Genomic DNA, 72,089 nt, shown 5'->3' with positions numbered 1-72,089 from the left:
ATTGGAAAACTGTAGCTTGATGACAAAAAATGAATATTTCCCATTGGCAACAGCACAAGGTGTGAATACTTTTGCAATGCTTTGTAGACTCACCAGGTCGAGCAATAATAAATGTTCCCCAGAGATTTAGAAACAATGAAGACCAAGAAGTCACTTCTTTTCTGACCCGGTTCCACATTTGTGTCCAAACTCCTTTCTGCATATTTTCCAATCATTGCGGCGATGGTGAAGAATATCTCAAGACAACAATGAGGCTGAAATTACCAGACAACGGGACAGTAACGAGCGGCCATTGCGAGGACTCGTGGACAATTATGGGAAATGGCCGAGCGCCCGCTCTCCGCACTTTAGGGCTTATTCTGCACAAGTAATGAGGCTCGTTGACCTCGGCGTCAGGGGTCGCAGCCTAATGCAGTTTTGTGGCCTCTGCAGCAATCAGGCGCCATTGTCAGCAAAAGCCGCGGCTTCGCTCTTGAGGTTTTGGGCAATCAGCAGCGTCGCCACTTATGTGAAGTGTTAATCAGAGAAATAAAGAAGACGGCGCTCCCCGGATTTCTTTATAAAGAGATTACTCCTTTCTTTAATGTCATATTTGTTAAAGATCCGAGGTGAAGATCAAGTATCGGCAATTTTCCAATCATCTCGTGAGACAACTGCGCTGAATGAGCGGAAACGTCACTGCACCCGTTGTATAAAGAGGATGTGGGACTACAAATAAAGTATGACACCAGGCACCAGGTATTATCCCGACTGCCGTCATACACATTGTGAGGCAGTGACAGGTGTTATATGTGAGGGGTGATATGTGTCCCCCAGGATGCGCACAGAAGCATATTAAGACCACTGGAGTGCATTGCAGTCACAGGCATAGCTGTGATTATAGTGCAAAATAAACGTAAGCTTGGTCTTGGGCAAGCTATTTGTCCAAGGCAGATTGAAGAAAACCTCGCATGGGCTTTTATTTTTGGAGAGAACTACAGGATGGTAGTGGGGCAGTCCGTTCCCTCCAGGCTGGGTCTCACAAGTGGCCCTTGGACACAGGTTTCATATAAAAACCCTGCAGCAGAGGGTTGGGTGCGTCAGATTTATTTTGCAAACTTGCAGAGCAGGTGGCTCTGCAAAACTCAGCCGGTGTGAGGTAACACGGAGCCAAGCATAGGCAAAAGGCCTGGCACCCCTCAGCGTGACACGGGGGTGCAGTCGTCCACGGCAACGAGTCTCGTAATAGTACTGTTTTGATGCCCGACTGCGATCCAGAGGACACCATGTGCTGTTTCTTTTGTGAGTTTTTGTGGACATTTTACGACTTTTTGTTTGAACTTTCCTGTGGTCACTGCCTGTCTGCCGATGCTGAAGTAGTATAGACTTGGCCAGGGAGACACAGTCAGGGTCATTGTATATGTGACCCAGCATCTGAAAAAATTCTTCAACCGTCTTTATCGACGGAGTCATCCGTGAGAGAAAATGGCCAGGCTTGAGGATCACCCTGAAGGAGTAAGAATACGATCCCCACCCGTTGCTCCTCAGTTCAAGAGGAGTCAGGAGGACGTAATTTAAAGTAAATCTTCCAAGCCTCCCTGAAAGCAACAAACTTGTCCTTTACCCCAGAAAACGAGTCAGGCAAAGCGGTCTTGGGCTCCACCAGGGGTTACCTGGGAGCCATGATCTCCAAACCAAACATCTTTGGGTGCTGTAAAACAACAGAGCGAAGATCTGCCACCTCCAGGCTGAGCTGCCGCAATTGCCGGATCTATTATGGGTCAAAAAATAGTATAGGATGGTGTCAATGTCCCGTTTCTGTTGTCAGATTACCTGGGGCTAGGGGCTCCTTCCCTGTCCCTAACGCTAGGGGCAGCCGAGCTATCCCTGGTCCACGGATTACTTCTGATGGTAAAAATGGGCCACATACCTTGCTGAACTCCTGAATCAGCCCTATATCTGTTCCTCTCTCCCACCCAGGAAAGTGGTGAGTAATAGCGTATGAATATACACAAACCAGACTACCAAGGGAGGAAGTACAGGGATAAAGTAAAAATGTATTATACCCCAGAGCTGCACTCACTATTCTGCTGGTGCAGTCACTGTGTACATACATTACATTACTGATCCTGAGTTACATCCTGTATTATACTCCAGAGCTGCACTCAGTATTCTGCTGGTGCAGTCATTGTGTACGTACATTATTGATCCTGAGTTACCCTCTGTATTATACTCCAGAGCTGCGCTCGTCCCGTACCGTTAGGTTCCGCATTCTGAGCTGACGTCAGACTCATTAGTTAAGAGCAACTTTTTCACGTTGACAGTTCACGATAATAGCGTTTAATTGTGAGAAGAGACGGGAACAATGGCGGCTGAATGTCACGCGCTCCGTTCACACTGGGAATCAGGGACATATGCTAACAAAGGTTTTGAAAGTTCTTTTGAAATGTGGCGGCTGCTGAGCGCAGATAAGGCGAAAGGTTTGAGGATTCGCTATCAGGAATTTCAAGGTTTTTTCCTCCATCTGCTTTTTCACATTAACTGGTAATTATCCAGAAAGGCGGATAATAGCGGCGCGGTGACAGACGCTGACAAAGGTTTCCCTAAGATATGGAAATTGTCAGTGATCGGAAGGTGCAGCCGAGCCCTTTCTACAGCACAATTATCTGTGTCACTTTCATTCTCTTTCTTCATGGTGGCGGTGCCGTCCCTCACACGCCACCGTCTTATCGGAGGCGCTGCACATTAGCTCCAGGACCACGGACTAAAAGAGTGTGAAAATCGCCACGTTTACACAGTGATCCCGAAGTAGGAGCTGCTGATTGCCGCTCTCCGGACGCCAGTTTTTCAGAAACTTGGCAAAAATAAAACATTAATACTCCTTATATACAGAGATGCGCTAAAGACGCACGCCATATACAAGATCTCTGCAGATTGGGTGGTGACTGGAGCAACTCTGGGTCACATAAAATAAAGTTTATGACTTCAGCCTGATAATTCAGGGCATGCAGACTGAACTTCCAGCTATGCAGGGCATATTGGCAAAGGGCCAATCTGCAGCACTTCAGCTGTGAAACTACAACTCCCAACATGTCCCAGCAGCTGAATAATGCTGACTCCTATCAGGAGATGAAGGCTGCAGTCAGTGCTCCTTCCAGTTGCCATTATACTACAGTCATGCATGGTTAATGTCCCAGAGGACCCTTGCACAGCTGCGGAAAGCTGCAAATATCCAGGGGACACCCCAATTTACCTGTTATGGGCGCATCTGGTGAGGTGGATTCTTTAAAGGGAACCTGTCACCTGAATTTGGCGGGACCAGTTTTGGGTCATATGGGCGGGGTTTTCGGGTGTTTGATTCACCCTTTCCTTACCCGCTGGCTGCATACTGGTCGCAATATTGGATTGAAGTTCATGATTCAAGGGTGAATCAAACACCCGAAAACCCCGCCCATATGACCCAAAACTGGTCCCGCCAAATTCAGGTGACAGGTTCCCTTTAAGCCATAAGTCGGAGTCAGCAGCGCGGCCCAGATGGGAAGATGCAGCAGAAATGGACTGCAAGAGGATCAGCAAGGACCAGAAGAGGATGGTGTGCAGGACAGTAGGTGAGGAAGCAAAGTTGGGAGCAGTAGATGCTGCTATAGAGCAATCACACACAGGAACAGCAGAGATGTATGCGCAATCAGTTTTCTTTCAGCAGAGACATAGTTAACCACAGGAATAACAGAGACATATAAATAGTGCAAGAAAACTGATTGCGTAAATACAACCCCTGGCAAAAATTATGGAATCACCGGCCTTGGAGGACGTTCATTCAGTTGTTTAATTTTGTAGAAAAAAAAGCAGATCACAGACATGCTACAAAACTACAGTCATTTCAAATGGCAACTTTCTGGCTTTAAGAAACACTAAAAGAAATCAAGAACAAAAAATGTGGTAGTCCGTAATGGTTACTTTTTTGTAACCAAGCATAGGGGAAAAATTATGGAATCACTCAATTCTGAGGAAAAAATTATGGAATCATGAAAAACAAACAAACAAAAACCCTCCAACACATCACCAGTATTTTGTTGCGCCACCTCTGGCTTTTATAACAGCTTGCAGTCTCTGAGGTCTGGACTTATTGAGGGTCACACAGGACTCTTCATCAATCTGGCTCCAACTTTCTCTGATTGCTGTTGCCAGATCAGCTTTGCAGGTTGGAGCCTTTTCATGGACCATTTTCTGCAACTTCCACCAAAGATTTTCAGTTGGATTGAGATCCGGACTATTTGCAGGCCATGACATTGACCTTATGTGTCTTTGTTAAAGGAATGTTTGCACAGTTTTTGCTCTATGGCAGGATGCATTATTATCATCTTGAAAATTATTTCATCATCCCCAAACATCCTTTCAATTGATGGGATAAGAAAAGTATCCAAAATATCAACATAAACTTGTGCATTTATTCAGGATGTAATGACAGCCATCTCCCCAGTGCCTTTACCTGACATGCAGTCCCATATCATCAATGACTGTGGAAATTTGCATGTTCTCTTCAGGCAGTCATCTTTATAAATATCATTGGAACGGCACCAGACACAAGCTCCAGCATCATCACCTTGCCCAATGCAGATTCGTGATTCATCACTGAATATGACTTTCATCCAGTCATCCACAGTCCACAATTGCTTTTCCTTAGCCCATTGTAACCTTGTTTTTTTCTGTTTAGGTGTTAATGATGGCTTTCGTTTAGCTTTTCTGTATGTAAATCCCATTTCCTTTAGGCGGTTTCTTACAGTTCGGTCACAGACGTTGACTCCAGTTTCTACCCATTCGTTCCTCATTTGTTTTGTTGTGCATTTCCTGTTTTGGAGACATATTGCTTTAAGTTTCCGGTCTTGACGCTTTGAAGTCTTCCTTGGTGTACCAGTATGTTTGCCTTTAACAACCTTCCCATGTTGTTTGCATTTGGTCCAGATTTTAGACACAGCTGACTGTGAACAACCAACATCTTTTGCAACATTGCGTGATGATTTACCCTCTTTTAAGAGTTTGATAGTCCTCTCCTTTGTTTCAATTGACATCTCTCGTGATGGAGCCATGATTCATGTCAGTCCACTTGGTGCAACAGCTCTCCAAGGTGTGATCACTCCTTTTTAGATGCAGACTAATGAGCAGATCTATTTTGATGCAGGTGTTATTTTTGGGTATGAAAATTTAGAGGGTGATTCCATAATTTTTTCCTCAGAATTGAGTGATTCCATTATTTTTTTCCCTATTCTTGGTTAAAAAAAAGTAACCATTACTGACTACCACATTTTTTGTTCTTGATTTCTTTTAGTGTTTCTTAAAGCCAGAAAGTTGCCATTTGAAATGACTTTAGTTTTGTGCCATGTCTGTGATCTGCTTTTTTTCTACAAAATTAAACAACTGAATGAACATCCTCCAAGGCCGGTGATTCCATAATTTTTGCCAGAGGTTGTAGTTAACCACAGGACTAACAGAGAGATATATGCAATCAGGTTTCTTGCAGTAGGGATACAGTTAAACACAGGAATAACAGAGACGTATATGCAATCAGAAACTTGAAGCAAACATATGGTTAACTAGAGGAAGAAAGAAATATATGCAATCAGGTTTCTTGCAGCAGAGATATAGTTAACCACAGGAATAATAAAGACATATATGCAATCAGGTTTCTTGCAGCAGAGACATAGCTAACCACAGAGATATCAGACACATATCCCTAGGGCAAGAAACCTGATTGCACATATAGCCAACCACAGAAATTACAGAAAGATATATACAGTCAGGATCTTGCAGCAAGGATACAGTTAACCACAGGAATAGCTGAGACTTCAATGCAATCAGGTACCCTGATAGCAGAAATTAGTTTGTATCTTCTAACTTTATTTTTCAGAGCTGAGAAAACTATAGCAACAGGATTAACTGTACTAAGCTAGGAAGTCGTAGCTGGATGCTCACAATCAGGTAAGAGTTGCAGAGAAGAAAATTAACTACCCAGCTGGAGAAAAGTCTAAAGTAAAACGAGGCTAACTCTTGCAAAACCATGGTGAAGTAAGGTCCTGCACTGTCCTGAATACTCAGGCACACATAGATACCGGAGACAGCTTTAAAAGTCATTGGGCTATCACAGCAAAGATTCTTTCTGGTTACAAGAGTAACCAGTGTGGACTAGTGCAGAGATTGTCATAGGAAAGGGGAGCAAGGCTCCGGGCAGGAATTGGGACAGGAGAATAGCACAAGCTCCTCTCCCTTCTGCCCACCCTTCACAGTGCTGCTCATGTCAGACTGTGAGATGTATTTTAAAGGGTCGCTAATTCCTGAATTGCAACCTTTGTTGGAGACTGAAGTTCCTGGTATTAGTGCCAGAGGAATCCGAAACCTAAGGTGGAGAAAATGAGACCCCAAAACGAGACCCACAATTATAGAGTGATCTGTGATGATGACCATGGAAGATGATGACGCTGGAAAAAGATGAGAGTGACAACTTAGGAGGAGGTTGATGGAGTGACACTGTTGTGAATTAGACTTTTTTGGCTCCCTCTTGTGGTCACTAGTGATATGACTCTGGGATTGTCTTTCCTCAGTTTGGCACCCACCTGGGTCGTTAGTCCAGGGGTGTTGCTATATGAACTTCCTGAATTCTCAGTCTGATGCCTGGCATCGTTGTAATCGGTCCTTTCTGTTTGCTCCTGTCTGCTGGTCCGGGTTCTTGCAAAATTAGCTAAGTCCTGCTTCCTTGTTTTTTGGTTATTTGCATTGCTCTTATTTTTTGTCCAGCTTGTACTAAATGCGATTCCTGATTTTGCTGGAAGCTCTAGGGGGCTGGTATTCTCCCCCCGGGCCGTTAGACAGTTCGGGGGTTCTTGAATATCCAGCGTGGAAATTTTGATAGGGTTTTTGCTGACCGTATAAGTCATCTTACTATATTCTGCTATTAGTCAGTGGGCCTCTCTTTGCTAAATACCTAGTTCATTCTTACGTTTGTCTTTTCTTCTTACCTCACCGTTATTATTTGTTGGGGGCTTGTATCCAACTTTTGGGGTCTTTTCTCTGGAGGCAAGAAAGGTCTATCTTTTCCCTTCTAGGGTTAGTTAGTTCTCCGGATGGCGCGAGACGTCTAGTACCAACGTAGGCACGTTCCCCGGCTGCTGCTGTTTGTGGTGCTAGGATTAGATATACGGTCAGCCCAGTTACCACTGCCCTATGAGCTGTTTTTTTTGTGTTTGCAGACTTGGTATTTATTTCTGAGACCCTCTGCCATTGGGGTCATAACATGACACAGCTATAGGGGTGCGGACATCATGCCCGGTGGTACCTGGGTCCTGACACCTGGATCTCCTGAAGTCCCTTGGCCACCAGAAATCCCCATGTATGTGCTGCTATGGACAGTAATGACAGAAGTAACAATGGTGATATTATCGGTAATAGACACAGTATTGATGGGTGACAGGAGTGACGTTACTGATGGTGGATACAAAGGTGACAATGGTGACCATAGTCGTGATAGTGGTGACCATAGTGGAGAAAGTGGTGTCCATAGTGGTGAATATAGTGGTGACAGTGGTGACCATAGTCGTGACAATGGTGACAATGGTGACCATAGTCATGATAGTAGTGACCATAGTGGAGACAGTGGTGTCCATAGTGGTGAATATAGTGGTGAATATAGTGGTGACAGTGGTGAACATAGTCGTGATAGTGGTGACCATAGTGGTGAATATAGTGGTGACCATAGTCGTGATAGTGGTGACCATAGTGGTGAATATAGTGGTGACAGTGGTGACCATAGTGGCGAATATAGTTTTGACAGTGGTGACCATAGTTGTGACAGTGGTGAGCATAGTCGTGATAGTGGTGACAGTGGTGACCATAGTCGTGATAGTGGTGACCATAGTGGTGAATATAGTGGTGACAGTGGTGACCATAGTCATGATAGTGATGACAGTGGTGACCATAGTCGTGATAGTGGTGACAGTGGTGACCATAGTCGTGACAGTGGATTTCTCGGAAATACAGCCATCCTCCTCTGACCTGACCTGGAGGAGGGTGAGGGGTGTGGATGAGACCCTTATAATATCTCATACAACAACTAGGATTGTAGATCTCTGTCACTTGCTGCGCCGAGTCCTGTGTAAACAGTCGCTCACAGATCTAATCTGTACGAGATTTCTTTTTTATCCCTTTTTGATTCATGCTGTTTTTTCCTTTTATGAGTTTTTGCCATTCATCTTCTTGTAGATTTTCAGCTCTGTACCGTTTTTCATATATTAAGTCTAAAATTGTATAAGTTTGTTTCTTGTGGCTCTAAATGTACCAACAACCTGGAAGAGGGAAAGTACACCCTGGCATTGTTACCCTGCATATGCCAGAGTGCAAGAAAAGTACCTGTCTGATGATTGGAAAAGCTGGGTGGCGGGTTTGCTGGTGTGTAACCCAGGGCAGGCGTCTCGCTGTCATATTAAATATGCAAATGGTGGCAGCAACAAGTGCGGAGTGGATGTGTGAACGGCCTGTGAGGGGCGCTGCGATCATTGTCAGCCTATTGGGAGGTGTGAATGGTCAAATGAGTGTGAGGAGCCGAGTCCTACAGCAGCAACCGAGGCAGCAGTGGTGGGCAATACCTATCAGACATGGTGGGATTGGATACACAGCTCAGCAGCCAGTATCACACAGAAGAGGATTAGATACACGGCTCAGCAGTCAGTATTAGGCTGGGATCACACATGCGAGCAATACGACCGAGTCTCGCATGTTAATACCCGGCACTCAGGAGCGGCGTGTGTGGCTCCATGTATTGCTATAAGGTTGGGTGCCGTGTTTTAACATGCGAGACTCGGCCGTATTTCTCGCATGTGTGATCCCAGCCTAACACAGGAGAGGATTAGATACAGTTCAGCAGCCAGTATCACACAGGATAGGATTAGATACACAGCTCAGCAGTCAGTATTACACAGTATAGTATTAGATAGACGGCTCAGCAGTCAGTATTACACAGGATAGGATTAGATACATGGCTCAGCAGTCAGTATCACACAGGAGAGGATTAGATACACAGCTCAGCAGACAGAATCACACAGGATAGGATTAGATACACGGCTCAGCAGTCAGTATTACACAGGATAGGATTAGATACATGGCTCAGCAGTCAGTATCACACAGGAGAGGATTAGATACACAGCTCAGCAGACAGAATCACACAGGATAGGATTAGATACACAGCTCAGCAGACAGAATCACACAGGAGAGGATTAGATACATGGCTCAGTAGTCAGTATCACACAGGATAGGATTAGATACAGCTCAGCAGACAGTATCACACAGGAAAGGATTAGATACAGTTCAGCAGCGAGTATCACACAGGATAGGATTAGATACACGGCTCAGCGGTCAGTATTAGGCTGCCATCACACTAGCAGTATTTGGTCAGTATTTTACATCAGTATTTGTAGCCAAAACCAGGAGTGGGTGATAAATACAGAAGTGGTGACGTGTTTCTATTATACTTTTCCTCTAATTGTTCCACTCCTGGTTTTGGCTAAAATACTGATGTAAAATACTGACCAAATACTAATAGTGTGATGGCAGCTTCACACAGGAGAGGATTAGATACACGGCTCAGCAGTCAGTATCACACAGGATAGGATTAGATACACGGCTCAGCAGTCAGTATCACACAGGAGAGGATTAGATACACAGCTCAGCAGTCAGTATCACACAGGACAGGATTAGATACACGGTTCAGCAGTCAGTATCACACAGGAAAGGATTAGATACACAGCTCAGCACTCAGTATTACACAGGAGAGGATTAGATACACAGCTCAGCAGTCAGTATCACACAGGACAGAATTAGATACACGGTTCAGCAGTCAGTATCACACAGGAGAGGATTAGATACACGGCTCAGCAGTCAGTATCACACAGGATAGGATTAGATACATGGCTCAGCAGTCAGTATCACACAGGATAGGATTAGATACAGGACCTCAGCAGACAGTATCACACAGGAGAGGATTAGATACACGGCTCAGCAGTCAGTATCACACAGGAGACGATTAGAAACACAGCTCAGCAGTCAGTATCACACAGGACAGGATTAGATACACGGTTCAGCAGTCAGTATCACACAAGATGGGATTAGATACACGGCTAAGCAGTATCACACAGGAGAGGATTAGATACATGGCTCAGCAGTCAGTATCACACAGGATAGGATTAGATACACGGTTCAGCAGTCAGTATCACACGAGATGGGATTAGATACACGGCTAAGCAGTATCACACAGGAGAGGATTAGATACATGGCTCAGCAGTCAGTATCACACAGGATAGGATTAGATACACAGCTCAGCAGACAGTATCACACAGGAGAGGATTAGATACACGGCTCAGTAGTCAGTGTCACACAGGATAGGATTAGATACACGGCTCAGCTGTCAGTATCACACAGGAGAGGATTACATACACGGCTCAACAGAAAGTATCACACAGGAGAGGATTAGATACACGGCTCAGCAGTCAGTATCACACAGGAGAGGATTAGATACACAGCTCAGCAGACAGTAACACACAGGATAGGATTAGATACATGGCTCAGCAGTCAGTATCACACAGGAGAGGATTAGATACACGGCTCAGCAGTCAGTATCACACAGGACAGGATTAGATACACGGCTCAGCAGTCAGTATCACACAGGAGAGGATTAGATACACGGCTCAGTAGTCAGTGTCACACAGGATAGGATTAGATACACGGCTCAGCTGTCAGTATCACACAGGAGAGGATTAGATACACGGCTCAGCAGACAGTATCACACAGGAGAGAATTAGATACACAGCTCAGCAGACAGTATTCGGGTTTGTTTCCACTGTCAGGATGGCCGGCGGTATCGCCGCAGCGGCGAAGCCGCTCGGCGCTAAGCCCCGCCCCCTTTCTGGGACGCGATCATGCCGGATGTGTTAACTCTTCACATCCGGGATGATCGCTCTCTCCCATAGCGCCCTGTGATATGCCTTGCGGGGACGCTGCGTCCCCGCAAGGTGTACGGACATGCTGCGATCTGAAAAGACGCGCAGCATGTCCGGAGTCGCAGGGCCGCCGCGTGCGGGTTTCCACGCATAGTGGAGACAGGATTTCATCAAATCCCCTCCACTATGCAGGAACATCTGGACGCTGCTTGTTTGACGCTGCAGCGTCAAACAAGCAGCGTTTACTTACCGTGGAAACATACCCTTCCACAGGATAGGATTAGATACACGGCTCAGCAGTCAGTATCACACAGGAGAGGATTAGATACACGGCTCAGCAGTCAGTATCACACAGGACAGGATTAGATACACGGCTCGGCAGAAAGTATCACAAAGGAGAGGATTAGATACACGGCTCAGCTGTCAGTATCACACAGGACAGGATTAGATACACGGCTCAGCAGTCAGTATCACACAGGAGAGGATTAGATACACATCTCAGCAGACAGTATCACACAGGAGAGGATTAGATACACGGCTCAGCAGTCAGTATCACACAGGACAGGATTAGATACACGGCTCGGCAGACAGTATCACACAGGATTGGATTAGATACAAATCTCAGCAGTCAGTATCACACAGGAGAGGATTAGATACACGGCTCAGCAGACAGTATCACACAGGATAGGATTAGATACACGGCTCAGCAGTCAGTATCACACAGGAGACGATTAGATACACGGCTCAGCAGTCAGTATCACACAGGACAGGATTAGATACACGGCTCGGCAGACAGTATCACACAGGAATGGATTAGATACAAATCTCAGCAGTCAGTATCACACAGGAGAGGATTAGATACACAGCTCAGCAGACAGTATCTCACAGGAGAGGATTAGATACACGGCTCAGCAGTCAGTATCACACAGGAGACGATTAGATACATGGCTCAGCAGTCAGTATCACACAGGATTGGATTAGATACAAATCTCAGCAGTCAGTATCACACAGGAGAGGATTAGATACACGGCTCAGCAGACAGTATCACACAGGATAGGATTAGATACACGGCTCAGCAGTCAGTATCACACAGGAGACGATTAGATACACGGCTCAGCAGTCAGTATCACACAGGACAGGATTAGATACACGGCTCGGCAGACAGTATCACAGGAATGGATTAGATACAAATCTCAGCAGTCAGTATCACACAGGAGAGGATTAGATACACAGCTCAGCAGACAGTATCTCACAGGAGAGGATTAGATACACGGCTCAGCAGTCAGTATCACACAGGAGACGATTAGATACATGGCTCAGCAGTCAGTATCACACAGGAGAGGATTAGATACACAGCTCAGCAGTCAGTATCACACAGGAGAGGATTAGATGCACAACTCAGCAGTCAGTATCACACAGGAGAGGATTAGATACACAGTTCAGCAGCCAGTATCACACAGGATAGGATTAGATACACGGCTCAGCAGACAGTATCACACAGGAGAGGATTAGATACACATCTCAGCAGACAGTATCACACAGGAGAGGATTAGATACACGGCTCAGCAGTCAGTATCACACAGGAGACGATTAGATACACGGCTCAGCAGTCAGTATCACACAGGAGAGGATTAGATGCACAACTCAGCAGTCAGTATCACACAGGAGAGGATTAGATACACGGCTCAGCAGTCAGTATCACACAGGAGACGATTAGATACACGGCTCAGCAGTCAGTATCACACAGGAGAGGATTAGATGCACAACTCAGCAGTCAGTATCACACAGGAGAGGATTAGATACACATCTCAGCAGACAGTATCACACAGGAGAGGATTAGAAACACGGCTCAGCAGTCAGTATCACACAGGAGAGGATTAGATACACGGCTCAGCAGTCAGTATCACACAGGAGACGATTAGATACACAGCTCAGCAGTCAGTATCACACAGGAGACGATTAGATACACAGCTCAGCAGTCAGTATCACACAGGAGAGGATTAGATACACAGCTCAGCAGCCAGTATCACAGGATAGGATTAGATACACGGCTCAGCAGACAGTATCACACAGGAGAGGATTAGAAACACAGCTCAGCAGTCAGTATCACACAGGAGAGGATTAGATACAGCTTAGATACATGACATGTCAGTGGTGCAGCCTCCGGCTCTGGGCCTATGGTCAGATCAGTGCCATGAGCCCCTTGTGTTCAGGGCAGGAGACCCTGTTCCTTCCCGCCTCGTGATGTATTTCTGGAGATCTCGTCAGTCACAATATTTCTCAGCAGATGATCGGCGGCTGCTCGCGGTGACACGGATCATTATAGACGCGTCTGATTGCTGAATTAACGGCTTTAATTAGCAATTACCGGGTGATAGATCTGATCTGCGATGTGACATCGAGGGGAAGTTCTTCTTCTTTAGTGACAATCGCTCCATTTGTGCAGAATCCGTCCCTGTAATAACAATGTGCGGGAAAATGAGGAAGCAGATTTAACCCCACAGATCCCTCTCCCCGAGGCCTCATCAGTAATGGCCGCCATAGGTGAGAACGTACAACTCTGTTCATCCTGATCCACCTGATTCAGTAATAGAATTCCACGACCACAATGAGGACTGACACAACCTACAGGGCCCGAGTCATTAGTGCATTTGAACCTATTTTGTTGTCCCGTTCTTCCTGCTTTGAGGCCGTTTTTTATTTTGTGCCAAATTCTTCTTTTAAGTTCCGCTAGTTCTGAACTTTGTTTTCTACTTGACCGTTTTTTTCGATTATTTGCAACTTTTTAAAAAGTCGCAAAACCAGACATTTTTGCACAAATGCGCGCCACATTTAAAAGGACTGTGCGACTATTTTGTTGTACACAGGTAAAAGACAAAGTAAAAAAAAAAAAATTCTGATTTTTATACAAAATTCATGAACCTGCGCGCCATAAGAAGAATATGGTGTAAAAATGTCAACGAATACTACAAGGCACACAAACAAAAGAAAGAAAAGTGACCTAGAAGAAAGCGCAGATGAGAAATCAAGGCTGTAACATATATATCATTTGTGGGTTCCTTAGTCCCTAGTTTGATATTTGTGGTTTGAGTCATTTTGCACAGACGGTAATCTTTTTTTCTTTTACCATCTTTTTTGTGCCTTTTTTAATAGCAAAAATTACATGAACTTTTAAAAAGTTGCAATTGTTAATAGTTGCCTGAAAGATCTGGAAACCCCAAATGGTGCCCAAAATGGTGACTTTAAAAACAAACACAGGTGGTCACATATCAAACAAACTTTAAATAAGGAATAAGGCACAAATGCAATAAGGAATTGCACCCCATGTTCCATTTTTTGCTCTGGACCCTCTTCCTTCATGCAAGGACCCCCGCTAACTATCATGGCACCCGATGTACTTTTTATCGTTCTCAGGTCAGATCTGATTTTACAACTTTTTATTGGAAGCATTTTCAGGAAAGTTGAGCAGCAGATGTCACACGCAGGAATATATCACAATGGAGCATGTGCGCCCCCAGCGGGGGAGGAGGGTCCCTTATTATTGCAGGCAGCGAAGACCACAAGATGAGGGTCTGCGGCTATATGTCCATCTCTATAGATTCTCCCCTCAATCTACTTCTCTTCTACATGGAGACTGCGGCTGATACAATGGAACAGGATCCCGGAGAGGAGCACCAGGGGGGCCCCAGCCACAACAAACATGAAGGACCACCCATAGTAGACGTGAAGGTGGGCATCCGGCGGGCAGCTCTGGCTTCTCTCCAATAAGATGTATTTCTCCAGGTCAGCAGCAAACTCCTTCCACAGGGCGAAGAGGGCAATGAGGAGGACGAGCAGCACCCCTGAAAGGAGAAGACAGGAGCATCAATGACCCCAATACAGATCTGTGCAGTTATCATCCTTGTAGTGCACCGCAGGAGTTGTAGGGATCAGAGAGTAGTCATCATCTGCCCAGGCACTTTATATACTGTATAATAATCACTTGTACTGCTGCTGCCTGGTGTCATGTCTTATACTCCATTCACCTCCAGAGCTGCACTCTTGATTCTTACAATGTTACAACACCTCAAGCCTACCCCTTCCCAAACTGAACTGTCACATCCAGACAAGGGGATAACCCCTGAAGTTCTGCTGTTCCCTCAGTTGTATTCTTTAGTCATATTCAGACACATTATGTCTTATACTCCATTCACCTTCAGAGCTTCATTGATAATTCTGCGTTTCACTAATTTAGAGTGAATTGAATGTAGTATGAATACTTTACCAACAGTGTAGTGCAGTCTTGGGCTTTAAAGGTCCTTACACAGGACAGAAATGTTTCCCTGGTCTAAATGTCACAGTTCTCCTGAATCCGGCATTGTTTTTCTTTTGATTCTGTGTCTCTCTGTTCTTGAGATACGGCCTCTTCCTCGCTGTATATAAATGTGGTCTTTGAAGCCATGGGGGTGTGATCATTAAGAAGATGCCAATAGAAAAGCGTTTAGGACCGCACCCCCTTGACTGCAACTTACTTACAGGGAAGTAGGGTCAATATGGTGGAGGTGAGCAGGAACAAATGAAACAAACAAAAAATGGAACACAACCTGTCATAGAAAAATTAAAATCCATAAGACATCTCCAGAAGGGAGAAAGAGCTGATACTTCAAACTCTATTTGAAGTAAGACCTGAAATTGAACATATGAGGAAGAGAGGAAACTAGTCATAGCCTAGGGTTGAGCGAAACGGGTCGTTCATTTTCATAAGTCGCCGACTTTTGACAAAGTCGGCGTCTCATGAAACCCGACCCGATCCCTGTGCGGGGTCGGCCATGCGGTACGCGATCTTGGCGCCAAAGTCGCGTTTCGTATGACGCGTTTAGCGCCATTTTTTCAGCCAATGAATGAGCGTGGGCAGAGTGATGACATAGGTCTTAGGGGAGTGAATGCCTTTCGTCATGTTATCGCTTGTGCACAGTAGGGATTTGGAATGTGCAATACGAAATTTTCTGTGCTGGGACGGAGGGGAGAGAGAGAGAGAGAGAGAGAGAGAGAGAGAGAAAAAAAAAAATTAATTTCCTTCATTGGGTTTCGTGTTTCGGCCGAAACCCGACTTTTCACAGTGGTCGGCCGATTTCACTCGACTCGACTTTTAAGACAGTCGGGTTTCACAAAACCCGACTCGACCCTAAAAAACTAAAGGTCGCTCAACCCTAGTCATAGCTAGGGAGAGAAAAACAAATTGAAACAACCTTTGAAACAGTGACCCCTATGCAGCTGAGCCCCTTCTATCCAAAAGGGTAATTAAGGAAAATCCTAATGGCTAGCAGATGTGAGGCCAATCTTAAGGTACCGTCACACTAAGCGACGCTGCAGCGATACAGACAACGATGCCGATTGCTGCAGCGTCGCTGTTTGGTCGCTGGAGAGCTGTCACACAGACCGCTCTCCAGCGACCAACGATGCCGAGGTCCCTGGGTAACCAGGGTAAACATCGGATTGCTAAGCGCAGGGCCACGCTTAGTAACCCGATGTTTACCCTGGTTACCAGTGTAAAATGTAAAAAAACAAACAGTACATACTCACCTTCGCGTCCCCCGGCGTCTGCTTCCTGCACTGACTGTGAGTGCCGGCCCTAACAGCAGAGCGGTGACGTCACCGCTGTGCTGTGCTTTCACTTTACGGCCGGCGCTCAGTCAGTGCAGGAAGCGGACGGCGGGGGACGCGAAGGTGAGTATGTACTGTTTGTTTTTTTACATTTTACACTGCGCTTAGTAACACGATATTTACCCTGGTTACCATTGTAAAACATCGCTGGTATCGTTGCTTTTGCTGTCAAACACAACGATACACGACGATCTGACGACCAAATAAAGTTCTGAACTTTAATCAACGACCAGCGATATCACAGCAGGATCCTGATCGCTGCTGCGTGTCAAACACAACGATATCGCTATCCAGGACGCTGCAACGTCACGGATCGCTAGCGATATCGTTTAGTGTGACGGTACCTTTAGCTTGACACACAAGAATGCAGAGAAGGGCAGATTTATGACTGGTAGAGATAAGGGCCCCAGCTAAAAATAAAACATAAAATTCCTTGTCCACCTTATAGAAATTATGAAGTGAAGTTTTATGAACTGCGTTGATATAATAGATTGGAAAGTCATATTTTCAGAAACTTGATGAAATAGTGAACGCAACGCATGGCTTCGTGTTTCTGGGCAATGGCTGGGGTTCCGCCAAAGGAATATTAGCCAGATAGATGACAATGTCTATGCGATGTCTCCTATCTATGATATCTCCCGCTAGGGACCTTTAGAGATGAAGATATTGTAAAAGTTGGGAATATCAAAATTTTTTAAGACTAAGACACATCCTATAGTTCTTTGAAGACCAGCCCTGTTTTGAGTCACCAGAGGGGATAAAAAGCTAAAGCCAATTATGATCCTTGTTCAATGCCTGGGAGATACATTGCTGTGTAGGACTGATCCACGGTTCACTGGAGTTCTTCCCTCCATAAATCTGAGCCATTTCAGTGACCAGGTTTAGTCATTTTCTTTTGTTATTCCTTTTTATTTAATATTGTTTATATTGTATTGTTTGTTCCAAATTTTTATCATCTTGTATTTTTTTTTATAAAAACTGCCTATCTTTCTGGATTAAAAATATAGAAGGTCTGTTCCTCTTGCTCTGTATACCGCAACCCTGATGCCATACAATCGGGCTGTATAAACGATTGGTGGTGGCAGCTAGTAGTTTTCCTTGGGTCATTGTGGAGTTGGCAGTGACTGTACAGGAGCATATATATATTTCATGTGCTGGAATCAGAGATGTATTTACAATACGGTCACTGAGTTTCCTAATAACCAACTTAGTAGTGAAAGCAGCTGTCGCCTCGTCCATCAACTGTTGGTCAATTGCGTATTGTCCTGACAATTGAAGGCAATGGAGTTGCGTTTCCACAACACAACCCCAGATTCAAGAGAAGAGCGACGTTCACATAAGGAACAATAGTTTACATTTATGGTAAGTGACCGGTGAACGCAGCTCTGGATGTAACTGGAGGATACGAAAAGACATGAAGAAACAGAAGAATTGTGAATACAGCTCATGAGTATAAAGCTAAATGTAACCCCGGATCAGTAATGCCTTGGTTAATGATTTACATTGTTGTCAGTTGTCAGGTCAGCAGAGAGGCTACATAAAGTTTGTGCCCCCTACATCTCGGCTACGGTACACTCAGAGCTTGTAGCCAGAATTCGTCCTCTGTAAACGTTTTATCTACAGAGCGGAAAATCAGTAAAGTGATGTCGTCTGGCCTCCGTCCAGCGGGACGCTGCCAAATTAAACCGTCCCCTCCTGCGATAAGGGACCGCTAATTCATTAGGACGCTGCTCATCTGATGGTTTTCCAATACCCGGAGATTGTTCATCACTTCGGACAAGGACTAATAGAAGCTTCTCATTTCCCTCTGGGCTCATTCTATTAAAGGGACGTCTGCTCCGGGGGATGTACAGAGGATAACGAATTCTGTTCACTGGGGGGGGGGGGTTACTATATATTGGGGTGTTCACTGCTATTCGGTAACGTTCCAACCTGAAGTCACATAATGACATCTCATATTTCATCCAGTAATAAAAGACTGTGCAATGTGTGACCAGTGATTGAGCATGTCGCCAGTATCATGGGGCATCACTAGGTGTCAGCATTGGACCTGGGAAGGGGACAACAGGTGTTATAATTTAGTTAAATCTCTGACAGCGGCATTTAACTTGCGCTTACTGGAAGCGCGTCGCTAATCCCGCCCATCAGTGACCCCATCACATGATCGCGGGTCACCGATAGGTCGGCATGACAACCAGAGGTTTCCAGCAGACCTCTATGGTTGTCATTGCCAGATTGCTATGAGCGCCGTCCGCTCATACCATGTGAGCATTTCTGCTACACACAGGCGATCTGATCATCGCCTCTATGTAGCAGAGCCGATTGGACAACTGCAGCTTCTAGTCTCCCATGGACACTATTGAAGCATGCAAAGATAAAAAAAAAAAGTTATTAAAAATATTTAAAAAAAGAAACAAAATATCAAAATCACCCCCCTTTCGCACCAATCAAACCTACACACATATACCTTATAGCAGCTGCAGAAACCTCTGCTACAATGTATCAGTCTGGGCAGGACAGAGCACAACACTGATACATTGTGTCCACTTCTCAGCCAGGACAGCTAAGGGCAGGATTACTGCCTCTGAAGGAAGCAAGAGTCTTCATTCACTGACAGCAAGGTGAGATCTTGAAAATGGGGAGGAATAGAAACAAAAATTCTAGTAGAAGTTGTAGAACTTTTTATTTCTACAGAGATTAATCTAATTGACCCTGATATTTCACGGCCGGGTTGTGTGTGCAGTGCGGGGGTCTATCTCTCTAGGTGCCGGAGTAGCAGACTGTTGGGATTAGATGGATTCCTGTAGCTCAATCCCACTCTGAACATGAAGGTCCTTTACTCTCATGCGCACATGGCGGCAGGGACAGTGCGGCGGCGGCTGGTTTGGGGCATTTCTTCCTGTGCTGATTTCTCGGTTTTGCACTTGGATTGTTCTTTCCCTTCAGACATGAGGTTTGGCAATCGTGGAATCATCGCCTCTAATTACCTGACTTGGCATCTTACCTGCAGTGATGAGGAATCCGCCTCCCACCCTATAGAGCCCAGCCGCAGCAAAGGGAACTGCACAGACCAGCAGAAGCCCCCCAACCACACTGGCGGCCACTGCGAGGATGATGAACGCCGTCCAGAAGCCTCTGTACACTGCAATGAAAACCGCACAGATTAATCCCTGGTCTACCTGTGAGCGTCAGCTACACATAATACACATTATACACACTACACACAATATATATGGTGCAAACTATACATAGTGCACACACTACACTCATAGTATACACATACTACACACTATGGTACAAACTATACATAGTGCACACACTACACTCAGTATACACATACTACACACAATATATGGTACAAACTATACATAGTACACACACTACACTCATAGTATACACATACTACACACAATATATGGTACAAACTATACATAGTGCACACAATACACATAATACACTCATTACACTCATAGTATACACATACTACACACAATATATGGTACAAACTATACATAGTGCACACACTACACTCATAGTATACACATACTACACACTATGGTACAAACTATACATAGTGCACACACTACACTCAGTATACACATACTACACACAATATATGGTACAAACTATACATAGTGCACACACTACACTCATAGTATACACATACTACACACAATATATGGTACAAACTATACATAGTGCACACAATACACATAATACACTCATTACACTCATAGTATACACATACTACACACAATATATGGTACAAACTATACATAGTGCACAAACTACACAATACACACATTACACTCATATTATACACACTACATAAATTACACACACAATAAATATAGCACACACTACACATAGTGCACACATACCACACACATAGTATATACACAACTCATAGTATATATAGTACATGTCACACATTGTGCAGTATGTGTGTAGTGTGTGCACTATGTGTAGCTTGTACTATTTATAATATGTGTAGTTTGTGTACTATGTGTGCACTATGGATATAGTGTACTATATATACTATGTGCAGTATGTGTGCACTTTGTGCACTTAGTATACAGTATATGGTACACACTACACATAGTGCACAAAGTACACATAGTATAAATAGAATAAGCTACACATTGTGCACACACTACACACAGTACACAAACACTAAACATAGTACACACTAGTACACAATGGTATACACATATTACACAAACTATACACATAGTATACACACTACACATAATACACACTAAACATTTATACACTAGACATAGCATAGAAACTACACATTGTATATACTACGATTACTACACACTCTGCGCGTACAACACACACTATAAATACCATACGCAGTGCACACACACTCCATACACTGCACACAATACACATATCACACACTGCAGATTCTGCACACATTACACATACTTCACATACTACCCACACTGCACACAATACACATTTTACACGCACTCCACATCAGACACTGCAGATTCTGCACACATTACACATACTCCACACTGTGGACTATAAACACTACACATCCTGCACATATTACACAGGTGATTGAGTGTTCTGCTGACAACTATCTGCTGTGTATGGCCAAGGGTGTAACTATAGTGGGTGCAGCCCGGGCCCTGGAGCGTAGGGGCCCACAAGGTCTCTTTGGTTCATACTAAGAACCAGTACTATTAAAGATTCATGATAGTTGGGGGCTTTTTTTGGCGATGTTACATTGGGGCCCACGAGCTTCCGGTTACTCTGCTGTCGCCTGCGCTAGAGCCATCCTCTGCCCAGCCTGGAAAAGCTGATAACAGAGAGCAATGCATCCTCTTACTTGTCCTACAGCCATCCTCTGCTTAGTGTGATGTGGCTGATAACAGGGGACAATAGATTGCATCCACCTGTCCTGCTGTCAGCCCCTTCTCTTTGTGATTCAGTGTATTGGGTGTCAGGTAGAGGGTCTCCCAACTTGTATCATGTGATCCAGAGTTTTGTGGGTGCCTGCACTGGGTGTAACTATGACCCTCAGGCACTGGACTGTACCGGGGTTGGTCCTGGAAATATTGCCTTTTGAGGAAAAAAATATTTTTATTTTTCTCAGTATGTTCTGAGATGTTGAGCGCCCCCTACTGGAAACATATGAAAGAAATTGATAGCTGATTCAACCAATCAGGATGCAGCAGACGGAGCACCCTACCCCCAGAGGTAATGACCTGAGCAGCACGACCCCGGCAATTACAGGGGTATCTCCAACACCAGCGCTTAAATAATTACTGCCATGTTCTGCACATAATTGTCTCATTAGGAGATGAAGAAAATTCATGTATGCGCTGGGAGAAGATGAGGGGTCAGCGGGAGTCAGTAATGCAGCAGATATAGGGAGGAGGGTGCTGCTGGGAAGACATTCAGGGGGGCAGGAGATTAGGATGAAGGAAACCCCCCCCCCCCCGTCCCGGAGAGAAGCCCACAGGCGATCACCTATGTGTGAGAATGAGAGACTATGAAGATCTAAGCCGGAAAGTGAAGGAGCTGGGAGCACAGGTCGTCTTCTCATCCATCCTCCCGGTGTACGGACATGGACCAAGGAGACTGAACAGGATTCTACAGGTGAACAACTGGCTATGTCGATGGTGGCGAGAGTAACGTTTTGAGTTTCTTGACCATGGAGTGAATTACCTGTACAATAGATTCCTTGCTAGAGATGGGTTGATCTTACGATAACAAGAAAACACATATTCGTAGACACCTCGCTACACTCATCAGCAGAGCTATAAACTACAGCAATATGGGATTGGAAAAATACCGCCGGGAAGAAATATGCAGCTTATGAATTCTCGAGAACCTGATATTAGAAGTGGAAATAAAGAACAAAACAACAAACTCTGAATGAAAATAGAGGAGCAAGAGAAACCGACCACAAACTAAAATGTGTCTACAAATGCACAGAGCAGCAGCGTAGCTACAAGAGGGGGCCCCGCTCTCTGAGGGTCCCACCTGGAGCTACGCTACTGTTACACTCTGCTGAAGAGCAGGGAAGCTGTCACCTGGCCACTATGGGGCCCATGATTGAGGGGGGCTGGTGCTAGCATCTGTCCCCGCACCCGTTATCGCAAGTTCAACTGAATCAAATGGATGCCGATACAGTTGAAAGCAATGATGAGAAAGGGAGCAACAAGCTCCCTCTCCCATCATTCACCGTCTGACGTCACTGATGCAGACGCTGACAGCAGGCGCGAAGACGTCACTAAATGGAGCCCGCTGTACTGAGACGTACGGGCGCTCTGAGCAATGAAGGAAAGAGAAGTAGAGGTGAGTAATGTACATTCATTTTTTTATGGGGAGTGCATTTTACTATATGGAGGACTATGGAGAATGCATTATACTATATGGAGGACTGTGGGGAGTGAATTTTACTTTATAAAGGCATATGAAGACTGCATTATACTATATGGAAGCCTTTGGGGAGAGCATTATACTAGAGAGGCTTATGAGGAGTGCATTATACTATATGGAGGACTTTGGGGGTGAATTATACTTTATATAGGCCTATGAAGAGTGCATTATGATATATGGAGGCTTTTGGGGAATGCATTATACTATAGAGTCTTATGAGGAATGCATTATACTATATGGAGGACTGTGGGGAGTGAATTATACTTTATATAGGCCTATGAAGAGTGCATTATACTATATAGAGTTTTTGGGAGTGCATTATACTATAGAGGCCTAAGAGGAGTGCATTATACTATATGGAGGACTGTGGGGGTGAATTATACTTTATATAGGCCTATGGGGAGTGCATTACACTATAGAGGCCTATGTGGAGTGCATTATACTATATGAATGACTATAGGGAATGCATCATATTATATGGAGGCATTTTATGGGGCCATCATACAGAGAGGTGATTACAGTGAGGGGCCATCATACAGTGTGGGAGCTAATGTGGGGCCTTTGGTCAGTTTGGGAGCCATTATACAGTGTTGGGGGCATCTAACAGTTTGTGGCTACTATGGGGTCAGTATACTGTATAGTACTCCCACAAAGGAGAGGGCATTATACTGTGTATAGGCGAGACTCAGGACATTATTAAATGTAAAGTGGGCACTTCTTATTATAGGGAAACAAAGGTTATTGTGACTGTCAAAGGGGCACACAGGCCATTATTACTTTTTAGGGGGCAAAATGTGGGCACTGTTTTCTAGGGCACTTGCAAAGTAGGTGCAGTAATAGGGGGCACATACAGCAGCAGCGGCTCAACATTGGGGTATCAGCAGGATGAGGAGGTTATGCAGGTTGGGAATAGATGGGGACAGTGCAGGAAATTTGATAAGTCACATGTGCCAAGTCCTGGCTGAAGAATTTGTCGTGTCAGTTTGGGCCAGATGGAAAAGACGGGAAAGGTCAATGAGTCCATCATAAAGAACGTCATCTGTAAGTTACTACATATAACTGTGCTGTAATCACCTATATGTTCTGCAGGACTGATATCTACCACTGTATGGCACCATATGGCAGAAACATCAATGTTGGAGATTATTTTCAGTAACAGTGACGTCATCTGCTGAGGTTTTGCTACAGTCACTATTAGGGTGTGCCACCATAGTTGTAATCAGTGTTACCTAGTTAGGAGCCACTCAGAAGGTTTGGCCGCCTTGAACCAAAACTCTAGCTATGCCTCTGGCACAGAGATTAGGAAACAAACAAGGGAAATTGGAAATGTTAGCACATGAAGAGACATATAATGTCATAGGCATCACTGAAACTTGGTGGGATGACACACATGATTGGAATACAAACCTTGAAGGCTGTAACTTATTAGAAACAGGATTAACAAGAAGGGAGGAGGTGTTGTATTGCATTTTAGGAAAACTTATATCTCCATAGAGATCCAAGCTTCAGAAACTGGTAGCTCTGCAGAAACTGTTTGGGTAAGAATACAAGGAGAGAAGAAAAGAAAGGACACTATTGTAGGTGTTTGCTATAGGCAACCTAGACAGACTGAGGAGATGGATAGACTCTTTTTACATCAGATGTCTCTGTTCTCAAAAAACTAGGACAAAGTGATCATGGGAGATTTTAACTATCCATATATTTGTTGGGAATCTCAGGCAAAAGTAATGGGTCCAGAAAATTCTTATCTTCTCTTGCTGATAATTTTATCTTTCAAAAGGTGAAAGAGAGAACAAGAGGATCTGCAATCTTGGACCTAATTCGAACCAACAAGGAGGACATGGTTGGGGAAGTAAAGGTGTCCGGGAATTTAGGAGGCAGTGATCATGCGATCCTCGAATTTTGGATTACAAGAGGAGGAAGACATCGCGGACTCAGATTTTAAAGTTGGACTTCAGAAAGGCAGATTTTAATGGACTCAGAAAGAGGGTAGGAAAGGTCCAATGGCCGGATGTTCTAAAGGTCAGAAATGTCCAAAAAGGATGAGAGATTTTACTAAATGAAATTCTCACCGCACAATCAGTAACAATCCCAAAAAGAAGGAAGAATTGGATGCATTTAAAGAGACCAGGATGAATGAACACAGAACTTAATCACTTATTAAAAGGAAAAAAAGAAATGTGTATTAAATGGAAAGAGAAGGCATATCTAAAGAAGAATATAATGTTGTCTGCAGGGAATGCAGGGCACGAGTTAGAAGAGCTAAAGCCAGTAATGAAGTGAGGCTTGCAAGGGAGAACAGAAGCAGCAAAAAGGATTTTGGTGGTATGTCAAAAGCAAAAGAAAAGTCAAAGATGTTATAGTATTTTTACAGGAAGAAAAGGGTGAAGTGGTCAAAAATGATGCTGAGAAGCCGAACTTTTAAATTCTTATTTTGCATCCATGTTCTCTAAGAAAGCAAATGTAACATCAACTGATCTTCACGGTGCCATCGAAGGAATAAAAGAATCCACTCTATCCATAAACAGAGAGATGGTGAGAGAACATTGAGCTAATTTACATGAATGTAAATCTCCTGATCCAGATGCATTACATCCTACGGTACTGAAAGAGCTAGCAGAGAAAATTGCAGAACCACTAGCCAGAATCTTTGAAACATCTTGTCCAACAGGAGAAGTCCCAGCAGATTGGAGAAGATCAAATATTTTCCCTACCTTCAAAAAACGAAAGAAGACAGAGCCAGGAAATTACAGGCCAGTGAGCCTGACTTCTATACCAGGAAAGATCTGTGAACAAATTATTAAACAGCATGTATGTAAGTACTTGGATAAGAATACAGTAATTAACCAGAGCCAGCATGGGTTTGTAGGAAACAAGTCATGCCAGACTCATCTGATGTCCTTTTATGATGGAATCACTGACTGGGTGGATCAAGGAAATCCTGTAGATATAGTATATCTCGACTTCAGCAAAGCATTTGATAAAGTATTTTATATGATCCTTATTGAAAAAATGACAAAGTATGGGATTGACAAGGCTACGGTTAGGTGGATTCCTAACTGGCTCAGAGATCGTGCTCAAAGAGTGGTAATAAATGGTTGCACATCCAATTGAAAGAGTGCTTCAAGTGGGCGCCACAAGGCTATGTCCTGGCCCCTGTGTTCAACATTTCTATAAATGATCTAGATAAGGAAACTGAAGGTAAACTGATCAAACTTACAGACGATGCAAAGCTTGGAGGGATAGCTAACACTAGAGAAGATAGAGAAATGATGCAGAAGGATCTAGAAAAGCTTTAACAATGGGCAGCAACTAATAGAATGGTATTTAACAGGGAGAAATGCAAAATTCTACATCTGGGCAAGAAAAACAAAAATTACACCTAAAGAATGGGATGAATAGAACTAAGCAACAGCACGTGTGAAAAGACTTGGGTATACTAATAGATCACAGACTGCACATGAGTCACCAGTGTGATGCAGCAGCAAAAAAGGCACAGTTCTACGATGTATTAAGAGAAGTATAGAGTCTAGATTACGTGAAGTCATTATCCCCCTCTACTCCTCCTTGGTCCGGCCTCATCTGGAATACTGTGTCCAGTTCTGGGCACATTTTTAAAAAGACATTGAAAAACTGGAGCAAGTTCAGGGAAGAGCTGCCAGGATGGTGAGCGGACTGCAAAGTATGTCCTACGGAACGGTTAAAGGGTCTGGGAATGTTTAGCTTGCAAAAAAGAAGGCTAAGAGGACTTAATAGCTGTCTACTAGTGTTGAGCGATACCGTCCGATACTTGAAAGTATCGGTATCGGAAAGTATCGGCCGATACCGGCAAAGTATCGGATCTAATCCGATACCGATACCCGATACCAATACAAGTCAATGGGACTCAAGTATCGGAAGGTATCCCTCATGGTTCCCAGGGTCTGAAGGAGAGGAAACTCTCCTTCAGGCCCTGGGAACCATATTAATGTGTAAAAGAAAGAATTAAAATAAAAAATATTGCTATACTCACCTCTCCGACGCAGCCTGGACCTCACCGAGTGAACCGGCAGCGTTGTTTGCTTAAAATGCGCGCTTTTCCTTCCTCCCGTGACGTCACGGCTTGTGATTGGTCGCGTCGCCCATGTGACCGCGACGCGACCAATCACATGCCGGAACGTAATTTTAAAATCCTGAATGCCTAGAATTCGGCATTCAGGACCTGAAAATTACGTCACGGCTTGCTGTGATTGGTCGCGTCGCGGCCACATGGGCGGCACGCGACCAATCACAAGCCGTGACGTCACGGGAGGAAGGAAAAGCGCGCATTTTAAGCAAACAACGCTGCCGGTTCCCTCGGTGAGGTCCAGGCTGCGTCGGAGAGGTGAGTATAGCAATATTTTTTATTTTAATTCTTTCTTTTACACATTAATGTTGTTTCGATACCGATACCACAAAAGTATCGGATCTCGGTATCGGAATTCCGATACCCGCAAGTATCGGCCGATACCTGATACTTGCGGTATCGGAATGCTCAACACTACTGTCTACAAACATCTGAAGGGCCGTCACCGTGTAGAGGGATCATCATTACTCTCATTTGCAAATGGAGACACGAGAAGCAATGGAATAAAACTGAAAGGGAGAAGATACAGATCAGATATTAGAAAAAACTTTTTGACAGTGAGGGTGATCAATGAGTGGAACAGGCAGCCACGGGAGGTGGTGAGTTCTCCTTCAATGAAAGTCTTCAAACAGAGGCCGGACAGACATCTGGCTGAGATGGTTTAGTGAATCCTGCATTGAGCAGGGGGGTGGACACGAGGACCATGGAGGTCCCTTCCAACTCTAACATTCTAGGATTCTATGATCGCAGAGGAGATCAATTTTACAATAGGATTGTACAGTAAATTCCTATATGAGGGTCCTATAGAGGGACAATCACTTTTTTTGGTGGGTGATGTTCTGGGCTTGTCTGCTACTTACCTGCTGTGGGGTCATAAGATGGATGAGGGACGGGTCCAGGTGCTATCGGCATGGGGAACAGGTACCCCTGGATGCAGTGTTTGGGGTGCGCTTGACTGGCTGGAGAGAAAGTTTAGAAAATTTGCATTAGGGGGGGACATTGGTGCCCTGGGAAACCAGAGAAGACACACCCCCCTCCCCAGGCCTGGAGGCGCACACCGTGTTACCCACATTACTGCAAATAATTGGAATGTTTTTTTGGAATTTTTTTAAATCATGTGATTTCCATCTAAGCAACAAATCACAAGTATTTAATGATGATCATGGCACAAACAGCTCTAAGTTCAGGCTCAGTTGGCTAATAAATCTGTCCCATAGCAGACAGGACGTTATTGTGGAGTAAAGGTGTAAAAAAAATGTATAAATGTGGGCGAGCTCTGCTATTAGTATAGTCACCGGGCCAACAGGGGTTAATAATAAAGCCCCGCGCCAACCAAATACAAACCAGGCAGCACCCTCCAGCCTCTGTATATGGTGACCCACACCTCCAGCCTCGGTTTAAAGTGACCCACCCCTCCAGCCTCTGTATATGGTGACCCACCCCTCCGGCCTCGGTATATAGTCACCCACCCCTCCAGCCTCTGTATATAGTCACCCACCCCTCCAGCCTCTGCATATGGTGACCCACCCTTCCAGCCTCTATATGGTGACCCTCCCCTCCAGCCTCTGTATATAGTAACCCACCCCTCCAGCCTCTGTATATAGTCACCCACCCCTCCAGCCTCTGCATATGGTCACCCACCCCTCCAGCCTCTGTATATGGTGACCCTCCCCTCCAGCCTCTGTACATAGTCACCCACCCCTCCAGCCTCTGCATATAGTCACCCACCCCTCCAGCCTCTGTATATAGTGACCCACCCCTCCAGCCTCTGTATATAGAGACTCACTCCTCCAGCCTCTGTATATAGAGACCCACTCCTCCATCCTCTGTACATAGTCACCCACCCCTCTGGCCTCTGTATATAGTCACCCACCTCTCCGGCCTCTGTATATAGTCACCCACCTATCCAGTCTCTGTATATAGTGACCCACTCCTCCAGCCTCTGTATATAGTCACCCACCCTCCAGCTTCTGTATATAGTCACCCAACCCTCCAGCCTCTGTATATGGTGACCCAACCCTCCAGCCTTGGTATAAAGTGACCCACCCCTCCAGCCTCTGTAAATAGATACCCACCCCTCCAGCTTCTGTATATAGTGACCCACCCCTCCAGCATCTGTATATAGAGACCCACCCATCCAGCCTCTGTTTATGGTGACCCACCCCTCCGACCTCTGTATATAGTGACCCACCTCTCCAGCCTCTGTATATAGTGACCCACCCCTCCAGCCTCTGTATATAGTGACCCACCCCTACAGCCTCTGTATGTAGAGACCCACCCCTCCAGCCTCTGTTTATGGTGACCCACCCCGCCGGCCTCTGTATATAGTGACCCACCCCTCCAGCCTCTGTATATAGTGACCCACCACTCCATCCTCTGTATATAGTGACCCACCCCTCCAGCCTCTGTATATAGTGATCCACCCCTCCAGCCTCTGTATATAGTGACCCACCCCTCCAGCCTCTGTATATAGTGACCCACCACTCCATCCTCTGTATATAGTGACCCACCCCTCCAGCCTCTGTATATAGTGATCCACCTCTCTGGCCTCTGTATATAGTGACTCACCCCTCCGGCCTCTGTATATAGTGACCCACCCCTCCAGCCTCTGTATATAGTGACCCAATCCTCCGGCCTCGGTATATGTGATCGTCCCCTCCTGCCTCTGTATAAGATGCCGACCCCTCCAGCTTCTATAAAGGCCAGAGCAGGGATATTACATGTTACCAGGTGCCAGGAGGGGGCGCTGATGACAATGAGAAGAACTTTTGTGAATGGACTGGATTACAGATGACAGAACTTTACTCACTGAACCAGAAGTTCCAGATTGTCTCCTGGAAATCTTCCCCATTGAACCAACATCTCCAAAAGAAACCCTCATGGTGAAAGTACAGGGGTGCGGCCGGGGTGGGGGGCACGTCTGTGCTGTTCTGCAATCAGAGATAGAGAGAGAGTCAGCTGCCATCATCCACCAGTGTTCCTCATCTGTCCTGGCTCCAGCGCCGGTCCATGTGCCCTTCTTCCCCTGCTGCCAGTTCTCTCTGCTACTATGTCCTTCCTGGAGCTAACCACTTGACCAACCCAGCTCTGCTATTACTCGGCTCTGCAGCAGCTATATCACGCATGCCTCATGACAAATCCCCCTCTGCCGCTCTACAGTGCTGTCTGCACACTCGGCTCTGCTATTCTGCTCTGCTATTCCAGTGAAGTGATGGCCGGGGGACCACCATGGTGCAGGAAGACTACTGTACACAAGATAAGGTGCAAACTACAAAGGGTAGATTTATTGGGAGGCAAGGAACGAAGTGAATGAGGAAGATGCAAACGGGTATACAATGGCAACAGACAATTTACAAGAGTAATAAACGTTATCTTTTCCGTAAAATAGCACGGTGCTCAAACTATTACAGACTCAAAATATGTCTAACCAGCAAATGTAAACAATAAACAAGTGATGATGCTACTCTACATATAACCTCCCTGGCATTTACTAAGCAGGCCACACGTAGTAGTACCCAGCGAGTCCCAGGAAGGCCTGGAGTTCTCTCACTGTTCGAGGGACTGGCCACTTCTGGATAGCAGCCACTTTTCCTGGCGAGGGTAGAACTCCATCTTGTGACACTATGTGGCCCAGGTACTCGATCTCTCTCTTGAAGAGGTGGCACTTCTTTGGCTTCACCTTCAGGTTATGAGCACACAGTCTTCCGAGTACCTGTCCAAGCCGGGCAAGGTGTTCTTCGAATGAGGCTGAAAACACAATGATGTCATCCAGATACATTTTGAGGCTACCCTGATCTAAGTCTCCCAAACACTTTTCCATCAGCCGCTGAAATGTGCCTGGAGCATTGGAGAGCCCGAAGGGCATCCGGTTAAACTCAAACAGCCCCATAGGGAGGATGAAGGCGGTTTTCTCTTTGTCTTTCTCTGCCACGGCTACTTGCCAGTATCCGCTTGCTAGGTCCAGGGTGGAGAAGTACTTGGCTTTCCCCAACGCTGTCAAGGATTCCTCAATGCGGGGCAACGGATACGAGTCTCGAACAGTGCAGGCATTGAGTTTCCTGTAATCTACACAGAACCGGATGGTCCCATCCTTTTTCTTGACGAGCACCACCTGGGCTGCCCAAGGGCTCTGACTACTCTGCACCACTCCTGAATCCAGCATCTGCCTCAGTAATGTTTTCACCTGTTGATACATCTTGGGCGGGATCTGCCGGTATCGTTCTCAAATTGGACGAGCTTCCCCAGTCGGTATCTCATGTGTGATGGCTTCAGTACAGCCGAAATCTTCGGCGAGACGGGCGAATGCGGCCTGATTTTCCCACAGCATAGTTTCTATTGCTTGCACACGCTCAGGGCCCAGAGCCTTCACATCCACTTCCATTTGATCAATGATGACCCGTCCACTCCGGGGATGGCTGTTGTGAATTTACTTTTTGCTCCCTCTAGTGGTTACTAGTTTTTTGACTCTGGTTTTTCTGTCATTCCTTTTATCCGCACCTGGGTCGTTAGTTAAGGGTGTTGCTATTTAAGCTCCCTGGACCTTCAGTTCAATGCCTGGCAACGTAGTTATCAGAGCTAGTCTGCTGTGCTCTTGTCTACTGATCCTGGTTCCAGTTATATCAGCTAAGTCCGCTTTTTGCTTTTTGCTATTTTGTTTTGGTTTTGTATTTTTGTCCAGCTTGTTCCAAATATATATCCTGACCTTTGCTGGAAGCTCTAGGGGGCTGGTGTTCTCCCCCCGGACCGTTAGACGGTTCGGGGGTTCTTGAATTTCCAGTGTGGATTTTGATAGGGTTTTTGTTGACCATATAAGTTACCTTTCTTTATTCTGCTATCAGTAAGCGGGCCTCTCTGTGCTAAACCTGGTTCATTTCTGTGTTTGTCATTTCCTCTTACCTCACCGTTATTATTTGTGGGGGGCTTCTATCCAGCTTTGGGGTCCCCTTCTCTGGAGGCAAGAAAGGTCTTTTGTTTTCCTCTACTAGGGGTAGCTAGATTCTCCGGCTGGAGCGTGTCATCTAGAATCAACGTAGGAATGATCCCCGGCTACTTCTAGTGTTGGCGTTAGGAGTAGATATATGGTCAACCCAGCTACCACTGCCCTATGAGCTGGATTTTTGTATTCTGCAGACTTCCACGTTCCTCTGAGACCCTCGCCATTGGGGTCATAACAGTTTGCCAGGCCAGTATTAAATGTTTAATGCATTGCAGAAGAGGGATTATAAGAAAGAAGATTCTGAGTTTTTTTTTTTTTTTTTTTTCTTCTTCCCCTTTACCTCAGAGTGGCTATGCTTGCTGCAGACATGAATGTCCAGACCTTGATTACAAGTGTGGACCAGCTGGCTACTCGTGTGCAGGGCATACAAGACTATGTTATCAGTAATCCTAGGTCAGAACCTAAAATACCGATTCCTGAACTGTTTTCCGGAGACAGGTTTAAGTTTAGGAATTTTGTGAATAATTGTAAATTGTTTTTGTCCCTGAGACCCTGTTCATCTGGAGACTCTGCTCAGCAAGTAAAAATTGTTATTTCGTTCTTACGGGGCGACCCTCAGGATTGGGCTTTTTCGCTGGCGCCAGGAGATCCGGCATTGGCTGATATTAATGCGTTTTTTCTGGCGCTCGGTTTACTTTATGAGGAACCCAATCTTGAGATTCAGGCAGAAAAGGCCTTGCTGGCTATGTCTCAGGGGCAGGACGAGGCTGAAGTGTACTGCCAAAAATTTCGGAAATGGTCCGTGCTGACACATTGGAACGAGTGTGCACTGGCCGCTAATTTTAGAAATGGCCTATCTGAAGCCATTAAGAATGTTATGGTGGGTTTTCCCATTCCCACAGGTCTGAATGATACTATGGCACTGGCTATTCAAATTGACCGGCGGTTGCGGGAGCGCAAAACCGCAAATTCCCTCATGGTGTTGTCTGAACAGACACCTAATTCGGTGCAATGTGATAGAAAAATCGCAAATTCCCTCATGGTGTTGTCTGAACAGACACCTGATTTAATGCAATGTGATAGAATCCTGACTAGAAATGAGCGGAAAATTCATAGACGCCGGAATGGCTTGTGCTACTACTGTGGTGATTCTACACATATTATCTCAGCATGCTCTAAACGTATAGCTAAGGTTGTTAGTCCTGTCACCGTTGGTAATTTGCAACCTAAATTTATTCTGTCTGTAACTTTGATTTGCTCACTGTCGTCTTTTCCTGTCATGGCGTTTGTAGATTCAGGTGCTGCCCTGAGTCTTATGGATCTGTCATTTGCTAAGCACTGTGGTTTTACTCTTGAACCATTAGAAAATCCTATTCCTCTTAGGGGTATTGATGCTACGCCATTGGCAGCAAATAAACCGCAGTATTGGACACAGGTTACCATGTGCATGACTCCTGAACACCGCGAGGTGATACGTTTCCTGGTTTTACATAAAATGCATGATTTGGTTGTTTTAGGGCTGCCATGGTTACAGACCCATAATCCAGTCCTGGACTGGAAGGCTATGTCAGTCTCAAGTTGGGGCTGTCGTGGTATTCATGGGGATTCCCTGCCTGTGTCTATTGCTTCTTCTACGCCTTCGGAAGTTCCGGAGTATTTGTCTGATTATCAGGATGTCTTCAGTGAGTCTGAGTCCAGTGCACTGCCTCCTCATAGGGACTGTGACTGTGCTATAGATTTGATCCCAGGCAGTAAATTTCCTAAGGGAAGACTGTTTAATCTGTCGGTACCTGAACATACCGCTATGCGTTCATATATCAAGGAGTCTCTAGAGAAAGGACATATTCGTCCGTCTTCTTCCCCTCTTGGTGCGGGATTCTTTTTTGTGGCAAAAAAGGACGGATCTTTGAGACCTTGTATTGATTATCGGCTTTTAAATAAGATCACTGTCAAATTTCAGTATCCTTTACCGCTGTTGTCTGACTTGTTTGCCCGGATTAAAGGTGCCAAGTGGTTCACCAAGATAGATCTTCGTGGTGCGTACAACCTTGTGCGCATTAAGCAAGGTGATGAATGGAAAACCGCATTCAATACGCCCGAAGGTCATTTTGAGTACTTGGTGATGCCTTTTGGGCTCTCCAATGCGCCTTCAGTTTTTCAGTCCTTTATGCATGACATTTTCCGGAAGTATCTGGATAAATTTTTGATTGTTTATCTGGATGATATTTTGGTTTTTTCTGATAATTGGGATTCGCATGTGGAGCAGGTCAGGTTGGTCTTTAAAATTTTGCGTGAAAATTCTTTGTTTGTCAAGGGCTCAAAGTGTCTCTTTGGTGTACAGAAGGTTCCCTTTTTGGGGTTCATTTTTTCCCCTTCTGCTGTGGAGATGGACCCAGTCAAGGTCCGAGCTATTCTTGATTGGACTCAGCCCTCGTCAGTTAAGAGTCTACAGAAGTTCTTGGGTTTCGCTAACTTCTACCGTCGTTTTATCGCTAATTTTTCTAGCATTGTGAAACCTTTGACGGATATGACCAAGAAGGGCTCCGATGTAGCTAACTGGGCTCCTGCTGCCGTGGAGGCTTTCCAGGAGTTGAAACGCCGGTTTACTTCAGCGCCTGTTTTGTGCCAGCCCGATGTCTCACTTCCCTTTCAGGTTGAGGTGGATGCTTCAGAGATTGGAGCAGGGGCCGTTTTGTCGCAGAGAGGCCCTGGTTGCTCTGTTATGAAACCTTGTGCCTTTTTCTCTAGGAAGTTTTCGCCTGCCGAGCGAAATTATGATATGGGCAATCGGGAGTTGTTGGCCATGAAATGGGCATTTGAGGAGTGGCGTCATTGGCTCGAGGGTGCTAAGCATCGTGTGGTGGTCTTGACTGATCACAAAAATCTGATGTATCTCGAGTCTGCTAAACGCCTTAATCCGAGACAGGCCCGCTGGTCATTGTTTTTCTCCCGCTTTGATTTTGTTGTCTCGTATTTACCAGGTTCAAAGAATGTGAAGGCCGATGCTCTTTCTAGGAGCTTTGTGCCTGATGCTCCTGGAGTCGCTGATCCTGTTGGTATTCTTAAAGATGGAGTTATCTTGTCAGCTATTTCTCCGGATCTGCGACGTGTGTTGCAGAGATTTCAGGCTGATAGGCCTGAGTCTTGTCCACCTGACAGACTGTTTGTCCCGGATAAGTGGACCAGCAGAGTCATTTCCGAGGTTCATTCCTCGGTGTTGGCAGGTCACCCGGGAATTTTTGGCACCAGAGATCTGGTGGCCAGGTCCTTTTGGTGGCCTTCCTTGTCAAGGGATGTGCGGTCATTTGTGCAGTCCTGTGGGACTTGTGCTCGAGCTAAGCCTTGCTGTTCTCGTGCCAGCGGTTTGCTCTTGCCCTTGCCTGTCCCGAAGAGACCTTGGACACATATCTCCATGGATTTCATTTCTGATCTTCCGCTATCCCAGGGCATGTCCGTTATCTGGGTGATATGTGATCGCTTCTCAAAGATGGTCCATTTGGTTCCTTTGCCTAAGCTGCCTTCCTCTTCCGATCTGGTTCCTGTGTTTTTCCAGAACGTGGTTCGTTTGCACGGCATCCCTGAGAATATTGTGTCAGACAGAGGATCCCAGTTCGTTTCCAGATTCTGGCGATCCTTTTGTAGTAGGATGGGCATTGATTTGTCGTTTTCGTCTGCTTTCCATCCTCAGACTAATGGACAGACGGAGCGAACCAATCAGACTTTGGAGGCTTATTTGAGGTGTTTTGTCTCTGCTGATCAGGACGATTGGGTGACATTCTTGCCGTTGGCTGAGTTTGCCCTTAATAATCGGGCTAGTTCCGCCACCTTGGTTTCGCCTTTTTTCTGCAACTCTGGTTTCCATCCTCGCTTTTCTTCGGGTCATGTGGAGCCTTCTGACTGTCCTGGGGTGGATTCTGTGGTGGATAGGTTGCAGCGGATCTGGAATCATGTGGTGGACAACTTGAAGTTGTCACAGGAGAGGGCTCAGCGCTTTGCCAACCGCCGCCGCGGTGTGGGTCCCCGACTACGCGTTGGGGATTTGGTATGGCTTTCTTCCCGCTTTGTTCCTATGAAGGTCTCCTCTCCCAAATTTAAACCTCGTTTTATTGGGCCTTACAAGATATTGGAAATCCTTAATCCTGTATCTTTTCGTCTGGATCTTCCTGTGTCGTTTGCTATTCACAATGTATTTCATAGGTCCTTGTTGCGGCGGTACATTGTGCCTATAGTTCCTTCTGCTGAGCCTCCTGCTCCGGTGTTGGTTGAGGGCGAGTTGGAGTACGTGGTGGAGAAGATCTTGGATTCTCGCCTCTCCAGGCGGAGGCTTCAGTACCTGGTCAAGTGGAAGGGCTATGGTCAGGAGGATAATTCCTGGGTGGTCGCCTCTGATGTTCATGCGGCCGATTTAGTTCGTGCCTTTCATGCCGCTCATCCTGATCGCCCTGGTGGTCGTGGTGAGGGTTCGGTGACCCCTCACTAAGGGGGGGGTACTGTTGTGAATTTACTTTTTGCTCCCTCTAGTGGTTACTAGTTTTTTGACTCTGGTTTTTCTGTCATTCCTTTTATCCGCACCTGGGTCGTTAGTTAAGGGTGTTGCTATTTAAGCTCCCTGGACCTTCAGTTCAATGCCTGGCAACGTAGTTATCAGAGCTAGTCTGCTGTGCTCTTGTCTACTGATCCTGGTTCCAGTTATATCAGCTAAGTCCGCTTTTTGCTTTTTGCTATTTTGTTTTGGTTTTGTATTTTTGTCCAGCTTGTTCCAAATATATATCCTGACCTTTGCTGGAAGCTCTAGGGGGCTGGTGTTCTCCCCCCGGACCGTTAGACGGTTCGGGGGTTCTTGAATTTCCAGTGTGGATTTTGATAGGGTTTTTGTTGACCATATAAGTTACCTTTCTTTATTCTGCTATCAGTAAGCGGGCCTCTCTGTGCTAAACCTGGTTCATTTCTGTGTTTGTCACTTCCTCTTACCTCACCGTTATTATTTGTGGGGGGCTTCTATCCAGCTTTGGGGTCCCCTTCTCTGGAGGCAAGAAAGGTCTTTTGTTTTCCTCTACTAGGGGTAGCTAGATTCTCCGGCTGGAGCGTGTCATCTAGAATCAACGTAGGAATGATCCCCGGCTACTTCTAGTGTTGGCGTTAGGAGTAGATATATGGTCAACCCAGCTACCACTGCCCTATGAGCTGGATTTTTGTATTCTGCAGACTTCCACGTTCCTCTGAGACCCTCGCCATTGGGGTCATAACAGATGGCATCTCTTCGTCCCCCACAGCAACTGCTAGGGTCCACCCCACGCCTTCTTTCGGTGATAAAGACATCTCCTTCTGACTCACCACTTCACCCTTATGTAGATACACCAGGGCCAGATCTGTCCCTCGTGGCAAGGTGACCTCCGCGGGGCCCACATTCAAAGCTCTTATTGGGACATGTCCTTGCTGGACCACAGCTATCGTACGAGCTATCAGATTCATGACTTATTGGTCCACTCCTCCGCCTACCACAGGCTGAACAACCACTTCCAACCCGTCAAGGTTGCGGTGAGTCCCCACTGGAAGGTATACTATAGTTTCTCGCTCGGGAGGTAGGATTACAGGTTCTTTACCAGGAGCCCTGATGACCCCTACCGTCTGATAAGATGGCACACTCTTCTTCTGCGTCCCACAGACGCGGATCAGTCGTTGAAGGGCTTCTTGAGTAGGCTTATGTGTAGTAGCCTTCTTCTAATATCCAGGTCCCCGTTTGGTAAACATAATCTGATCGAGTTCACGTAGGATGTTCATTCCCAGTACTACAGGCACATCTTCCTTGATAGGCTCAGGGACTAGCAGGATCCCTTTTCTCCCAACTTCTTGCCCACAGATTCGAATATTCATCCACACGACCCCTGTGACCGGGATCGGTTGTTGGCTGGCAGCAAACAACCGGATCAATGTCTCTTTTTCTGGCTTGGCCAGGTCCTGGAAATGCTGCTTGAAATACGCTTCTGGCATTGTTGTCACTTGTGACCCGGTATCTATCAGGCAATCCACTGGAACTCCTTCAAATTCAGCACAAAGGATGGGGCTCCCAGCAATCAAGTGTTCGTTATGATATGGAGCGGCCTCTCTCCTTGCCTCCCCCGCAGAGTGCCGCACTACTGCGTGAGTTGGTAGTTTAACGGCGGCTTCCGCTGGCCTTGAGTATACAGGTCCTTCTCAAAAAATTAGCATATAGTGTTAAATTTCATTATTTACCATAATGTAATGATTACAATTAAACTTTCATATATTATAGATTCATTATCCACCAACTGAAATTTGTCAGGTCTTTTATTGTTTTAATACTGATGATTTTGGCCTACAACTCCTGATAACCCAAAAAACCTGTCTCAATAAATTAGCATATTTCACCCGTCCAATCAAATAAAAGTGTTTTTTAATAACAAACAAAAAAAACATCAAATAATAATGTTCAGTTATGCACTCAATACTTTGTCGGGAATCCTTTGGCAGAAATGACTGCTTCAATGCGGCGTGGCATGGAGGCAATCAGCCTGTGACACTGCGGAGATGTTATGGAGGCCCAGGATGCTTCAATAGCGGCCTTAAGCTCATCCAGAGTGTTGGGTCTTGCGTCTCTCAACTTTCTCTTCACAATATCCCACAGATTCTCTATGGGGTTCAGGTCAGGAGAGTTGGCTGGCCAATTGAGCACAGTAATACCATGGTCAGTAAACCATTTACCAGTGGTTTTGGCACTGTGAGCAGGTGCCAGGTCGTGCTGAAAAATGAAATCTTCATCTCCATAAAGCATTTCAGCCGATGGAAGCATGAAGTGCTCCAAAATCTCCTGATAGCTAGCTGCATTGACCCTGCCCTTGATGAAACACAGTGGACCAACACCAGCAGCTGACATGGCACCCCACACCATCACTGACTGTGGGTACTTGACACTGGACTTCAGGCATTTTGGCATTTCCTTCTCCCCAGTCTTCCTCCAGACTCTGGCACCTTGATTTCCGAATGACATGCAAAATTTGCTTTCATCAGAAAAAAGTACTTGGGACCACTTAGCAACAGTCCAGTGCTGCTTCTCTGTAGCCCAGGTCAGGCGCTTCTGCCGCTGTTTATGGTTCAAAAGTGGCTTTACCTGGGGAATGCGGCACCTGTAGCCCATTTCCTGCACATGCCTTTCCACACCAGACTCAGTCCACTGCTTCCTCAGGTTCCCCAAGGTCTGGAATCGGTCCTTCTCCACAATCTTCCTCAGGGTCCGGTCACCTCTTCTCGTTGTACAGCGTTTTCTGCCACATTGTTTCCTTCCAACAGACTTACCATTGAGGTGCCTTGATACAGCACTCTGGGAACAGCCTATTTGTTGAGAAATTTCTTTCTGGGTCTTACCCTCTTGCTTGAGGGTGTCAATGATGGCCTTCTTGACATCTGTCAGGTCGCTAGTCTTACCCATGATGGGGGTTTTGAGTAATGAACCAGGCAGGGAGTTTTTAAAAGCCTCAGGTATCTTTTGCATGTGTTTAGAGTTAATTAGTTGATTCAGAAGATTAGGGTAATAGGTCATTTAGAGAACCTTTTCTTGATATGCTAATTTATTGAGACAGGTTTTTTGGGTTATCAGGAGTTGTATGCCAAAATCATCAGTATTAAAACAATAAAAGACCTGACAAATTTCAGTTGGTGGATAATGAATCTATAATATATGAAAGTTTAATTGTAATCATTACATTATGGTAAATAATGAAATTTAACACTATATGCTAATTTTTTGAGAAGGACCTGTAGTTCCGACAGTCTCTGGCAAGGTGCCCCCATCCTCCACATTCCCAGCATTGGATGCCTCCTCCTCGCCGGGGGGTACCTCGAGCCCGTCCTCATGCCTCCGATGCCTGACGGGAGGGGACTTGCTCCCACTGATCGCTTATCGGTCGGGCTGAAGTATGGTTGCATGAGTACGGTGGGTCAGTCTGTTGTAGTTCTCCCACTCTTCGCTGCATCTGGGTTTCTCTTGCACGTTGACAAGGGACCGCTGCAAGTCTTGCACCACCTGGAACAGCACCTCCTGATGGTTTGGGTCCCCTCTGGTATTGGTGCCCTGGACACGTATCACCCCAGACGCATAGCTCTCTTCTTTATTTCGGGCCACTGTTTCCGCCAGGATTTGACGAAACGTAAGAGCCGGATCTGCACGGACCCGTTCTGACAATGCTCGCCTCAAGGATGTGCTGTGCAGTCCCAGAATGAATTGCTCCCGGAGTATCCGGTCTTTAGAGCCCATGCCGCCAAATCCATCCACCTCCTTTCTCTGCACCTCTGCTAACACTTCTTGCAGTGCTGTTACATACTGAGAAATTCCTTCTTCTTCCCGCTGCAGCCTAGAGAAAAATTTGGTGCGAAGGTGTCTCGCCGTAGACAGGGCCGGCGTTAGGGGCAGGCAGACTAGGCAGCTGCCTGGGGCCCCCACTGTCCTAGGGGCCCCCAGCCAGGGGCAGACATACTGTTGATGGCACTGCTCCGGGGCCCAGAGGTGGAGGGGGCCCCTGCAGGCAGGCCCGGTATCATGCAGGGTCGGGCCCCCCTCACTCCCTCCTGTAATCATGTTACATCGGGTGCCGGGGAAGAGAGCGCGAAGTGCAGGAGATCAAAAAGGGGGCGTGTCATGGAGGGAGAGACGCTGGCCAATGAACACTTTCGTTACCTCACAGTGACTAGACTGAGGAGAGCGCTCACTGACTGCCGTCTGTCCCCCTGCATGGAGCGTCCCAATGGTGAGTGCTGCTCACCTACAGTCAGGGGCCCCAGCTGCACAGCACATAGAGACAGCAGTGGAGGAAGAGCAGGACTTACAGGACTTCTTCTGCTCCCTCCACTGTTCTGTTCAGAGCAGGCTGCAGCGTCTCCTCACAGAGAAGAGATGGGGGAGGAGGAGCTCACTGCACAGGACAGCACGGCAGCAGCAGGGGGCCGATATCAGTGCTGCTTGCTCTGTGCCCCATCCCCCACAGTGGGGTCTGCAGCCCTCTCCAGCTGAACTGACCTGCAGGGCTCATCTGATCACCTATAGAAGATTAGCATGTATGTATGTATGTATATGCTTGTATATGTATGTGTGCATCTGTGTGTATCTATGTGTATGTTTCTATCTGTGTGTGTGTATCTGTGTATGTACAGTATATGTGTGTATGTATGGTATAGTTGTATGGCTGTGTGTGTATACATGTACAGTATGTGTGTATCTGTGTATGTGCAATAATTTGTATGGATATATGGTATATATGTATGTTTATGTGCATGTACATACAGTATATGTGTATGTATATGTGTGTACGGTATGTGTATATACTGTATGTGTGTATGTACGGTACGTGTATGTGTATCTGTATGTTCGGTATATGTGTGTGTATGCATTACGGTATATGTATGTATGTACGGTATGTGCATTTGGGTGTATTTTATATGTATGTACGGTATGTGTGTACTATATGTACTGTATATAACTGTATCTGTGTATGTACGGTATATGTATGTGTATCTGTGTGTATGTACGGCATTTGTGTGAATGTACGGTATATGCATGTGTGTATGTACGGTATGTGTATGTATGATGGTATATGTATGTGTATCTGTTTGTATGTATGATATATGTATGTGTTTGCATATACTGTATTTGTATGTGTATCTGTGTGTACTTACGGTGTATGTATGTGTATTTGTGTGTATGTATGGTATATGTATGTACGGTATGTGTATACTATATGTGTATATAACTGTATTTGTGTATGCATGTAATGTGTATGTCTGTGTGTGTATGTACGGTATGTGTATCTGTGTGTATGTACGGTGTATGTATGTACAGTATATGCCGGAACAAAAATCATTGTTCTCATCAGCACATCGCCCAGTTAAAACTGCAGATATTCTGCTAAGATGATACTGTATGGGGACAGATTGATTTACTAGTGATCATTCTGTCCCCAGCCAGTGTAAAGAGGCTGGAAACAAGTGGTGAATGACTTCAATATTGTTGATCACGCTCGTTTAGTGGCCTGAAATCAGCGCATGTAGCTACAACCAAAATGTTTCTGTTGGTGCAATATGTTAGCATTTGGGGCCCCATTTTAAACTTTTGCCTAGGGCCCCACTTTGCCTAAAACCGGCCCTGGCCGTAGATCTTTTCCAGGAACTTCACTAGTTCCTTCAGGGTACTGCGGGTGAGTTCTGGTTGTAGGCAGACGTTTCTATGGGCTTCTCCCTCTAGGGCAGTTAACGCAATGTCCACTTCAAAATCTGAGCTGATGTTATAAATCTTCAGGGTGCTTTGCAGCCGGGACACCCAGTCGGACAGTGGCATATTCTTGCCGTCAATCTTTGGTAGCACACTAAATATGGTGCCCACAGGGAGTGTCCTTGCAGGGGTTCCACCAATGCCCACAGCATCTCCATTAACATTAGCATTCCCGCCATTGCTGTCTGCTGCCTCCATCTTGGTGACAGTACCCTGCTCGCAGCGCCACTTGAAGCGATGGCCGGGGGACCACCACGGTGCAGGAAGACTACTGTACACAAGATGAGGTGCAAACAACAAATGGTAGATTTATTGGGAGGCAAGGAACGAAGTGAATGAGGAAGATGCAAACGGGTATACAATGGTAACAGACAATTTACAAGAGTAATAAACTTTATCTTTTCCGTAAAATAGCACGGTGCTCCAACTATTACAGACTCAAAATATGTCTAACCAGCAAATGTAAACAATAAACAAGTGATGATGCTACTCTACATATAACCTCCCTGGCCTTTACTAAGCAGGCCACACGGCTCACGTGTACTGACTATTGAAGCCTACACTAAGCCCTAACAGGTGCACCAAACAGGAACAAACTGGTGATGTTGGAGAATCAGCTCCAGTCCCAGGGGGGCCCCCAGCAGTCTAATATGGTGGTGCGCACAGCTTTCTGTCAGCTCTGTGAAGCGTGGTCTTCTCCTTGCTTCTGGATCCTAGGGATGCTCCTGGAAACTGTTAATCCCTTTCTCTGTATCTTTGTGGCTCTCTTGCAGCTATATCAGGACACAGTTCTTCTCTCTTTCAGCTATCAGCACAAAATGTCCTCTCTACAGCAGCCTCAGCTCACACACGCTGCTCCAGCTCCACACCTGCACTCTACACAGACTAGTTCATTACAACGATTATTGCAGGGGAGAAGCAGAACATTCCATCACGCCAGACAAGGGGGTGCAGCCTCTTAAAGTGACAGCATGTTCCTACTGTCCATAACAGCACCACCCTCTTACACCAGCTCTGCTCATCCACGTACCATCCGGCACCTCCACCTGATGCATCACCATCTCCGCTCTGCGCTGCTCACCCTGACCTATGACTTACCCAATCCACATCGTCAGGTGCGACCATAACACCAACATCATCACCATCAGTTATGGGCTCCTGCATTTTTCATAGAAGCTCTGCTTTGTTATAAAGTGTGGAGACATCAGATCCCAATGATTGAAATAGACATTGACACCAGCTTTATAACAGAATGGCAACATCTGCACCATGGGGGTGATACATACAGTGGGTACGAAAAGTATTCAGACCCCTTTACATTTTTTACTCTTTGTTTCATTACAGCCATTTGGTAAATTCAAAAAAGTTCATTTTTTTCTCATTAATGTACACTCTGCACCCCAACTTGACTGAAAAAAACAGAAATGTAGAAATTTTTGCAAATTTAATAAAAAAGAAAAACTGAAGTATCACCTGGTCATAAGTCTTCAGCCCCTTTGCTCAGTAATGAGTAGAAGCACCTTTTGAGCTACTACAGTCATATGAATGATGCAACAAGTTTTTCACCCCTGGATTTGGAGATCCTTGGCCATTCTTCCTTGCAGATCCTCTCCAGTTCCGTCAGGTTGGATGGTGAACGTTGGTGGACGCCATTGTCAGGTCTCTCCAGAGATGTTCAGTTGGATTAGGTCAGGGCTGTGGCTGGGCCAGTCAAGAATGGTCACAGAGTTGTTCTGAAGCCGCTCCTTTGTTATTTTAGCTGTGTGCTTAGGGCAATAGCCTTGTTGGAAGGTGTTTTGTCCCCACATGAGGTGAATGGAGGTGTTGTTGATTAATAAGCGTTGTGAGAGAGATAATCGTACCTTCAGTATTTTCCTCGCTATAGGGCAGACAGGACCGATGCTGCTCAGCGTCCGAAGAGATGATGCACACCAGGGATTGTGCAGTCCAGACTTGTTTATTTGGAAACCTGGACATACAGCGTATAACTGGTAATACAGTACTTTCTCCAGAAATGCAGGTGTAGACCAGGTACAGTAAGATGTAGCACCAAGTATGACTGCAAGTGTGAGCAGCAAGAGAGGTCGAAAGACTGATGCCTTCCTAAGCCCGGTTCAAGAGCGTCCTCTCACAACAGCAAGAAACTGAAACTGAAATGGCTGCCAGAGGAAGAGAAGACTTGACCCCTGAACCGGAAGTGAAAGACATGCCCAAGAATAAATGAATAACAAGCTGCCATACGGAAAAAGGCCATTGGGTGGCAGCAGAGTAAAATATAACAACATACATGGAAACTGAAGAACATACATGAAACAGCACAGAAGGTGACCCTTCGGCCAAGTCTGAGGTCCAGAGCACTCTGGAAGAGGTTTTCATCCAGGATATCTCTGTACTTGGCGGCATTCATGTTTCCTTCAATGACAACCAGTTGTCCTGTCCCTGCAGCTGAAAAACACCCCCATAGCATGATGCTGCCACCACCATGTTTCACTGTTGGGATTGTATTGGGCAGGTGATGAGCAGTGCCTGGTTTTCTCCACACATACCGCTTAGAATTATCACCATAAAGGTCTATCTTCATCTCATCAGACCAGAGAATCTTATTTCTCATAGTCTGGGAGTTCTTCATGTGCTTTTAGCAAACTCTATGTGGCTTCCATATGTCTTGCACTGAGGATAGGCTTCCGTCGGGCCACTCTGCCATAAAGGCCCGAATGGTGGAGGCTGCAGTGAAAGCTGACTTTATGGAACTTTCTCCCATCTCCCTACTGCATCTCTGGAGCTCAACCACAGTGATCTTGGGGTTCTTCTTTACCTCTCTCACCAAGGCTCTTGTCCCACGATTGCTCAGTTTGGCTGGACGGCCAGGTCTAGGAAGACTTCTGGTGGTCCCAAACTTCTTCCAGTTAAAGCTTTTGGAGGTCACTGTGCTCTTAGGAACCTCGAGTACTGCAGAAATTCTGTTGTAACCTTGCTACAATTCTGTCTCTGAGCTCCTTGTCCAGTCCCTTTGACCTCATGATTCTCATTTGGTCTGACATGCACTGTGAGCTGTGAGGTCTTATATAGACAGGTGTGTGCCTTTCCAAATCAAGTCCTATCAGTTTAATTACACAGCTGGACTCCAATGAAGGAGTAGAACCATCTCAAGGAGGATCACAAGGAAATGGACAGCATGTGACTTAACTATGAGTGTGCAGCACCCCCAGGTGACCGGTTGCTGTAGTGATGTTGCTTTCCTTTCGGGGAGGGTAATGTCATGCTCAGAGGCAATGGAGTTCTCTTCATCAGGTAAGGCACCCACACACAACACATTCTGAATCCAGGCCAGGAGGGGGAGCTCAGGACCCGGATTCAGGTGAGCTTCCCTGGGCTACATGTATCCTGACCTGGAGTAGGAGCTAGGCAGTTGGTCCAGGGAGACCAAGGAGAGCAGACGTCTAGGTGAGACGCAGAGCAGACAGAGAGGCCTGGCAGCCACGAGGGAGCTGCGGCCTCTGGAAAGGACAGATAACCTGAGGCGTTGTATGTGGAGGAGCCGGAAGGGAAGGAGCAAAGGAGAGGAACAGAGCTCAGAGGGGAACAGCGATAGGACACCCTCAGAGCCATAGCGCAGAAGCCGGGTACCGGGAGCCCGAGGCCTTAGTGGAACTGTGTGATACTTGGCAGAACCGGAGGACTAAGAACTTTATATGATTGGCCCACACCACACCTGAGACGCAGCATCACCTGAGGAGCCCAGGGCATGATAGAGTCCCTGTAAAAAGGCTCAAGCTGCCCGTCATGCAGGTACCTGTCCCAGGACAGGGGGAAACTGGAGAACCATGTAGGAAGCTTCAGGCAGCAGGGACCTCACCTTGAAAGGCGCTAGTTGGAAAGGCTCACGGACCTCTACTGGAAAAAGGGAATCCTCCATTGCCTCCGACCCGGCCGGACCACCATCATCTGTGCCTGGTACCCTGGACTGTGGCCTGCCAACTACAGTAAACCCGGTAAAGACTTACAACTTGTGTCCTTTACTCATTGCCCGGCGCACACCATCATCGCCACACACCTTAGGACCCCTGGGGACCCCGCTTCACCTGTGGGAAGCGTTACCATCATTGCTGTGACAACATCCCCCAGAGAACCCCATTAAAGCAGCGTCGGTCCCCCTATTGACCGAACACCACAGGTGGCATCACGACAGACTCAAACACTTTTCCCTTAAAAGACCGTTCCCTTTAATTGGACGCCCAGGGCCACAGACTGGGTCGCAGCCACTGTGACATCCCCTTTAAGTCCAGACCCGGTACCAAGTACCCCACGGCCCTGGTGTGGGCTCTCCAAGTGTCTGAACAAAGGGTCTGAATACTTACGACCATGTGATATTTCAGTTTTTCTTTTCTAATAAATTTGCAAAAATTTCTACATTTCTGTTTTTTTCAGTCAAGATGTGGTGCAGAGTGTACAGTACATTAATGAGAAAAAATGAACTTTTTTGAGTTTACCAAAAGGCTGCAATGAAACAAAGAGTGAAAAATTTAAAGGGGTCTGAATACTTTTCGTACCCACTATAACTGAAAACAGAGAAGCCCCTGGAGGTGGAAGTGGGAGGCACATACTTTCTCCATATTAATGTCTATGGATGTAGATGAGGAGAGAGAAGCCCCCGGAGGAGGATGTGGGAGGCACATACTTTCTCCATATTAATATCTATGGATGTAGATGGTGACAGAGAAGCCCCCGGAGGTGGATGTGGGGGGCATATACTTTCTCCATATTAATGTCTATGGATGTAGATGAGGACAGAGAAGTCCCTGGAGGAGGATGTGGGGGGCACATACTTTCTTCATATTAATGTCTATGGATGTAGATGAGGACAGAGAAGCCCCCGGAGGTGGATGTGGGGGGCACATACTTTCTCCATATTAATGTCTATGGATGTAGATGAGGACAGAGAAGCCCCCGGAGATGGATGTGGGGGGCACATACTTTCTCCATATTAATGTCTATGGATGTAGATGAGGACAGAGAAGCCCCCGGAGGTGGATGTGGGGGGCACATACTTTCTACATATTAATGTCTATGGATGTAGATGAGGACAGAGAAGCCCCCGGAGGTGGATGTGGGGGGCACATACTTTCTCCATATTAATATCTATGGATGTAGAGGAGGACAGACAAGCCCCCGGAGGTGGATGTGTGTATATTATACTATATATTGTATATTGCATGGATATTGTATATTTCATTTATGTTGTATAGTATTCTGTATGTTGTATATTCCATGTTGCATATTATTCTGTATGTTGTTTATTGTATGTTGTATATTATTCTGTACGTTTAATGTATGTTGTATATTGCGTGTTGTATATTATTCTGTAGTTCATTGTATGTTGTATATTACATGTTATATATAATACAGTATGTTGTTTATTGTATGTTGTATATTATTCTGTATGTTGTATGTTGTATATTACATGTTATATATTATACAGGCTTTGATTATTGTATGTTGTATATTGCGTGTTGTATATTATTCTGTATGTTGTTTATTGTATGTTGTATATTACATGTTATATATTATACAGTATGTTGATTATTGTATGTTGCATATTCCGTGTACATTGTATATTATTCTACATGTTGCATACTCCATGTTGTGTGTTGCGGCACTGGTATCATCTTCATCTGAGCACAATGTGGCCTCCTGCAGTCGTCATAAACATTGACATGAAGGTGGAGTCACTACATGACTGCTGAAGACAACAAGCCCCATTATGTCCGCACCTGTTACCCCCTGATGCCGACACTGAGAAGGTGGAAGCCCCCAGCGATCTACCCGGCATCGCCTTCCCATACACAACTTTCCTCTGGATCTGACACTTGACACCATTTGTACAACTTTGTGGACAGATTTATAAAGTGTAAAAGTGCCGGAGTCACGAGAGTCGCAAATGCTCCAGATTCTTATTTATACAGAATATTGATGTAAAGAGTGCAGCCAAGGAGTCAGTGAGGAGCAGGGAGCCGTCCTTCATGTCTGATCAGATGTATCAACACCTGTACCACCCGGGATCTGCAACATTGTTACCTGCGCTAGAGACGAGAGGCCGCCGCTCACACCGCAGTTCTCCGTCGCTAGGAGCCAATAGTCCGATGCGAATGCGACAAGGAACAGAAGGACCCCGATGCCTCCAACCAAGCCTGCAACCAGGGAAGCGGCTCCGACCCTCATCCTGACCAGCCCTGCTCCAACTGTGCACAGAGCAGCTGAGCGGCGGGATTCTCAGGGCGGTGCGGGCCCACCAGGGATATTTTAGGATGGGACGCTACAGCCCTTAAACACTGGTTTGGGTTTCACTGAGAAGCGGCGTAGAATCCTATTTAAAGCTGATGACCTTACAGCACAGAACAGTTGTGGTCTGGAGAGGACACATAGCTGCAGGAAGGAGGGTGGAAGGCACAGAACAGGCCCACCCATCCACAGACTACAGGAGACATGCTGCAGAGTCCTGCACCGCGCGGGAGGAGACATGCTGCAGAGTCCTGCACCGCACAGGAGGAGACATGCTGCAGAGTCTGCACAACGCGGGAGGGGACATGCTGCAGAGTCCTGCACCGCGCGGGAGGAGACATGCTGCAGAGTCCTGCACCGCGCCGGAGAAGACATGCTGCAGAGTCTGCACAACACGGGAGGGGACATGCTGCAGAGTCCTGCACCGCACGGGAGGAGACATGCTGCAGAGTCCTGCACCGCACCGGAGAAGACCCCAAGGCAGAGAAGAAACAGGATGAGCAACTGCAACACAAAAACAGACACCAAGACTAACAACCAAAACATGACACAGAAAGTCACAGGAGGACCAGGAAAAAAAAGAGATGACACTAAAATATTCTCATCATCTATAAATAAGGGATTTATCAAGAAAAGGACAAAGCACCAGAAGCACAATAACCTGCCCTGGAAGCATTCCCTTATAGTAAGGTGGCCCCCCCACATATGTAAGTGTGTAAGGTAGACAGGTGAAGTACTCCTACACATAATATACACTAGAGAAATTGGAGTAAACCATGATCACCAGAGAAGGATTGTTAAAAATTAAAAAATATTTATTAATATAAAAACACAATTCTAAAATATACATCAGGTAAAAAAAGATGAAATACAAGATGAGATGAGCAGATTAGCAAGCTGAAAGCCAAATAAGGATCAATATATCGCCCAATGTTTGACCAAAAGTGGAATTTCAATAATTCCCAATAGTTTAACAACTTGTGATAATGAAGCCCATATAGAGAGGTAATACAGTATATATTCAATAGTAGCAATAATGCAATCACATAGTAGGACGAAGGCCAGTAAGGAACATTTATAGATAGTGTGTTCGTGCAAAAGACAATTTTTTAATCTCCCTTATTCCCTAGTCCCTTTACTATTGAACAATTCATAGGGGACAGTCTACAGTATATAAGACTTCTTCTGCATTTATAGCATAACGTGACCAATAGCACCTATGTAATAAGACTAAAGCAAGGGAAAGCAGTATATGATAAAGTACAAATGCACAGGGAGATAGTTTATAATCTCTTTTAGCCCCGTCATTTAGATAATTTATTTGTGATAGTCTGTCTGAGCTCTTAGCACTAACAAGCCATACTAGCTAAAGTAAGTCATAATGAAATGCAGAAAAGTTGCTAAAACAGCTTACCCACGTGTGTAGAAAGAAAGCTTGCCACCAATAGCCCCGACGCGCGTTTCGCTATTGCTTTTTCGCACAATGTGAGCGGTGATGTTAGTAAGGTGACCGGGGTTCATCAGCTATGAACTCCAGTGACCTTACATCAGCGATACACACTGCAGGAACGTAATCACACTCCTGTAATCACACTCCTATAATCACACTCCTGTCTCAGTGTGTTCTGGCTGGCTGGCTGAGCAGTCGAATAATGTCACCACTCAGCAAACCATCCGGATGTAGCAGAGCTGGAGTTCTTCGTGGGACATCATCACATACGGATTATCTGCGGAGAGGTGAAGACTATGGTGTTTTATTATTTTTTTTATACATTAATAAATGAGTAAAAGTTTTATTTCAAATGAATAAATTTGTGTTTCTTTCAAATAAAGGACCTTACTCAGTCTGTCTTTATTACATTTGACTATGAGGTTAGTGATGGGGGTGTCTTATAGACATCTCTCCATTACTAACCCCTCACCTTCATGTCAGCTGACATTAGAAAGCTGTTATCAACCCCAATACTATAACCACACTTGCCACCTCACCAGGGCAAGTGAGAAGAGTCAAGGCCAAGCGTGAAGAGTCGAGGCCAAGCGTCAGAATTGGCACGTCAAATGGATGCGCAATTTCTGGGCGGCTGAGGGCTGATGTTTTTAGTATGGGAGGAGGCCAATATCCATGGTTCTTTCCTAGGCTATCAATATCAGCCTGCATCTGTCTGCTTATCGCTTACTGGTTATTAATTATAGGGGGACCCCAAGTCATTTTTTTTGGGGGGGGGTCAACTCTTGTTAATAACCATTAAAGGATAAGTACACAGCTGTCAATGGCATGGGAAGCTCCATGGGTATTACCCCCTTCCCAAACTATAAACATCAGCTATCGGCTTTTCCTCAGCTGGTTAGAAATAATTAGGGGAACCCCACGCCATTTTTTAAATTTAATTATTAGCTAAATACATGTACAGACAGCTACACCAGCACTGCACTGATTATATATCTCAATTACATCATCTAGATCTGTATTTAATATTGTTTTATTGGTTTGTAAACTAGTTTGAAATGACAGAATTACTGTATGTAAAAGCTGATGTTAACAATGGATTGCATACAGATTTCATATGCATGTCATATGGATGCTAAGCGAGAAATATCACATTGTACTCGCATGACACTCATCCTACTTTTCAAGAACAACATTGGACCGATTATATTTACGCTGATGAGTGTGAGCCCTAAAAGGAAGTAAAAGGACAAGACCTCCCGTAAACATGAGGAGGAGTATGACACTGGTCAAAGTGCCAGGAAGAAGGTCCAGACTTATGGAGGTGTTTATTTTTAATCTTTACCACCTACAGGTACCAACTCGTTAAGGGGGTTGTCCACTACTAGGACAAACCCTACTTGATCAAAATATTTGGCCACGAAAAAATAATAAGGCCTACACTCACCTCCCCTGCCGGCGTCATTCCTGTGATTTCGGTACTCATGGTCATTGGGCTTGCTTGTGGTTGTTGTAACACGTGACTTCGGCGCCCAATCAGTGCCAGCGTCACTGTCTCCACTTTCTGAAAAATCAACAATGAAGAAGTCTGGGCTGCAACTGATTTCGGACTTTCTCTTACTGCAGCGTTGATTGGGCGCCCGCATCACGTGTCACAACAACCACATGGAAGCCCCAGGAGATGAATTACTGACATCGCAGGAAGGAAGCCAGCACAGGAGATGAGTATAAGCTCATATGTACAGGAATATAACTGCTATAATACTGCCCTCTACCTACAAGATATAATCACTATAATACAGCCCCTATGTACAAGAATATAACTACTATATTACTGCCCCTATCTACAAGATATAATCACTATAATGCAGCCCCTATGTACAAGAATATAAATACTATAATACTGCTCCTATGTACAAGAATATAACTACTATAATACTGCTCCTATGTACAAGGATATACTATAATACTGCCCCTATGTACAAGAATATAACTACTATATTATTATATTACTGCCCCCTATCTACAAGATATAATCACTATAATACAGCCCCTATGTGCAAGAGTATAGCTACTATAATACTGCACCTATGTGCAAGAATATAACTACTATAAGAATGCCCCTATGTACAAGAATGTACTATAATACTGCCCCATATGTACAGGAATATAACTACTATAATACTGTCCCTATGTACAAGAATATAACTACTATAATACTGCCCCTATGTACAAGAATATAACTACTTTAATACTACTCCTATGTACAAGAATATAATTACTATAATACTGCCCCTATGTACAAGAATATAACTACTATAACACTGCCCCTATATACAAGAATATAACTACTATAATACTGCCTCTATATAAAAGAATATAACTATTATAATACTGCTCCTATGTACAAGAATATAACTACTATAATACTGCTCTTATGCACAAGAATATAACTACTATGATACTGCCCCATGTACAAGAACATAACTACTATAATACTGCTCCTATGTACAAGAATATAACTACTATAATACTGTCCCTATGTACAAAAATATAACTACTATAATACTGTCCCTATGTACAAGAATATAACTACTATTATACTGCCCCTATGTACAAGAATATAGCTACTATAATACTGCTCCTATGTACAAGAATATAACTACTATAATACTGCCCCTATGTACAAGAATATAACTACTATAATAATGCCCCTATGTACATAAATATAACTACTATAATACTGCTCCTATGTACAGGAATATAGCTACTATAATACTGCTCCAATGTACTAGAATATAACTACTATAATACTGCTCCTATGTACAAGAATATAACTATTATAATACTGCTCCTATGAACAAGAATATAACTACTATAATACTGTACTGCTCCTATGTACAAGAATATAACTACTATAATACTGCTCCTATGTACAAGAATATAACTACTATAATACTGCCCCTATGTACAAGAATATAGCTACTATAATACTGCTCCTATGTACAAGCATATAACTACTATAATACTGCCCCTATGTACAAGAATATAACTACTATAATTATGCCCCTATGTACGTGAATATAACTACTATAATACTGCTCCAATGTACAGGATTATAACTACTATAATACTGCCCCTATGTACAAGAATATATCTACTATAATAATGCCCCTATGTACATGAATATAACTACTATAATACTGCTCCAATGTACAAGGATATAGCTATTATAATACTGCTCCTATGTACAAGAATATAACTACTATAATACTGCCCCATGAACATGAATATAACTACTATAATACTGCTCCAATGTACAAGAATATAACTACTATAATACTGCCCCTATGTACATGAATATAACTACTATAATACTTCCCCTATGTACAAGAATATAACTACTATAATACTGCTCCAATGTACAAGAATATAGCTACTATAATACTGCTCCTATGTACAAGAATATAACTACTATAATACTGCCCCATGTACATGAATATAACTACTATAATACTGCTCCAATGTACAAGAATATAGCTACTATAATACTGCTCCTATGCACAAGAATATAACTACTATAATACTGCCCCTACGTACAAGAATATAACTACTATAATCCTGCCCCTATGTACAAGAATATAACTACTATAATACTGCCCCTATGTACAAGAATATAACTACTATAATACTGCTCCTATATGCAAGAATATTACTACTATAATACTGCCCTCTATGTACAGGAATATAACTACTAGAATACTGCTCCAATGTACAAGAATATAACTACTATAATCCTGCCTCGTAGCTGTGAGGACGTGTCTCAGCAGTTCTCCTCATGTCTGGAGCCCGGGGAGGGGCCACCCTGGGTGGGAAGCTCCCCAAACAAGGCCCAGGCTTCTCGGCCTCTACTGGGAGAAAGCTCCCAGGCTTCTTCTAATGGGGATACACATCCCAGAGTCACCATTAAGCAATGTAAAACAAGCCTAAGCTCTACTGCTGCCATGAAGGAAGAAAGCAGGGTGAATGTGAGTAAAGCTATGCATAGCTCCCAACCGTCCCTCATTGTGCGGGACTGTCCCGCATTTGATGCTTTTCCCCGCTGCCCTGCACGGGACACTCTGCTCCCGCAGACAACAGGAGAATTAGCCGTCACACACCCCCTTGTGTTAGGCCACGCCCCTTCCCCATGTTCCTGAGTTTTACTCTTAGGGCTTCCTGTGGCATGAAGGAGGCGCTGGCAGCGCTGGGCACGGGGTCATCCGCAGGACACGGACGTGGCGAGGAGGAGGAGGACGAGGAGCTGGATGTTGTGCAGGACGAGCAGGCACACCGACCCTCATGCCCTCGGTGTGTGCATTGCCCGGTAGGTGCCAGCAGGATAATGAGCTGGAGTGGGCGTGCTCGGTAGCTATGTGCTACAGCAGGCTGCTTGTTGCTCTGCTTGTAACAAAGGAAACTAGTTCTCACTGTGCAGAGAAATGTCTCCAGATTTACTGATCTGCACCTAATGAGGCTTTGTGCTGTCGCTGCCCCTCCATTACTGCCAGGGAAGCAACACATGCCCTGGTGAGGGCACCCGCAGGTGAGCGCCATGCAGCACTGGCACAGGGCTCACACACCCCCTTCTCTGGAGAGAAGCAAGTGCCCTGGTGATGCGCTGTCTGTTATGTGTGGGGTCAGGAGGTGTTTACAGTGTGGATGTAGCAGAGCCATGTGTGTACGAGGTGTAGGGAGCGGAGCCGTGTGTGTATGAGGTGTACCGAGTGGAGCCGTGTGTGTAGGAGTAGCTATGTGTGGCGGTACGGTACGGAGTATCATGTGCGGCCAATATACAGTATGGAGCATCATGTGTGGCCATTATACAGTATGGAGCACTGTGTGGTCATTATACAGTATGGAGCATCATGTGCGGTCATTATACAGTATGGAGCATCATGTGTGGCCATTATACAGTATGGAGCATCATGTGTGGTCATTATACAGTATGAGCATCATGTGCGGCCATTATACAGTATGGAGCATCATGTGCGGCCATTATACAGTATGGAGCATCATGTGCGGCCATTATACAGTATGGAGCATCATGTGTGGCCATTATACAATATGGAGCATCATCATCTACAGTATGGAGCATCATGTGGAGCCATTATAAAGTATGGATCATCATGTGGGCCCATTATACTGTATGGAGCATTACGTGGGGCCAATATACTGTTCACAGCATCATTTGGGGCCATCATACAGTACAGAGCATCATGTGGGGCCATTATACAGTATGGAGCATCATGAGTGGCCATTATACAGTATGGAGCACTGTGTGGCCATATTTTTTTGTTTATAATTATTCTTTATGAAACAGTGTGATCAGCAGTGTTAAATGGGTGTGGTTGGAACGTGGATATGGGTGTGACTAGTTATGAATGGGTGTGGTCAGAGGCGTGGCCTAAAATTTGCCACGGCACGCGTTGCGCGCCGCAAACTTTGGCCCTCTTTCCCATCTTCAAAAGTTGGGAGGTATGAGCTATGGAAGACACACCAGCACCAGTAACAAGGAAACCTGAGGTAAAAGTGTCAGTAAGTAAATAAATGCAGCAAAGCACAAGGTTCAGTAATTCCCCAAAGGAATTTTCTGTCAGTAAACAGCCCCAGCCTGGTGCAGAGAAGGTGAAGCAGACGCCATTACTGACCTCAGATGTGCAGCTCACTCCTCCACACAGGCAGAGCCAGACATCTCTGGAGATGCAGACATGACAGGAAAGCCTGCACTCAGGACACACAAGGTCGCAGGTGGGTGGCAGCAGTAAAAGTGCTGTGGAGCCCGGAGCCAGTGGTGACACTGTCATCTGAGGTAAAACCAAAGGAGACTTCTGCATTCAAACACCCAGAGCCATTATCCAAGCCAAAACCTGAGAGGGAGATGGTGTGTGCACCATAGCTGCAGCTGGCGGAGGAGATACCGGCCCTGGTGAAGAAGAAGTTACAGCAGCACAAACAAATGCTGCAAATGGAGACTGAGGTGATCTATAAACTAAAGGCCGCTCATCCTGACAGGAAAGCCGTGTGTGACCAGAGACTTTACTCACTGGGTGTGGAGCCGGCAAATGTGGTCAGGGACATAGACTGTATCCTGGGGAGGATGGGGCTCCTGGCAGAGACCTACAGGGACACAGACTATCCTGGGGAGGATGGGGCCCCTGGCAGAAACCTACAGGGACACAGACTATATCCTGGAGAGGATGGGGCCCCTGGCAGAAACCTACGGGGACATAGACTGTATCCTGTGGAGGATGGGGCCCCTGGCAGAAACCTACGGGGACACAGACTGTATCCTGGGGAGGATGGGGCCCCTGACAGAGACTTACAGGGACAGACTGTATCCTGGGGAGGATGGGGCTCCTGGCAGAAACCTACAGAAACCAGGAACAGTTCACATCTCATATCGCCCGTGTTACAATCTGCACGTTTCTGTTTCCAGGAGGGACAAATACTGCAGCAGCAACATGCACATCAGATTCTTGCAGCAGAGGCACCACAAGTCCCAAAATGTGCCTCACAAGAGCAGGACATTGTATGTGTGACTGTGTGTATTGATGGTGCACAGCAGAGCCCTCATACTGACTCACAGACTGGGAATAACCACACTGTACCCATGAGGTTGGAGGCTGGAGGGGGCTCACAGTCTATAGTGGATGTCACATTGCCTGATGATAGTGATATTATTCATACCTCCCAACCGTCCCGGATCCAGCGGGACTGTCCTGATTTTGACAGTCAGCCCCGCGATCCCGGGCGGGACATTAGTTGTCCCGCACTGGTTGGGAGATGTGTAATATCACCCGGTTAGCTCCCTGAGTCCCTGCACCCGCAGAGCAGCATATTGGCTGCTCTGTGCACACAGGACCTGTGATGAAGTCACAGGATGGGAGGAGTCAGGGGGTCACATGATCAGGAGGACCTCCGTGTACAGGACTCTGCTGGTTGTCATGACGCTGGAGGAGGGTAAGCGTATGTGTGAGGTCAGGAGGTGTTTACAGTGTGGATGTAGCAGAGCTGTGTGTGTACGAGGTGTATGGAGCGGAGCAGCATGTGAAAAAATGTAGGCCACACCTCTGACCACACCCATTTCACAACTAGTCACGCCCCAACCACACCCATTTAGCACTTGTGATCACAATGTTTCGTAAACAATAATTATAAACAAAACAAAATATGGCCACACAGTGCTCCATGCTGTATAATGGCCACACATGACGCTCCATACTGTATAATGGCCACACATGACGCTCCATACTGTATAATGGCCAGAAATGATGCTCCATACTGTATAATGGCCAGACATGATGCTCCATACTGTATAATGGTCACACATGATGCTCCATACTGTATAATGGCCACACATGACGCTCCATATTGTATAATGGCCACACATGACGCTCCATACTGTATAATGGCCACACATGATGCTCCATACTGTATAATGGCCAAACATGATGCTCCATACTGTATAATGGCGTATGAGGTGTATGGGGAGGAGCCGTGTGTGTATGAGGTGTACGGAGCAGAGCCGTGTGTGTACGAGGTGTATGGAGCGGAGTCGCATGTGTACGGAGCGGATGCTGGCTGTGTTGGATCGGAGCAGATATTGCTCCTTGCTCTGACACTGACTGGCACAAGAGACACGGAGAGGTCTTTATCAGTGGCGTATCACAGCTGCAGCGACGTGAGCAGTCAGCAGTGCAGCTGGATGACACCATTCAGCGCCATGGGAGTGGAAGCTGCCGGCTGCTGCGAGGGTGCGCGGTGAAAGGTGTGTGTGTGTAGTGATGGAGAAGGCAATGATGGGGTTGGGGTAACCATATGTGGCCATTATACTGTACCCAGCATTGTGTGGGGCCATTATACTGTATGGAGCATTGTGAGGGGCCATTATACTGTACCCAGCATTATGTGTGGCCATTATACTGTACCCAGCATCGTGTGGGGCCATTATACTGTACAAAGCATCATGTGGGGCCATTATACTGTATGGACCATCACATGGGGCAAGTATACTGTACGCAGCATCATGTGGGGCCATTATACATTATGGAGCATAATGTGGCCACTATACAGTATGTAGCACTGTGTGGCCATTATACAGTATGAAGCATCATGTGGAGCCATTATGCAGTAAGGAGCATCATGTGTGGCCATTATACAGTATGGAGCATCATGTGTGGCCATTATACAGTACGCAGCATCATGTGTGGCCATTATACAGTACGAAGCATCATGTGGGGCTATTATACAGTATGGAGCATAATGTGGCCAATATGCAGTATGGAGAATCGTGTGTGGCCATTATACAGTATGGAGCGTCATGAGTGGCCATTATACAGTATGGAGCATCATGTGTGGCCATTATACAGTAAGGAGCGTCATGTGTGGCCATTATACAGTATGGAGCATCATGTGTGGCCATTGTACAGAATGGAGCATCATGTCTGGCCATTATACAGTATGGAGCATCATGTGTGGCCATTATACAGTAAGGAGCATCATGTGTGGCCATTATACAGTATGGAGCATCATGTGTGGCCATTATACAGTATGGAGCGTCATGTCTGGCCATTATACAGTATGTAGCATCATGTCTGGCCATTATACAGTATGGAGCGTCATGTGTGGCCATTATACAGTATGGAGCATCATGTGTGGCCATTATACAGTATGGAGCACTGTGTGGCCATTATACAGTATGGAGCATCATGTCGGGCCATTATACAATACTGGAGCGTCATGTGTGGCCATTATACAGTATGGAGCATCATGTGGGCCCATTATACTGTATGGAGCATCACGTGGGGCCAGTACACTGCACGCAGCATCATTTGGGGCCATTATACAGTATGGAGCATCATGTTTGGCCATTATACAGTATGGAGCATTATGTGTGGCCATTATACAGTATGGAGCGTCATGTGTGGCCATTATACAGTATGGAGCGTCATGTGTGGCCATTATACAGTATGGAGCATCATGTGTGGCCATTATACAGTATGGAGCATCATGTGGGCCCATTATACTGTATGGAGCATCACGTTGGGCCAGTACACTGTACGCAGCATCATTTGGGGCCATTATACAGTATGCAGCATCATGTTTGGCCATTATATAGTATGTAGCATCATGTGTGGCCATTATACAGTATGGAGCGTCATTTGTGGCCATTATACAGTATGGAGCGTCTTGTTTGGCCATTATACAGTATGGAGCATCATGTGTGGCCATTATACAGTATGGAGCATCATGTCTGGCCATTATACAGTATGGAGCGTCATGTCTGGCCATTATACAGTATGGAGCGTCATGTGTGGCCATTATACAGTATGGAGCATCATCTGTGGCCATTATACAGTATGGAGCATCATGTGTGGCCATTATTCAGTATGGAGCACTGTGTGGCCAATATACAGCATGGAGCATCATGTGGAGTCATGATACAGTATGGAGCATCATGTGTGGCCATTATACAGTATGGAGCATCATGTGTGGCCATTATACAGTATGGAGCGTCATGTGTGGCCATTATACAGTATGGAGCATTATGTGGGCCCATTATACTGTATGGAGCATCACGTTGGGCCAGTACACTGTATACAGCATCATTTGGGGCCATTATACAGTATGGAGCATCATGTTTGGCCATTATACCATATGGAGCATCATGTGTGGCCATTATACAGTATGGAGCGTCATGTGTGGCCATTATACAGTATGGAGCATCTTGTTTGGCCATTATACAGTATGGAGCGTCATGTGTGGCCATTATACAGTATGGAGCATCATGTCTGGCCATTATACAGTATGGAGCATCATGTGTGGTCATTATACAGTATGGAGCGTCATGTGTGGCCATTATACAGTATGGAGCATCATGTGTTGCCATTATACAGTATGGAGCATCATGTGTGGCCATTATACAGTATGGAGCACTGTGTGGCCAATATACAGTATGGAGCATCATGTGGAGCCATTATACAGTATGGAGCATCATGTGTGGCCATTATACAGTATGGAGCATCATGTGGGCCCATTATACTGTATGGAGCATCACGTGGGGCCAGTACACTGCACGCAGCATCATTTGGGGCCATTATACAGTATGGAGCATCATGTTTGGCCATTATACAGTATGGAGCATTATGTGTGGCCATTATACAGTATGGAGCGTCATGTGTGGCCATTATACAGTATGGAGCGTCATGTGTGGCCATTATACAGTATGGAGCATCATGTGGGCCCATTATACTGTATGGAGCATCCTGTTGGGCCAGTACACTGTACGCAGCATCATTTGGGGCCATTATACAGTATACAGCATCATGTTTGGCCATTATATAGTATGTAGCACCATGTGTGACCATTATACAGTATGGAGCGTCATGTGTGGCCATTATACAGTATGGAGCGTCTTGTTTGGCCATTATACAGTATGGAGCGTCATGTGTGGCCATTATACAGTATGGAGCATCATGTGTTGCCATTATACAGTATGGAGCATCATGTGTGGCCATTATACAGTATGGAGCACTGTGTGGCCAATATACAGTATGGAGCATCATGTGGAGCCATTATACAGTATGGAGCATCATATGTGGCCATTATACTGTATGGAGCATCACGTGGGGCCAGTACACTGTACGCAGCATCATTTGGGGCCATTATACAGTATGGAGCATCATGTGTGGCCATTATACAGTATTGAGCGTCATGTGTGGCCATTATACAGTATGGAGCATCATGTCTGGCCATTATACAGTATGGAGCGTCATGTGTGGCCATTATACAGTATGGAGCATCATGTGGGCCCATTATACTGTATGGAGCATCACGTGGGGCCAGTACACTACGCAGCATCATTTGGGGCCATTATACAGTATGGAGCATCATGTTTGGCCATTATACAGTATGGAGCATCATGTGTGGCCATTATACAGTATGGAGCGTCATGTGTGGCCATTATACAGTATGGAGCGTCATGTGTGGCCATTATACAGTATGGAGCGTCATGTGTGGCCATTATACAGTATGGAGCATCATGTCTGGCCATTATACAGTATGGAGCGTCATGTCTGGCCATTATACAGTATGGAGCGTCATGTGTGGCCATTATACAGTATGGAGCGTCATGTGTGGCCATTAAGGAACAGATGAATGACCTCGGGGAGACCAAAACATCCAACACTGCGGAGACACCATCACATGTTTCTCAACGCAGTGATCCAGAACACTGCCCCCATCCCTTATGGGAAATATGCAAACGCATGTAAAGTAAGCTGCGGAGACACCATCACGTGTTTCTCAACGCAAGCAATGAATAGCCAGGCCTTTCTCTGGGAAGGAACAACCACGGGAAGGGCAGCATCCAATAAAGGAAGACCACCTATGCCAAGCATGGTATCCATCCACAAACAGCTGTTTCGGGGTTTTTGCCCCTCATCAGTGTGGAGTAGGAAACTGGCTATTAGGAGCAGTGCCTGGTGAAAGGCTATGAAGGAACAGATGAATGACCTCAGGGAGACCAAAACATCCAACACTGCGGAGACACCATCACATGTTTCTCAACGCAGTGATCCAGAACACTGCCCCCATCCCTTATGGGAAATATGCAAACGCATGTAAAGTAAGCTGCGGAGACACCATCACGTGTTTCTCAACGCAAGCAATGAATAGCCAGGCCTTTCTCTGGGAAGGAACAACCACGGGAAGGGCAGCATCCAATAAAGGAAGACCACCTATGCCAAGCATGGTATCCATCCACAAACAGCTGTTTCGGGGTTTTTGCCCCTCATCAGTGTGGAGTAGGAAACTGGCTATTAGGAGCAGTGCCTGGTGAAAGGCTATGAAGGAACAGATGAATGACCTCGGGGAGACCAAAACATCCAACACTGCGGAGACACCATCACATGTTTCTCAACGCAGTGATCCAGAACACTGCCCCCATCCCTTATGGGAAATATGCAAACGCATGTAAAGTAAGCTGCGGAGACACCATCACGTGTTTCTCAACGCAAGCAATGAATAGCCAGGCCTTTCTCTGGGAAGGAACAACCACGGGAAGGGCAGCATCCAATAAAGGAAGACCACCTATGCCAAGCATGGTATCCATCCACAAACAGCTGTTTCGGGGTTTTTGCCCCTCATCAGTGTGGAGTAGGAAACTGGCTATTAGGAGCAGTGCCTGGTGAAAGGCTATGAAGGAACAGATGAATGACCTCGGGGAGACCAAAACATCCAACACTGCGGAGACACCATGTGTGGCCATTATACAGCATGGAGCACTGTGTGGCCATATTTTTTTTTGTTTATAACTATTGTTTACGAAACATTGTGATCAGAGGTGCTAAATGGGTGTGGTTGGGGCGTGACTAGTTGTGAAATGGGTGTGGTCAGAGGTGTGGCCTAAAATTTGCCGCGGCGCGCTACGCACGCCACTAACTTTGTCCCTCTTTCCCTTCCTCGAAAGTTGGGAGGTATGTATTATTGTTGATACCAATGTGCAGGATAATGTCTGTGATTTTCCCCCTTTAATACCTAATGCAATAGAGGTGACAGGTCCCCCTGCAGCAGACCCTCACCATATCAGTCATCCCAGTGTGACCCAGCAGGTGTCCCCCAGTAATGCCTGGAGCTGTGATGCTCCGACCTTCATCTCCAATGCCAACTACACCGGCCAGGCGTTCAAAAGAAGAGATTCTGCCAGACTGGAGGTTAGTGGTCAGGGAGCTCCTGTGCCGCCAGATGGGATTTGTGCCAGTCAGTATCTTGGCAGTGATTAATCTTCCAGACAGACAGGGCTATGACTGTTAGAATCTGTTTAGTTTGTTACTATCCGCCATTTTCTTGTGGAGTTCTGGCTGCTGGTCTTTTTCCTCTGGTGCTGGGTTTGTCTTGGGTCAGGTGATTGTATCACTCTATTAATCAGCACCTGCCTCCCAGTCCTTGCTGGACAACAGTGTTTATCTGCTTGAGCTCTAGCTTGGTGCTTTGCTTTGTGTTCTGTGTGTGTTATTTGTGCAGTACTGGTACTTCTGGTTCTGCTAGCCTTCGTTTCTATTGGTTTCTGCAGCCTTCTCTGTGTTTTCTACTAGGAGGTGATCCGTTTTTGTACCCAGTCCTTAGTTCTTTTAACCCCTTCACCCCCAAGGGTGGTTTGCACGTTAATGACCGGGCCAATTTTTACAATTCTGACCACTGTCCCTTTATGAGGCTATAACTCTGGAACGCTTTGACGGATCTTGGCGATTCTGACATTGTTTTCTCGTGACATATTGTACTTCATGTTAGTGGTAAAATTTATTCGATATAACTTGCATTTATTTGTGAAAAAAACGAATATTTGGCGAAAATTTTGAAAATTTCGCAATTTTCCAACTTTGAATTTTTATGCCCTTAAATCACAGACATATGTCACGCAAAATACTTAATAAGTAACATTTCCCACATGTCTACTTTACATCAGTACAATTTTGGAACCAAAATTTTTTTTTGTGACGGAGTTATAAGGGTTAAAAGTTGACCAGCAATTTCTCATTTTTACAACACCATTTTTTTTTAGGGACCACATCTCATTTGAAGTCATTTTGAGGGGTCTATATGATAGAAAATACTCAAGTGTGACACCATTCTAAAAACTGCACCCCTCAAGGTGCTCAAAACCACATTCAAGAAGTTTATTAACCCTTCAGGTGTTTCACAGGAATTTTTTGAATGTTTAAATAAAAATGAGCATTTAACTTTTTTTCACACACAATTTATTTCAGCTCCAATTTGTTTTATTTTACCAAGGGTAACAGGAGAAAATGGACCCCCAAAGTTGTTGTACAATTTGTCCTGAGTACGCTGATACCCCATATGTGAGGGTAAACCACTGTTTGGGCGTATGGCAGAGCTCGGAAGGAAAGGAGCGCCATTTGACTTTTCAATGCAAAATTGACTGGAATTGAGATGGGACGCCATGTTGCGTTTGGAGAGCCCCTGATGTGCCTAAACACTGAAACCCCCTACAAGTGACACCATTTTGGAAAGTAGACCCCCTAAGGAACTTATCTTGATGTGTGGTGAGCACTTTGACCCACCAAGTGCTTCACAGAAGTTTATAATGCAGAGCCGTAAAAATAAAAAATCATATTTTTTCACAAAAATGATCTTTTTGCCCCCAATTTTTTATTTTCCCAAGGGTAAGAGAAGAAATTGGACCCCAAAAAATGTTGTGCAATTTGTCCTGAGTACGATGATACCCCATATGTGGGTGTAAACCATTGTTTGGGCGCATGGCAGAGCTTGGAAGGGAAGGAGCGCCATTTGACTTTTCAATGCAAAATTGACTGGAATTGAGATGGGACGCCATGTTGTGTTTGGAGAGCCCCTGATGTGCCTAAACATTGAAACTCCCTACAAGTGACACCATTTTGGAAAGTAGACCCCCTAAGGAACTTATCTAGATGTGTGGTGAGCACTTTGACCCACCAAGTGCTTCACAGAAGTTTATAATGCAGAGCCGTAAAAATAAAAAATCATATTTTTTCACAAAAATGATCTTTTCGCCCCCAATTTTTTATTTTCCCAAGGGTAAGAGAAGAAATTGGACCCCAAAAAATGTTGTGCAATTTGTCCTGAGTACGCTGATACCCCATATGTGGGTGTAAACCATTGTTTGGGCGCATGGCAGAGCTTGGAAGGGAAGGAGCGCCATTTGACTTTTCAATGCAAAATTGACTGGAATTGAGATGGGACGCCATGTTGCGTTTGGAGAGCCCCTGATGTGCCTAAACATTGAAACTCCCTACAAGTGACACCATTTTGGAAAGTAGACCCCCTAAGGAACTTATCTAGATGTGTGGTGAGCACTTTGACCCACCAAGTGCTTCACAGAAGTTTATAATGCAGAGCCGTAAAAATAAAAAATCATATTTTTTCACAAAAATGATCTTTTTGCCCCCAATTTTTTATTTTCCCAAGGGTAAGAGAAGAAATTGGACCCCAAAAAATGTTGTGCAATTTGTCCTGAGTACGCTGATACCCCATATGTGGGTGTAAACCATTGTTTGGGCGCATGGCAGAGCTTGGAAGGGAAGGAGCGCCATTTGACTTTTCAATGCAAAATTGACTGGAATTGAGATGGGACGCCATGTTGCGTTTGGAGAGCCCCTGATGTGCCTAAACATTGAAACTCCCTACAAGTGACACCATTTTGGAAAGTAGACCCCCTAAGGAACTTATCTAGATGTGTGGTGAGCACTTTGACCCACCAAGTGCTTCACAGAAGTTTATAATGCAGAGCCGTAAAAATAAAAAATCATATTTTTTCACAAAAATGATCTTTTCGCCCCCAATTTTTTATTTTCCCAAGGGTAAAAGAAGAAATTGGACCCCAAAAAATGTTGTGCAATTTGTCCTGAGTACGCTGATACCCCATATGTGGGTGTAAACCATTGTTTGGGCGCATGGCAGAGCTTGGAAGGGAAGGAGCGCCATTTGACTTTTCAATGCAAAATTGACTGGAATTGAGATGGGACGCCATGTTGCGTTTGGAGAGCCCCTGATGTGCCTAAACATTGAAACTCCCTACAAGTGACACCATTTTGGAAAGTAGACCCCCTAAGGAACTTATCTAGATGTGTTTTGAGAGCTTTGAACCCCCAAGTGTTTCACTACAGATTATAACGCAGAGCCGTGAAAATAATTTTTATTTTTTTTCTCAAAAATGATTTTTTAGCACCCAGCTTTGTATTTTTACAAGGGTAACAGAATAAATTGGACCCCAAAATTTGTTTTCCAATTTGTCCTGAGTACGCTGATACCCCATATGTGGGGGGGAACCACTGTTTGGGCGCATGACAGAGCTCGGAAGGGAAGGAGCGCCATTTGGAATGCAGACTTAAATGGATTGGTCAGCAGCCGTCACGTTGCATTTGCAGAGCCCCTGATGTACCCAAACAGTACAAACCCCCCACAAGTGACCCCATATTGGAAACTAGACCTCCCAAAGAACTTATCTAGATGTGTTTTGAGAACTTTGAACCCCCAAGTGTTTCACTAAAGTTTATAGCGCAAAGCCGTGAAAATAAAAATTCTTTTTTTTTTTCACAAAAATGATTTTTTAGCCCCCAGTTTTGTATTTTCACAAGGGTAACAGGATAAATTAGACCCCAAAAGTTGTTGTCCAATTTGTCCTGAGTACGCTGATACCCCATATGTGGGGGGGAACCACTGTTTGGGTGCATGACAGAGCTCGGAAGGGAAGGAGCGCCATTTGGAATGCAGCCTTAAATGGATTGGTCTGCAGGCGTCACGTTGCATTTGCAGAGCCCCTGATGTACCCAAACAGTACAAACCCCCCACAAGTGACCCCATATTGGAAACTAGACCTCCCAAGGAACTTATCTAGATGTGTTGTGAGAACTTTGAACCCCCAAGTGTTTCACTACAGTTTATAACGCAGAGCCGTGAAAATAAAACATCTTTTTTTTCCCACAAAAATGATTTTTAGCCCCCCAAATTTTTATTTTCCTAAGGATAACAAGAGAACTTGGACCCCAGAAGTTGTTGTTCAATTTGTCCCGAGTACGCTGATAACACATATGTTGGGGTAAACCCCTTTTTGGGCGCACGGGAGAGCTCGGAAGGGAAGGAGCACTGTTTTACTTTTTCAACGCAGAATTGGCTGGAATTGAGATTGGACGCCATGTCGCGCTTGTAGAGCCCCTGATGTGCCTGGACAGTGGAAACTCCCCAATTCTACCTGAAACCCTAACCCAAACACACCCCTAACCCTAATCCCAACGGTAACCCTAACCACACCCCTAGCCCTGACACACCCATAATTCTAATCCCAACCCTAATCCAAACGTAAATGTAATCCAAACCCTAACCCTAACTTTAGCCCCAACCCTAACTTTAGCCCCAACCCTAACTTTACCTCCAACCCTAGCCCTAACCCTAACCCTAACCCTACCCCTAACCCTAACCCTAAACGTGACTGAAATACGTGGCACTGAAATACGTGGCACTGAAATACGTGGCACTGAAATACGTGGCACTGAAATACGTGGCACTGAAATACGTGATACGTGGCACTTAAATACGTGGCACTGAAACACGTGGCACTGAAATACGTGATACGTGGCACTGAAATACGTGGCACTGAAATACGTGGCACTGAAATACGTGGCACTGAAATACGTGGCACTGAAATACGTGGCACTGAAATACGTGGCACTGAAATATGTGATACGTGGCACTGAAATACGTGGCACTGAAATACGTGGCACTGAAATACGTGGCACTGAAATACGTGGCACTGAAATACGTGGCACTGAAATATGTGATACGTGGCACTGAAATACGTGGCACTGAAATACGTGATACGTGGCACTTAAATACGTGGCACTGAAACACGTGGCACTGAAATACGTGATACGTGGCACTGAAATACGTGGCACTGAAATACGTGGCACTGAAATACGTGGCACTGAAATACGTGGCACTGAAATACGTGGCACTGAAATACGTGGCACTGAAATACGTGGCACTGAAATACGTGGTACTAAAATATGTGGCACTGAAATACGTGATACGTGGCACTGAAATACGTGATACGTGGCACTGAAATATGTGATACGTGGCACTGAAATACGTGGCACTGAAACACGTGGCACTGAAATACGTGGCACTGAAATACGTGGCACTGAAATACGTGGCACTATGACTGTCAGAAAATGTTCATTAAACGGTTAGGGGTGAGGTTAGGGGTAGAGTTAGGGTTAGGGTTTGGATCCCTTTATCACCTTGATGGTGGTGGGTGGCTTTTCAGTGTGTTTAAATGCATGCGTTTTTAACGCAAACAAACGCATGTGCTTAAAAACGCAAGAAAATACTGCAGGTTGTATTTCTGAAAATGAACGCATGCAGAAAAAAAACGCATGCGTTTGAAAACGCGACCAAACGCGTACAAAAAAACCGCATGCGTTTTCAATGTTAAATATAGGGAAAAAACGCATGCGTTTTTTTGTGCAAAAAACGCTGCAGACAAAAACGCAAGTGTGAAACCAGCGACGCTTTTTATAGCAAAAAAGTTTTTGCGTCTCCACATTTTGAGACCTATAATTTTTCCACATTTTGCTCCACAGAGTCATGTGAGGTCTTGTTTTTTGCGGGACGAGTTGACGTTTTTATTGGTAACATTTTCGGACACGTGACCGTTTTTGATCGCTTTTTATTCCGATTTTTGTGAGGCAGAATGACCAAAAACCAGCTATTCATGAATTTCTTTTGGGGGAGGCGTTTATACCGTTCCGCGTTTGGTAAAATTGATAAAGCAGTTTTATTCTTCGGGTCAGTACGATTACAGCGATATCTCATTTATATCATTTTTTTATGTTTTGGCGCTTTTATACGATAAAAACTAAAATATAGAAAAAATAATTATTTTCGTATCGCTTTATTCTCAGGACTATAACTTTTTTATTTTTTTGCTGATAATGTTGTATGGCGGCTTGTTTTTTGCGGGACAAGATGACGTTTTCAGCGGTACCATGGATATTTATATCAGTCTTTTTGATCGCGTGTTATTCCACTTTTTGTTCGGCGGTATGGTAATAAAGCGTTGTTTTTTGCCTCGTTTTTTTTTTTTTTTTCTTACGGTGTTTACTGAAGGGGTTAACTAGTGGGGCAGTTTTATAGGTTGGGTCGTTACGGACGCGGCGATACTAAATATGTGTACTTTTATTGTTTTGTTTTTTTTATTTAGATAAAGAAATGTATTTATGGGAATAATATATATTTTTTTTTTTATTATTTATTTAGGATTTTTTTTTTTTTTTTTTTACACATGTGGAAAAAATTTTTTTTAACTTTTTTACTTTGTCCCAGGGGGGGACATCACAGATCATTGATCTGGCAGTGTGCACAGCACTCTGCCAGATCGACGATCTGCTGTGCAGGGCTGCAGGCTTACCAAGTGTCTGCTCTGAGCAGACACTCGGTAAGCCACCTCCTTCCCTGCAGGACCCGGATGCCGCGGCCATCTTGGATCCGGGACCTGCAGCCAGGAAGGAGGTAGGAGACCCTCGCAGCAACGCGATCACATCGCGTTGCTCCGGGGGTCTCAGGGAAGCCCGCAGGGAGCCCCCTCCCTGCGCGATGCTTCCCTATACCGCCGGTACACTGCGATCATGTTTGATCGCGGTGTGCCGGGGGTTAATGTGCCGGGGGCGGTCCGTGACCGCTCCTGGCACATAGTGCCGGATGTCAGCTGCGATATGCAGCTGACACCCGGCCGCGATCGGCCGCGCTCCCCCCGTGAGCGCCGCTGATCGGTGATGACGTACTATCCCGTCGGCGGTCATACGGGCCCACCCCACCTCGACGGGATAGTACGTCAAATGTCGGGAAGGGGTTAAGGAACCCCTTCCCCTTATCCTGTGTTGCAGATCCGTAACAGTTTGTCCAGCCAGAAAGAAATATTAAAAAAAAAAACACTCCTGGATTTCTGCAATATGAACAGCGTTCAAGATCTTGCTCAGCGTCTGCAAGGGTTAACGTTGGAAGTTGCCAGCTCACAACAGCACATGAGTAATTGCCCTGGAATCTGCTCCGAAGAACTTAAGGTGCATTTGCCTGAATGTTTTTCTGGTAAACGGCAGGAATTTTGTTTCATTTAAAAATGCATGTTTACTTTATTTTTGGCTTAGACCCAGGTCTTAAGGGGCTGAATTACAGCGTGTGGGGATTAGTATGTCGTTATTGCAAGGTGAGCCCCAAGTTTGGGCATTTTCAATGCGTCCGGATGACCCTTGTTTGATGTCTGTAGAAGCTTTTTTTTTTTGCTATGGGGGTAATTATATGATCCTGATTGGGTCACTACAGCCGAGGCAGAACTCAGGCGGCTGAAACAGGGTTCTGGCGACGCTGAGAGATATTGTACCCAGTTCACACGATGGTCTGCAGAGGCCAGCTGGAATGATCCAGCACTCAAGAGTCAGTTTTTAGCAGGTTTGAATGACAGGGTTAAAGATTTGCTCATTGCATATCTTGCACCTGCTATGCTTGAGGCTGCTATGCAATTAGCTATCCGGGTGGATAGAAGATTAAAAAGTAGAAAGAATAAGGAGAAGGTTTCAATTTTGCTGGAGAGCCCCGTTGACTGTGGGGAGCCGATGCAACTTGGGGCGATGTCCTCTCGTTCCCAGGAAAGGCAGAGAAGATTCTCTGAGGGGCTACGTCTTTATTGTGGTAAGGCTTACCATTTTATTAAAGGGAACCTGTCACCACTTTTTTGCTCTATCAGCTAAAAATATAATTTAATTGCTTGCCAGGTATGCATTCCATGTCTACATTTGAAACCCCCCGACACCCCATGCATCACCCATAAAAACCTTTTGTCCCGCGCTATATGTTTATCTGTTCAGTCCGGTCCAATGGGCGTTGCTTCTGTTCCCTCACTCCACCCCTCCTCGGCTTGCTGTACACATTCTTCTCCGTGAATCTCACAGAGCGCGTACAGATTTTCCGCGTGCGCATTGCAATGTGACCTTGCGCGTGCGCAGTATGCTTTGACCAATTGCAAGAAAAGCCGAAAAGCAGTATGGCGCAGTACTGGTGCATGCGCCATACTGCTTTTCAGCTTTGCCTGCAATTGGGCAAAGCATACTGCACACGCGCACCCTCCCTTTCGCAGTGCATTTTTACGGTCTGCAGGAGTTTCTTTTTCTGGTAGTTCTTCCTGTCATGGTCATTCGATTGATTTTCAAGTGATGGTGGACTGTGGTTTTGCACTTAATTTGATTCATCAACAATTTTTATCAACAATTTCTAAGTATAAGATTGATTCTGTACCTTTATCATGCCCTTTTCCTGTAGTGGCGATTGATAACACTCCTCTAGAGCATGGGTGCGTTTTTCGAAAGGTCACTGAGTTTCCACTCACTGTGAATATGGAACACCAGGAATCTTTAGATTTGTTTGTACTTGATAAATTGCCTTTTCCAGTTGTCCTGGGGTTACCCTGGTTAAAAATGCCCAATCCTGTACTGGACTGGTCGTCAAGTACGATGAGATCCTAGGGTCAGGGGTGTTATGGGAAATGTTGTGATGTACACATTGCTGCTGTTGTGAAAAATGAGCTACCTGAAGCCTTTCAGGAATTCTGAAAAGTATTTTCAGAAGTGGAGTCACAAGCTCTCCCACCTCATAGAGATTACGATTGTGCTATTGAGTTCGTCCCAGGTGCTACTCTCTCTAAGAGTCATTTATTTAATCTGATGATTCCCGAGAGGGAGGCTTTAAAGGAATACCTGCACACTAGTCTTGCTGCAGGTCATATAAGAACCTCTAAGTCCCCTGTGGCAGTGGGGTTCTTTTTTGTAAAAAAAAAAAAAAAAAGATGGGGGTCTTAAGCCATGTCTGGATTTCAGGGAGATTAATAAGATCACTGTGCACAATCCTTACCCCTTGCCGCTAATTCCGGATTTATTTAACCAATTAGTTGGAGCCAAATGGTTCTCTAAAATCGATCTCCGTGGGGCATATAATTTGCTGCCGGTTAAAGAAGGCCATGAATGGAAGACAGCCTTTAATACCCCAGAAGGTCATTTTGAGTGTCTAGTTATGGCTTTCGGCCTTACAAATGCTCCGGCGTTCTTTCAAAATTTCATTAACGACCTCCTGAGGCCGTTGATCAGTAGGAGTGTGATTGTTTATTTGGATGATATTTTGATCTATTTGCCCGATCTGGAGTCGCATTGGCAGAGAGTCCGTGAGGTTTTGCTGATTCTGAGAGAAAACACACTCTTTGCTAAATTGGAGAAATGCGAGTTTGCGATACAGAAAATTAGTTTTTTAGGGTACTTTGTTTCCAGTGATGGTTTTGAGATGGACCCAGTGAAGGTTCAGGCGGTATTGGAGTGGCCAAGATCTGAATGCTTGAAGTCGATTCAGAGATTTTTGGTGTTTGCTAATTATTATAGAAAATTCATAAAGAATTTTTCTGTTAT

At 45.3% G+C, this 72,089-nt stretch overlaps 1 protein-coding gene across 2 annotated transcripts; it reads right to left on the bottom strand.

Moving 5' to 3' along the window:
• Positions 1-13,952: 13,952 nt before the first annotated feature.
• On the bottom strand, positions 13,953-55,992 carry LOC143809502 (transmembrane protein 182-like). 2 transcript variants are annotated; one of them, XM_077292581.1, is made up of 5 exons: positions 55,740-55,992; positions 29,918-30,038; positions 27,969-28,067; positions 19,606-19,743; positions 13,953-14,800 (listed from the first exon to the last, which is right to left on the bottom strand). In XM_077292581.1, exons 1-5 carry the CDS (start codon positions 55,923-55,925, stop codon positions 14,571-14,573), a joined length of 774 nt encoding a protein of 257 aa, XP_077148696.1. In that variant the 5' UTR covers positions 55,926-55,992; the 3' UTR covers positions 13,953-14,570. The 2 variants fall into 2 exon arrangements, with proteins under 2 accessions (XP_077148696.1, XP_077148697.1); XM_077292582.1 differs by lacking the exon at positions 55,740-55,992 and adding an exon at positions 48,399-48,591 and having other exon boundaries at positions 13,964-14,800.
• Positions 55,993-72,089: the final 16,097 nt, after the last annotated feature.

The sequence above is a fragment of the Ranitomeya variabilis genome, chromosome 2 (genome assembly GCF_051348905.1).
Source record: "Ranitomeya variabilis isolate aRanVar5 chromosome 2, aRanVar5.hap1, whole genome shotgun sequence".
Taxonomy (NCBI): domain Eukaryota; kingdom Metazoa; phylum Chordata; class Amphibia; order Anura; family Dendrobatidae; genus Ranitomeya; species Ranitomeya variabilis.
Note: the sequence above shows the minus strand (reverse complement) of the source record. Positions and strands in the feature narration are given on the sequence as shown.

Coding starts and splice junctions, on each gene's coding strand:
- LOC143809502 (XM_077292581.1), bottom strand. CDS start 55,925: ATGCAGAAGTCTCCTTTGGTTTTACCTCAGATGACAGTGTCACCACTG. Junction 19,744..27,968: donor ATCTTATGACCCCACAGCAG/GTAAGTAGCAGA, acceptor TTTTCATTGCAG/TGTACAGAGGCTTCTGGACG. Junction 14,801..19,605: donor CGGATTCCTCATCACTGCAG/GTAAGATGCCAA, acceptor TTCTCCTTTCAG/GGGTGCTGCTCGTCCTCCTC.